Source organism: Manihot esculenta, chromosome 12 (genome assembly GCF_001659605.2).
Source record: "Manihot esculenta cultivar AM560-2 chromosome 12, M.esculenta_v8, whole genome shotgun sequence".
Taxonomy (NCBI): domain Eukaryota; kingdom Viridiplantae; phylum Streptophyta; class Magnoliopsida; order Malpighiales; family Euphorbiaceae; genus Manihot; species Manihot esculenta.
Genome location: NC_035172.2, coordinates 28,380,657 through 28,452,745, shown reverse-complemented (window position 1 = coordinate 28,452,745; position 72,089 = coordinate 28,380,657). Strand labels below are relative to the sequence as shown.

At 40.5% G+C, this 72,089-nt stretch overlaps 1 protein-coding gene across 3 annotated transcripts; it reads left to right on the top strand.

The window, feature by feature from the left end:
* The first annotated feature begins 30,906 nt into the window (after nt 1–30,906).
* LOC110628568 (PI-PLC X domain-containing protein At5g67130) lies at nt 30,907–42,108 on the top strand. Of its 3 annotated transcripts, none has more exons than XR_002490081.2 (9): nt 30,907–31,138; nt 31,253–31,375; nt 31,471–31,608; nt 31,896–31,994; nt 32,091–32,394; nt 32,482–32,705; nt 32,787–32,873; nt 33,334–33,809; nt 33,883–39,774. XR_002490081.2 is itself a non-coding variant. In XM_021775304.2 (8 exons), the coding sequence occupies exons 1-8, from the start codon at nt 31,031–31,033 to the stop codon at nt 33,520–33,522; spliced, it is 1,272 nt and encodes a 423-aa protein (XP_021630996.1). In that variant the 5' UTR covers nt 30,907–31,030; the 3' UTR covers nt 33,523–39,774. The 3 variants fall into 3 exon arrangements, 1 of the variants encoding a protein (XP_021630996.1); XR_002490080.2 differs by lacking the exon at nt 33,883–39,774 and adding an exon at nt 41,860–42,108 and having other exon boundaries at nt 30,908–31,138; XM_021775304.2 differs by having other exon boundaries at nt 33,334–39,774.
* Nucleotides 42,109–72,089: the final 29,981 nt, after the last annotated feature.

Genomic DNA, 72,089 nt, shown 5'->3' with positions numbered 1-72,089 from the left:
TCACATTTTACCCCATAGAGGTAGTGCCTCCACATCTTGAGTGCAAAGATTGCTGCTGCCATCTCAAGGTCATGTGTGGGGTAATTCAACTCATGCTTCTTCAGCTGCCTAGAAGCATAAGCAATCACCCTCTCATTCTGCATCAGTACACAACCCAGTCCCACACGGGACGCATCACAAAAGACTGTAAAGTCCTCATCACCAGATGGCAGAGCTAAAACTGGTGCTGAAGTCAACCTCTTCTTAAGCTCTTCAAAACTCTCTTCGCACTGGTCGGTCCATAGAAACTTCTGATTCTTCCTGGTTAGTCTGGTCAGAGGAGCTGCTATCTTTGAGAAGTCCTGAACGAACCTTCTGTAGTAACCTGCCAAACCCAAGAAACTTCTAATCTCTGTCACTGAAGTGGGTCTAGGCCAGTTAGCCACAGTTTCTGTCTTTTTGGGGTCTACCTCAATCCCATTCTCTGACACTACATGCCCCAAGAACGAAATGCTCCTCAGCCAGAACTCACACTTAGAGAACTTGGCATACAAGCTATGTTCCCTTAAGGTCTGTAAAACCAACCGCAGATGATGGGCATGCTCCTCTGCATTCCTGGAATACACTAAGATATCATCTATAAAGACAATAACGAAGTGATCCAGGTATTGGCTAAATACTCTGTTCATGAGATCCATGAATGCTGCAGGGGCGTTGGTTAACCCGAACGGCATTACAAGGAACTCAAAATGCCCATATCTGGTCCTGAAAGCTGTCTTTGGCACATCTTCTTCTCTTATCCTTAACTGATGGTACCCCGATCTCATATCTATTTTGGAGAAACAACCCGCTCCTGCTAGCTGGTCGAATAGATCATCGATCCTTGGCAAAGGGTACTTGTTCTTGGTAGTGACTTTGTTCAACTGCCTGTAGTCGATACAAAGCCTAAGGGATCCATCCTTCTTTCTCACAAACAAGACCGGAGCACCCCAAGGTGAGGTACTCTGTCGGATGAAACCCTTTTCTACCAGCTCTTGCAACTGCTCTTTCAATTCTTTCAACTCGGCTGGAGCCATCCTGTAGGGAGGGATAGAGATCGGTCTAGTTCCAGGCACCAACTCTATCTCGAACTCTATCTCCCTAACAGGTGGTAAACCTGGAAGCTCATCCGGAAAAACATCCTGAAACTCTCTGACAACTGGCACCGAGGCCGGCTCCCTGACCTGACTGTCTAGCTCTCTCACATGAGCTAAGTACCCCTGACATCCCTTCCTAAGCAACCTACGAGCCTGAAGAGCTGATATCAGACCTCTAGGTGTGCCCCTCTTGTCTCCTCTGAAGACGACCTCTGACCCGTTCTGATCTCTGAACCTGACTACCTTGTCCCTGCAGTCCAAGGTAGCACCATGGGTAGATAGCCAATCCATCCCTAGAATGACGTCAAAGTCTGTCAAATCTAGAACCACAAGGTCGGCGGAGAGGCATCTTCCCTCAACAAAAACTGGACTGTACTGACAGACTGACACTGCCACTGATGGGTCACACTTGGGTCCACTGACCCATAGGGGACACTCTAACCCAGAGACTATCAGACCCAACCTCTCAACGGCTCTCGAAGCAATAAATGAATGAGATGCACCTGGGTCCATTAATGCATACACATCAGAACACCCAATGACGAGATTACCTGACACCACGGTGTTGGATGTGTTAGCCTCCTGCTGAGTCATGGTGAAGATCCTGGCTGGAGCTGATGGACCTTCACCTCGGGAACCAGAAGAAGAGGCTACCCTTCTCCCTCTACCTCTGCCCTGAGTCGTGGCTGGAACTGCTGGCTGTGCCACACTACCAGAAGCTGTCTGCTGGGGCTGGCCCAGGAAAGGCGCTCTAGGACAATCCCGAGCCATGTGTCCCTCCTGTCCACATCTGAAACATGTGTTAGTCCCAGCTCGACACACTCCCCTGTGTGGTCTTCCACATCTCTGGCATTCTGTACCATCTGAGCCTGAGCTCGAGCCACCGCCAAATCCCAGACCGGATTTCAGCTTGTTCCAAAACTTATTCTTCTTCGGCTTCCTGGTGGTGTTATCCCACCTCTTCTTTCCTGAGCTCTGAGAAGAGAACCCTGGTCCTCCTCTGCCTGGGGTCTTAACCCCTGAAGACTGGGTCACTGACTGCTTCACTGACCCCTCAACTATAGCACTTGCTTCCATTCTTCGAGCCATATCCACCACAGTGTGGAAACTTTCTCTCTCAGCTGACTGAACCAACGAGGAGTACCTGGAATGCAGCTTCATAACATATTTCTTGGCTTTCTTCGTATCTGTATCTAGAGCTTGCCCTGAAAAAGGCAATAGCTCCAAGAATTTATCCGTGAACTCCTCTACACCCATGTGCTCTGACTGCCTCAGTTGTTCAAACTCAATCATCTTCAGTTCTCTAGAACTGTCTGGAAAAGCCCATCCAGCGAACTCATTCGCAAATTCTTCCCATGTCATACCATCTAGTCTCGGGTCCACAAAACACTTGAACCATTCCCGTGCCTTCTTGCACTTTAAAGTGAACCCTGCCATCTGAATGGCCCTGCTGTCACTTGCCCCTAGCTCATCAGTTATTGTCTTCACCACTCTCAGATACTCAAAGGGGTCATCCCCTGACTTGTATTTGGGAGCATCTCGCTTGAGGTAATCTGTCATCTTTACCTTGCTCCCATCAGCTGAGCTAGGTCTAGGAGGTTGAGTAACTGGGGCTGCTGGTTCTGTAGGTGGTGGAGGTGGAGGTGCAGCATTCCCCGAGGTGGGGTTTGCCGGGTTTTGATAGAAGGGTGAGGGTGGATAAGTTGGGTACTGTGTGTAAGGTGGATAGAAAGGTGGATAGGGCATGTAGGTAGGGTAGGGGTTAAAGCTGGAGTAATCTGATGTACCTCCCATCGGATACCCTGAACCCTGTGGAAAGGGTGGGTAATGGGGTGGAAAACCATACCCCGAGGCCTGAACGCCTCCCTGAGACTCCCCTGTCCCTTCTTCCTGCACACTCACATCCAGGTTCCCATCCCTCCTCTGATCCTCTTCCATAACTTCCCTCACATCTGAAGAACTTCCTCCTCTATCAGTCCCCCTTCTGCTAGCATCAAAAGACCTTCTAGGGTCCCTTGACACTCTATCTCTGTTGGCCTTACAAGACATTGCCCTAGGCAATGTGGGAGGACGGGCACTCGTGCCCTCATCCTCAGGTGGCACTCCAGTCAATCGTGCAGATCGACGAGTTCCCCTCATCCTATTTTCTGAAAAACAGTACACATCAAGCAAGCATTAGCATCATATGGTTCATGTGGGCACACATGAACCCTCATCACATAAACATATCATAGCATCAATGCACATGTATATAATCATGGCATTTCACATCATCATGTAAGACAGGACTCCACATCCTATCCTAGTGGACATGACCTTTCCTATTGTGCTTGACCTTCTATAACCTCTATGAGCCCGACACTCTAGGTCCGACCATATGAACCTAGGGCTCTGATACCATTCTGTAACGACCCGAAAATCGGACCGCTACCGGCGCTAGGATCCGGGTCGACTTAAGGCCACCGAGACCCGTAGCAAGCCAAACATACATCCTGGAAACCTATTTAATCCCATACATGATCAAGAAAAATACATAAAAACTTAAAACCTTTCTTTCAAACATCCAACTCAACCTGGACATATACTGTACATAGTCATAATCATAATCCTGATCCCTCTGTGGGATCTCAACAATGCCTCAATGGCAATACAACATGAGATGAGTTGGCTAACATCTGTATCATTAAATATCTAAGATCATGCATCAACAAGGGATTAAAATACTTATAGGGTCAAGCACATCTATAACCTCAACAAAACTCATTACATAACATTCTGAAAACTCTTACATTACATAATAATACAACTGTCATGCCCACAAACTAACTATTACATACACTCTTCATATCTCTGGCTAACCTCCTGGTCTACCCTGTACCTGCACATCTGGGGTTAGGGGAGAGGGGTGAGCTACAAAGCCCAGTGAGCAGAATAGAGAAAACATGTATTAAAATTTCATGCCCTTATGTAATGCAACACATCACAACAAATCACATCTCGGATGGTATTGTCACCAATAGTCCTCTACATAGTCCAACTGTGCCGGGACGTAGAATGGGTACAACCGGTCTTTCCCTTAACATAACATATCATACAGTCCAACTGTGCCAGGGACGTAGAATGGGTACAACCTGGACTTCCTCTTACATCGTGCCAGGGACGTAGAATGGGTACAACCTGGACTTCCATACCATATCTCATGCCGTAGCATCATCATATCATATGAGGACTAAGGATCATCCAATGACCAATCCACATCAACATCATAAATGCAATGCAACATATTCGTGAATACTAATGCAAACAACCTACTATATCTCATGGCATTTATGATGCATGAATCATGCTCAAAATTCCTATTTCATTTATTTTAAAACTTAAAGTTTATTCCACTCACCTCTGGCTAGCTCTGACAAACTCTGTAGCAGCTGGCTCACTGCTGGGGTCCTCGGTTCCTCGGGTCCGAACCTACACAGGTGGACTCCAATGAGGGACCAAACATACATAAACATAACTCTAACATACTCCCCAAAAACCCCCTAAAACATCATGAAAACATCACATAAAAACATGCAAGAAATAGCTGGACAGGGCACTTTCGGCGGCACCTTCGGCGGCCGAAACTCCTAGACAGAGGCGAAACTCATGCATGTTCGGCGGCACCTTCGGCGGCCGAAAGTCCCAGACAGAGACGAAAGTCTCTTTTCGGGGGCAACTTCGGCAGCCGAAAGCCCTGCCTCCCCAGCCATGTTCGGCGGCCGAAAGTGCCTTCGGCTGCCGAACCTGGTTTCTGCCAAAGGGCAGAAACTTTGGCTCCTCTATGCACATTTGCCTCCCAACTCTCAAATCATGCATAAACTTGTTCTAAAACATGCATAAACACCATATATCACACCTAGGGGTCTCAAACTATCATATACCCCAACTACAACACTTCCAACACACAAAATCAACATACATTGCTCAAATCATCATCAAAACCCATAAACTCATCAACAAGCCTAAACATGCATCTCTACCCATAAAACAACTTAAATGCTTGTTTAAAACACATAATAAGGGTGGATCCGAGCTTACCTCTTGAAGAAACGAGAGGAAAGGCGATCCTAGCTTGGAGATGGAGAGATTGAGCTCTTTGAACCTCCAAGTACCCAAAACTTGCTCTTTACTCACAAATCTTCAAAACAGAAGTTAAAACCCGTGAAAATCATGGAAGATCTAAGGAAAACACTCAAGATCGAGGGAGGGGTGGCGGAGACTCACCTTGGCCGGCAACGGGGGAGAAAAGCTCGCCCGTGCGGACCTAAGGGACCCTTTTATAGGTGGCTGGCCAGGCCACGTTCGGGGGCCGAATGTGCCTCCGCATGCATGCCATGTTCGGCGGCCGAACTTGAGCTTCGGCGGCCGAACCTGAACTTCCCTCACTTATGCTTTCGGGGGCCTAACGTGCCTCCAAAACGCATGCATGTTCGGCGGCCGAACTTGACTTTCGGCGGCCGAACCTGGGTCTTCCTCCAAGGACTTTTCATGCAAAAACTCATTAAATTTTCATACTTAAAACCATGAAATACCTTAAACATTTTAAGAAAACATGTTTCTACCCTACTAGAGACTTCCGACATCCGAGATTTCCACCGGACGGTAGGAATTCCGATACCGGAGTCTAGCCGGGTATTACACAGCCAGACCTAAGATAGATGTGCATGATGGCACATTGACCATGGAATTTGAAGGGGAAGTAATAAAATTTAATGTTTATAATGCTATGAAATATCCCCATGATATGTCCCCTGTTTATGGTTTAGATATTATTGATTGTTTGAGCCAAGAAGTTTTTTATATGAATCAAGATGATATGCTAAACAATGACTTTTGCAGGGAGGTTAGCCAAAAAGATGAAGGAAGACAAAAAGAGCCAAAACTGAGAGCAACAGTCTGCTGCATTCAGCAGGTGGACTGCGACCAAACACAGAAAGACAAAGGGCCAATCGCACCTCTTCAGCTCAAATCACAGGTCAGTTCAGCCAAACATCCAATGCAGACAGGCCATGCGCAAAAGGAGGAAGCGGAATCCAGTTCAGCCAGACATCCAACATAGACAGACACTTGTCCACCTAGATAGCATATTCCAGGTCAGAAAATTTCAGAACCAGATCTGAAGCCTCTTCCTGGACACTTGAAATATGTGTACTTGGGAGCTGAGAAGACACTTCTAGTGATAGTGTCAAATCAATTAAGCCAACATGAAGAAGAAAGCCTCATAAAAGTACTGAAGAAGCATAAGGGAGCCATAGGATGAACCATAGATGACATAAAAGGCATCTCCCCCACCACATGCATGCATAGAATACACATGGAGGAGGAATGCAAGCCAGTCCGAGATGCCCAAAGAAGACTGAATCATCTTATAATGGAAGTAGTGAAAAAGGAGATAGTCAAGCTTCTGGACGAATGAATCATCTACCCAATCTCTAATAGCAAATGGGTAAGTCTTGTGCATGTGGTCTCAAAGAAAACTGGAATCACCATTGTATCAAACGCTGAAGGAGAACTTGTTCCAACTAGAGTTCAGAATGGGTGAAGAGTATGCATGGACTATAGGAAGCTAAATGCAGCAACAAGGAAAGATCACTTCCCCTTACCTTTCATTGATCAGATGCTAGAAAGTCTTGCAGGTAAGTCCTATTATTGTTGTCTAGATGGTTTTTCAGGATTTTATCAAATTCCAGTATCTCCAGAAGACCAAGAGAATACCACTTTCACTTGTCCTTTTTGCACTTTTGCGTTTAGAAGAATGCCATTTGGACTATGCAATGCTCCTGCCACTTTCCAACGCTGTATGATGAGCATATTTTCAGATTATGTGGAGAAAATCATTGAAGTCTTTATGGATGACTTCACAGTGTATGGTAACTCCTTCGAAGAATGCCTTGCCAATCTGGAAAATATCGTACAAAGATGCCTTGAATCAAATCTTGTACTTAACTATGAGAAAAGTCACTTCATGGTTAACCAAGGTCTGATCTTAGGCCATGTTGTTTCAGCTAAAGGAATTGAAGTGGACAAAGCCAAGGTGGATACCATCAAAAATCTGCCTTATCCAACAAACGTTAGAGAGATCCGCTCTTTCCTTGGCCATGCAGGATTCTACAGAAGATTCATAAAAGATTTCTCCAAAATCACACAGCCATTATGCAGATTACTCCAGCAAAATATAACATTTGATTTTGATGTAGGTTGCAAGACAACATTTGATCTGATAAAGGAATTACTTGTGACTGCCCCAATCATTCAGGCACCTAACTGGAACTTGCCTTTGAAATTATATGTGATGCAAGCAACTACGCTGTGGGGGCAGTATTGGGACAACGTGTGGGGAACTCACCCCACGTGATTCACTATGCATCTTGCACACTGGATGCTGCCCAAAGCAACTATTCAACAACAGAAAAGGAGCTCTTGGCTATTGTATTTGCTTTAGAGAAATTCAGACCATACCTCTTGGGGACCAAAGTCATAATTTACTCAGACCATGCAACCTTGTGATACTTGATCAAGAAAAAGGAGGCAAAATTGAGACTCATTCGGTAGATTATGCTATTACAAGAGTTTGATCTGGAGATACAAGAAAAGAAAGGGAAGGAGAATCTAGTGGCTGATCACCTAAGCCGACTTTCCACTAGTTCCGCACCATGTCCAATCAAGTAAGACTTTCCAGACGAACATCTGTTCGTCTGTCAGCTTACTTAGTGGATCGCACCACACAAACCACACCAGGGGAGTACTCAGTTTTCTTTAAACTTTAATATTTCCAATACATTGAGGACAATGCATAAATTAGGTGTGGGGGTGCATATCTCTGAATTTATTTTTAAGTCTTCCATTTTTGCTTTAATTTTTAGTTTGAATAGCCACAGTTTGAATTTTTTTTTCATTTTTTTATTATTTTTGCCTTTAATGCACACATATATAGCTACAGTTTTTTTTTCTTTTTTCTGTTTTGCTATGCTCTACTCAAACACATAGGCTATGTTGAATGAACTTTCTTTCCATGACCCCATTGATGTGATGACTCTTTAAATCTAAGTTCAATCAATTGCAGTGAGTTGTATTCATTGTTGGGAATTTCCTTTTGAATTGAATTTTTGAGCTTGCCATGGTGAAAAATATATGACATTACTCATTAGAGAGAATAATAAATTGAAATATGTGTGAATAATGAAATATGACTTGTTTTAGCAATTGGTGTTGATTTGCCCAATTTATTGACAAAGAAATTCAGCAAAGGCAGAGACTTCAAAAGCACAAATTAAAAACTGTTTCAATAGTCAAGAGACTATGAACAGAGCTAGTAGCTACTTGGACAGGTGACCAACTGAGTAACTGAAAGCTAGAAGAAGTCTTAACTGAATAAGAATATATGCATGTATAATCTCTCTCTTGAGGAAAATAAATACTAGCCATGGTAGGTAAAGGGAGACAATGAAAGAAGGAGAGTAACATTGGTGCATACACTCTTCACTGCAATGCTTCAAAATAGGGATCTAGGGTAAGAGCTTAAGTGGAAATAAAGGATCAAGTAGCAAAGAGAGCTTGTTTGACTAAGTTTATTTGCTTGAGGACAGGTGTGGGGTTATTTGATCAGACTAAATTTAGACCATTTTATTATGATGTTATTAATTTTAATTTACACTTTTTCTGCCTAATTCTGTGGTTTTGATCTTATTTTATAGAAAATGGTGTAAAGAGGTAATTTAGAGAAAATGCTCTTAAAACTACCTAAAATAGGATAAAGGAGAACAAGCATGCTTGCACAAGCTAAGTTGCAGCTGAAGAGGAGATAAATAAGAAAAGTGATAAATAAGGAAAGTGATAAATAAGGAAAGTACATTCAGTGGAGTAATTTGAAATTCAAATTTTAAATCTTTAAGAAGCCTTGCTTATTGAGGAAGCCAAATCTCAAGGAGATGCACATTCAAAATTTAAAATTCAAAATTCAGCTTGTTCAAGAAGCCAAATCTCAAGAATATGCACTTGCCTCTCAAGGATTCAAAATTCAAAATTTAAAAGAGGACATTCAAAATTTGAAATTCAAAAGAAGGCTCCACCTCATCAAGGAGATATAGGATTGCAAGCAAGCTGTTGAACCTCTCTTCCTCCCTTCTCACAATCGGCGCACCACTCTTCTCCAAGCCAAGACAGCCGGCCATTCTCTCCTTCTTCCTTTCTTTTATTTTTTTGGTTTTATTTCAGCCATGAGTGGCTGAAACCCTTTTTTCTAGTTGAAGATTAGGTAAAACTTTAGTTGTTTTATGGATTGGGAGATCTGAACATACATTGTTTATCTTCTTTTTTTTCAATATTTATGTAATTTCATGCTTAATTCCATTGTTGCTTTGTGGTTTAGATCAATAGGACCAATTGATTCTTGACTGCAAGGTAAAAATTTATTAGTTTGGATAGTTTTAAGTCCGTATTGCTTGAATTATTCAAACACAAGAAACTCTTGGTGTAAAAACTAAGAAAATTGCATGATCTAGCAATATCACCATGCATTTGGGTAGCTAGAATTAGGTCTCTCTATTTCTTAATGCAATTGACAGTTGTTAGATGCCAAAGGCCCAAGGACGTTCCTTGGCAACTTGTTGATTAGTAATTAATTAGAGGACGTTCCCTAATTGATTTATGCTTAAGGAGGGATATGGTGGTGAGAAGCGTCTTCCATCCCCATAACTAATTTATTGAATCAAACAAAGGAACTTAAGTATCAATGATCAATCCCAAAAACTGAAGTACATCTAATTCTTCAACTAGAGCTTTTCTTATTATTGAATTTCTTTACTTTAATTATTTGCTTTACTTTATTGCTGTCAATATTAGTTTAATTCAATCAATCTCAAAACCTCTATTTTTTATTTTACTTTCAGTTTATTACTTGGTCTTGATAAGGAAAATAGGTAAGTATCAATTCCCTGTGGATTCGATCATTTTGCCACTATCTGCAGTCGTAAAATTGTTGATAACCAAAAAGGTTATTTTTTACCGATTTCGACAATCGCACAGTCACATTGTAAGAAAACCCAGAGATCACTAGAATCTAAAATTACGCAACGGAAAAATAAAAGATCTTTGTTTCCCCTTTCAGGATTCGAATGCTTCATTTAATTCAACAAGAAGAATAAAAATAATAACCTTTTAGACTTGACGAAAAGAAACTGTTCCGTAATGATGGTGCTGATTCTAAAATGAACCCCCTCAATGATATCTACACGAACGTTTCTGTTTGGAATGCTAGCTCTCTCAACGAATGGATTAGTTATGTGCTCCCAATCTGCAACCCAGAAAAACGATCACTAAAAAAACCTTCTCAAATGCAACTCTAAGAAGGTGTTTTATGATCACTCGTTTTTCTCAGTCTTTTCATTTTCCCACACTTCTTTCATAAAAGAGTTGTATTTATCCCCAACTATTACAATCTCGCAGATACAAATATATCTATGTGATAAGTCCTTTTCAAAAGAAAGCAAAAAATTCTTTACTTGTAATAGTTACAGATAGACTGCAGATCTTTTAAATATTATTATCTTATAATAACAAATAATTAATAATAATAACATCTTTATTATTATTAATTTTAATAATGGGCTCTTAACCCATTAATATGACATAGCACATCAATGACGTTCGTTTGTGTGTGACTCAATAGACTCCCATTAATTAGCAATAGGCCCAGTGCGACAAGGCCCATAAATCATAAGCGGCCTCTAGCAAGACGTTATGACTATACAATTAATATGAGGATTGATAGTCCGACAAAGCCTAATAAACAGAATATGTATTAATTCCTTTATCACACGATATCTAGTTTGAACATAAGTCATGGTCAATGTCAAACTTATAACGGTCAAACTTATAATTTCTCGATCTCTAAGTAGACTGATACAATCAAATGATATTGATCACATTATTAATTCATTTGAGCACGGCTATGGATTTCTCAGTCTCACTTATCGAAGGGCCTAAAAGATATCTCTCTCAATAAGAGGGACAAATTCTATCTTGATTATTCAATATCCTCTATATAATTTCTATTATGCTTAATTATAACATTTATAATTATCCGATTAAAGACAATATTTGGTTATGTCAAAACATAACAGTCCTTATGTTGAAAACTATGACAATCTCAAGTCAAATGATTAAAATATAACTATCTTGAGATTCACTTATGACAATAACCCATGTAGTGATCTCAATGTGGGTCCATCTAATACTTTGTTCTCTAACAAGTATCTATGATTATTGATTTATATCAATATACACATAATCATCTCATGATTATCAATCAATAATCATACTAGTCATATTTTATTATTATCATCATAATAATAAGTAATCGGAAATGTTAATCATTATTATGTAACATGCAAATAAATAATAATGATAATAAAACCTCTTTTATTAATAAACAAAATGACATAAAAAAATGATTCAAGATAATGGCCTAGGACAAATGTACTAACAGAACCAAGAGCCTAAAATGGGAATAAGCAACGGTAGCTGATCAAAGTTTCCGAAGAGAACTGAAGATCGGGTTGATTCTAGACCTGTAACTACAGTAGTACCGCGCTATACTAAGCTGGACTTCCCTACTTATGATGGCACAAAGGACCTATTAGGATGGCTGAATTTTTGTGATCAGTTTTTCCACAATCAAAGAAAAACAGAGGCCGACAAAGTGGGACTTGCCGCATTCCATATGATTGGAGAGGCTTAATTGTGGATTTTCAAACTAGAACAGGAAAAAGCCAAGAATAACTTAGGACACCTTTAAAAATTATTGCTACCTGCGCTTTGGACCTCCACTAAGAAACAATCATTTGGGCGAGTTGGCCAACTTGAAAAATCAGCAGCGTGGAAGAATACCAACACAAATATTAGGCTTTGTTAGCAAATGTACACTTAATCATAGGAGCACAACAAGTCTCATTCGCAGCTGGTTTAACTGAATTGATTAGAATGGATATGGAACTTCAAAATCCATCCAATTTTGCAAAGACCATGAGTCTAGTAAGGACCTTCAAAAAAAGACAGACTTTGATGCAAAATGGACTTGTAGGAAATTTTTCACCAACTTGGGTGGGAAATAAATATTATGCACCCTCATCATCCACCTTTCTTCAAAACCAAAGCACCAATACTCTAACAATGTCCACTGTTAATCACAACAATAGCATTTAGGGTCCTATGGTAAAGAGATTAACTAAAGGCGAAATGGCAGATAGAAGTATGAAGGGGTTATGTTACAGCTGTGATGGACTTTTTTCTAGTATTTAATTTATTTTAGGATTAGATTGCTTTATCTTATCTCTTTATTTTTCTTATCCCTTAGGGCTCCTACCTCAGTAAAATTATGTTAAATAATAATACTATTCCCTATATATATTGCTGGAAAATTAAAAATAAAATAAGCAAAATTTATTTCCAAAATTGTGAGATTTAAGATTCTCTCATCAACGAGTTTGAACTATTAAGAGCTCCATCTAATGAGCTACTTCCCCATCTATCATCCCATAATGTGATCAATCTAGGACCATAACAAGCCTCTATAAAGAAAAACACACACAAATAGTAGTTAAAGGCAGAAATAAAATCTGCATAGTGCCAAACCAAAGGAAGAAGCCTATTGCAATGGACCTGATAGCTAGAGAAATATTGGAGACTAGCCGAAAATACAGGGGCAACGCTCGAAAAGGTGATTGGAAGTCCTACGTGCCCTCACTTGCCAGCAAGTGAAGGGGAGGCCGTCCATGCACAAATAAAACTGCCACCGGACTTTGAGAACAACAGAAAATACAGGCACACTTCTCCCTCCAATGTTAATGAGACTTAATGACCACTGGAGCTGATGATCAAAAAGGCAATAGCCCAAAACCCAAATGACAGTAACCCAATGACCCTTAAGTCTCTAATACCATGTAACAAATTAAAATTATAGAAAAAGTATGTATATTCTTATTAAATAAGATAGTTTATATATAGATTATAAGGTTTTATTATGGTAACTAATTAATCTCCTATAAATCATCTCTCAATCAATTAGTATTAATTTGCCATATAATTTTGCTATCTATTAATTATTTACAGATTATTTTTACACTCTAACAAGACTTTTTGCTAAACTACTACCAAAATAACTGTAACACCCTTTACCCTGTCAAGGTGTAAAAAGAGTAAGGATTGTCACAAACTATACTTTCTTAGATATTTCAAACTAAACCATTTTCTTTATATTTAATTACCAAATTATTAGGTAGTTCATGTAAATTTCATAAAGTGAGTAAAGTAAATGTGAGATTTTCAACCAAAATCTTAGCAAAGTTTTCTCTGTTTTATCAGCATTTCAATTTGTAGTACATGTGAAAAATATATTTATAAATATCAATTATCATTTGATATTTTACTATTTTTTAATTTGGCACATATTTCATAACAACGTTATTCCTTATTTTTCTATGAAGTTCATCACATGCAAACATTTAGCTTTTTTCCTTTATGGATACATGATTACATTATTTTAACTTATATAACCTTTATAACCCATCCTATTTAATATGTACATGTCAAAATATAACTATACAAGGACTCAGAAACTCAAAACAACCAGCTATGATAATGGTCTTAATGTCCGATGTTGATATTTGACAACCTCTATAGTGATTACTTTATCTACAACCTGCGTGAGGTAAAAACCAGCACGCTGAGCTAATACTCAATGGGTGATTGCAAAAAAATAAAATAAAATAGAGCAAACATATTCATGTATATAGATAATTAAGAAAACAATTACAAACTTGTCAAATGTAGTTAACATGATATAAATTATACTTGTCAAACTTCTTGGTATAAGATAGGAGTGCAATATGTGTAATACCCGGCTAGACTCCGGTATCGGGATTCCTACCGTCCGGTGGAATCTTGGATGTCGGAGGCCTCTAGAAGGGTAAAACCATGTTTTTATAAAATGTTTTAATGTATTTTATGTTTTGAGCATGAAAGAAAATGAGTTTTTGCATGAAAATAGCATTGGAGGAAAACTCAGGTTCGGCCGCCGAACATGCATGCACTTCGGGAGTGCCTTAGGCCCCCGAAGGGCATAAGTGCGGGAAGTCCAGGTTCGGCCGCCGAACCTCAAGTTCGGCCGCCGAACATGGCATGCATGCAGAGGCACATTCGGCCCCCGAACGTGACCTGGCCAGCCACTATAAAAGGGTCCCTTAGCCGAAAACGGGCGAGCTTTTCCCCATTTTCGGCCAAGGTGAGCTCTCCGCCGTCCCTCACCAATCTTTGATGTTTTTCCTCTAGATCTTTCAAGATTTTCATTAGTTTTAATTTTGTTTTGAAGATTGTGAGCTTTTGAGCAAAGTTTTGGAGCTTGGAGGTTCAAGAACCCAATCTCTCCCACCTCCGAGTTTTAGGTCGTCTCTCTCTCGATCTTCAAGAGGTAAGAGCTGATCCTAAGCTCATTGCATGTTTTAAGTAAGTTTTAAGTAGATTTATGGGGTAGAATGCATGTTTAGGTTGTGGTTATGTTTATGGGTATAAATGTATGTTCATGAACAATGTGGATGCTTGATATGTTGTAGATGGGGTTTATGATGGTTTGAGGCCCCTAGGAACATGTATGCTTGTGTTTGTGTGTTGTAGAATAGGTTTGATGCATGTTTGGAAGGTTGGGAGGCGAAATGTGCAAAAGGAGCCAAGTTTCTGCCCTTTGGCAGAAACCAGGTTCGGCAGCCGAAAGACTTTCGGCCGCCGAACGTGGCTGGGGAGGCAGCCTTTTGGCTGCCGAAGCCTGCCCCCGAAAGGAGACTTTCGTCTCTGTCTGGCAGTTTCGGCTGCCGAAAGTGCCGCCGAACATGCATGAGTTTCGTCTCTGTCTGGGAGTTTTGGCCGCCGAAGGTGCCGCCGAACCTGCCTGACTTTCGGCTCTAGAGGGACTTTCGGCCGCTGAACTTGCCGCCGAACGTGCCCTGTCCAGGCCTCCTTTGCATGTTTTTCTATGATTGTTTCTTGATGTTTTAGGGGGTTTTTGGGGAGTAGTTTATAGTTATGTTCTAGTATGTTTGGTCCCTCATTTGAGTCCACCTGTGTAGGTTCGGACCCGAGGAACCGAGGACCCCAGCAGTGAGTTCAGCTGCTTCGGTGTTGTCAGAGTCAGCCAGAGGTGAGTGGAACTAAACTTAATCTTTTAAATTGAGAAATTAAATGTTTTATCATGTTTCATGCATCATGGTTATGCAATAGGATGATTGCATTAGTTTTCACGAATATGCCGCATTGCATCGATTGTTGTTGATGTGGGTGAATATTGGATGACCCAATTAGTCCATGACAGGAAGACCAGGACCCCATTCTACGGCCTGGCACAGAGTAAGGAAAGACCAGGACCCCATTCTACGGCCTGGCACGGTTATGGGACTCGAAGACCAGGAGCCCAGAGGGGGCCCTGGGGCAATGGTAAGTAATGTATGTTATGACAGGAAGACCAAGACCCCATGCTACGGCCTGGCACAGAGTTAGCTTGGACTAATTGGTGACAAGTTCACCCAACCCTTATGTGAATTGTCTGTGTTATGATGCATTTCATAGAGCATAGTGTTAATATGTTTTATAGTTCTACTCACTGGGCTTTTAGCTCACCCCTCTCCCTTTACCCCCAGGCTTGCAGGTACAGGATAGAGCAGGAGTCCGGATAGAGTAATGAAGTTTGGGTTATGTATTAGTTAGTGTGGACATGATAAATGATTTTGATGTAATGTAAAAGTACGGTTTAGATATGTAATGAAATGATGTATATGGATGTTAGAGGTGTGCTTGACCATAGATTGTTGTATCCCTTTTAATACATGATCTTAGAGATTTTTATGATGTTTATGTAAACCAACTCAGCATTTGTTATGTCACCCATTTGGGGGCACTGATGAGATCCCACAGAGGGATCAATGTTATGTTAATGTATATGTACAGGTTGAGTTTGGTTGATGTATATGGAAAGAAAAGTTTTAATTTTTATGCATGTTGTTGATCATGTATGGGATTATGCAGGTTTACAGGTTATATGTCAGGCTTGCTACGGGTCCCGGCGGCCTTAAACCGATCTGGATCCTAGCGCCGGTAGCGGTCCGATTTTCGGATCGTTACAGAATGGTATCAGAACCCTAGGTTCATATGGTCGGACCTAGAGTGTCGGGCTCATAGATGTTATAGAAGGTCAAGCACAATAGGAAAGATCATGTCCACTAGGATAGGATGTAGAGTCCTATCTTGTATGATGATGTGAAATGCCATGATAATATGCATGTGCATTAATGATATACTATGATATGTGATGTATGTGATGCGGGTTCATGTGTGCCCACATGAACCATATGATGCTAATGTTTGCTTGTGATGTGTACTGTTTTTCAGAAAGCAGGATGAGAGGAACTCGTCGATCTGCACGATTGACTGGAGTGCCACCTGAGGATGAGGGCATGAGCGCCCGTCCTCCTACATTGCCTAGGGCAATGTCTAGTAGGTCTAACAGAGAAAGAGCAGTAAGAGACCCTAGAAGGTCTCTGGATCTGGGTAGAAGCAGATCAGTGAGGGGAACAGTTCAGGGAGGAGTGTCAGAGGGCATGGGGATGATATGGATGTAGAGCAGAGGAGGGATGGCAGTCTGGGAGTTAGCATGTCAGAGGAAGGTATGGGAGAGTCCCAAGGAGGCACTCAGGCCTCGGGATTTGTTCAGCCACCCCATTACCCACACTTCTCACAACATCCCGGGTATTCGATGGGAGGTACATCGGATTACCTTAGCTTCACCCCTTATCCCACACAGATGCCATACCCACCATACTACACACCATATTCACAATACCCAATGTATCCACCCCCACCTTACTATCCAAATCCAGCAAACCCTACCTCAGAAAATGTTGCACCACCTCCACCACCTACAGAACCAGCAGCCCCAGTTACTCAACCTTCGAGACCTAGCTCAACCAGTGGGAGCAAGGTCAAGATGACTGACTAAATGAAACTGGGTGCTCCTCAGTATGAAAAAGGGGATGACCCATTTGTGTATCTTGAAAGGGTTAAGGTGATTACAGATGAGATTGGGGCTGATGACAGTAGAGCCATTCAGATGGCCGGGTTCACGCTTAAGTGCAAGAAGGCACGAGAGTGGTTCAAGAATTATGTGAACCCGAGAGTGGACAGCATGTCTTGGGAAGAGTTTGCAAACGAGTTTGCAGGATGGGCTTTTCCCGATAGTTCAAGGGAGTTGAAGATGATAGAGTTTGAGCAGTTGAGGCAGACAGATGATATGAGTGTAGAGGAGTACACCGACAGATTCTTGGAGCTGTTGCCTTTTGCTGGGCAGAGTCTGGATACAGATTCGAAGAGGTCAAGGAGGTATGTCATGAAACTTCATTCCAGGTATTCCTCCTTGATTCAGTCCATGGACAAGGAGAGCTTCCATGCCATAGTAGATATGGCCAGGAAAATGGAGGCCAGTGCCATCGTTCAGGGGACAGTTAAGCAGACAGTGGCACAGTCTTCTGGTCCTAAAACTCCGGGTGGGGGAAGGTTAGATCCCTCTACCCTGAGTGCAGCAGCTTCAGGCAGTAAGAGATGGGGTAAACCCAAGGGTAATAAGAATAAGTTCTGGAGCAAAGTCAAGTTCAGTCTGGGATTTGGGAGTGGCTCAAGCTCTGGTGCAGATAATGCAGTTTGTGCGAAGTGTGGTAGGCCACACAAGGGAGTATGTCGATTTGGGACGAACGCCTGTTTCAGATGTGGTCAGGAGGGGCATATGGCTCGAAAATGTCCAAGAGCAGTCCCGATGGCTCAGTCCCAGCAGACAGCCTCAGGCAGTGTAGCGCAGCCAGCAGCTCCAGCCATGACTCAGGCCAGTGGCAGAGGCAGAGGGAGAGGGGCAGCCTCTTCTTTAGCGGGTTTCAGAGGTGAAGGTCCATCGGCTCCAGCACGGATCTTCACAATGACACAGCAGGAGGCAGATGCATCTAACACCGTGGTGGCAGGTAACTTAATCATTGGTTGTTCAGATGTGTATGCCTTGATGGACCCTGGTGCATCTCATTCTTTTATCGCTCCGAGAGCCGTGGGGAGGTTGGGTCTGATGACTTCTGGGTTAGAGTGTCCTCTCTGGGTCAGTGGACCCAAGTGTGATCCATCAGTGGCAGAGTCAGTCTGCCAATGTAGTCCTGTGTTTGTTGAGGGAAGATGCTTGTCTGCCGACCTAGTGGTTCTAGATTTGACAGATTTTGACGTCATTCTAGGGATGGACTGGTTATCTACCCATGGTGCTACCTTGGACTGCAGGGACAAGGTAGTCAGGTTCAGAGGTCAAGATGGGTCAGAGGTTGTCTTCAGGGGAGACAGGAGGGGTACACCTAGAGGTCTGATATCAGCTCTTCAGGCTCGTAGGTTGCTTAGGAGGGGATGTCAGGGGTATTTGGCTCATGTGAGAGAGCTTAGCAGTCAGGTCAGAGAACCCACCTCGGTGCCAGTGGTTAGAGAGTTCTTAGATGTGTTCCCAGACGAACTGCCAGGTTTACCACATGCTAGGGAGATAGAGTTCGAGATAGAACTGATGCCTGGAATCTGACCGATCTCTATCCCTCCCTACAGGATGGCGCTAGCAGAATTGAAAGAGTTGAAGGAGCAGTTACAGGAGCTGGTAGACAAGGGCTTCATCCGACCGAGTACCTCACCCTGGGGTGCTCCAGTTTTGTTTGTAAGAAAGAAGGATGGATCCCTTAGACTTTATATCGACTACAGGCAGTTGAACAAAGTCACTACCAATAACAAGTACCCATTGCCAAGGATCGACGATCTATTCGACCAGCTAGCAGGAGCGGGTTGTTTCTCCAAAATAGATATGAGATCTGGGTACCATCAGCTGAGGATCCGAGATGAGGATGTGCCAAAGACAGCTTTCAGGACCAGATATGGGCATTTTGAGTTCCTTGTAATGCCGTTCGGGTTAACCAACGCCCCTGCAGCATTCATGGATCTCATGAACAGAGTGTTTAGCCAATACCTGGATCACTTCGTTATTGTCTTCATAGATGATATCCTAGTGTATTCCAGGAATGCAGAGGAGCATGCCCATCATCTGAGGTTGGTTCTACAGACCTTGAGGGAACATGGCTTGTATGCCAAGTTCTCCAAGTGTGAGTTCTGGCTGAGGAGCATTTTATTCTTGGGGCATGTGGTGTCAGAAAATGGGATAGAGGTAGACCCCAAGAAGGTAGAAGTTGTGGCTAACTAGCCTAGACCCACTTCAGTGACAGAGATTAGAAGTTTCTTGGGTTTGGCAGGTTACTACAGGAGGTTCATTCAGGACTTCTCAAAAATTGCAGCTCCTCTGACCAGGTTAACCAGGAAGAATCAGAAGTTCATGTGGACTGACCTGTGCGAAGAGAGTTTTGAAGAGCTTAAGAAGAGGTTGACTTCAGCACCAGTGTTAGCTCTGCCATCTAGTGATACAGACTTTACAATCTTTTGTGATGCGTCCCGTGTGGGACTGGGTTGTGTACTAATGCAGAATGAGAGGGTGATTGCTTATGCTTCTAGACAGCTAAAGAAGCATGAGTTGAATTACCCCACACATGACCTTGAGATGGCAGCAGTAGTCTTTGCACTCAAGATGTGGAGGCACTACCTCTATGGGGTAAAATGTGAGACCTTCACAGATCATAAAAGCCTGCAGTACATCCTGAGTCAAAGAGATTTGAACTTGAGACAGAGGAGATGGGTAGAGCTGCTGAGTGACTATGATTGCAAGATTCAGTATCATCCGGGTAAGGCGAATGTCGTGGCAGACGCCCTAAGCCTGAAGTCACTAGGCAGTCTATCCCACATCACAGCAGAGAGGAGACCAGTGGTGAAGGAGTTTTACAAGCTCATTGATGAAGGTCTACAGTTGGAGTTGTCTGGTACAGGTGCTTTAGTGGCCTAGATGAGAGTGACACCTGTGTTTCTGGAGCAAGTGGCTCAGGAACAGCATGAGGACCCAGAGTCAGTGAAGATTGCCAGGACTGTTCAGTCAGGCAAAGACAGCGAGTTCAAATTCGACAACAAGGGGATCCTCCGCTATGGGAGTCGTTTATGTGTACCAGATGACATAGGGCTAAAAGGAGACATTATGAGAGAGGCTCATAATGCAAGATACAGCATTCACCCCGGAGCCACCAAGATGTATCAAGATCTGAAAAAGGTTTATTGGTGGCCAGCTATGAAGAAAGAAGTGGCACAGTTTGTGTCAGCCTGCGAAGTGTGTCAGAGGGTGAAGCTGGAACACCAGAAGCCGGCTGGAATGCTTAACCCGCTACCTATTCCAGAGTGGAAATGGGAGAATATAGCTATGGACTTCGTAGTGGGGTTACCGGCGACGTCCAACAGATTGGACTCCATATGGGTGATTGTGGACAGACTCACCACATCTGCTCACTTCATCCCTGTCAGGAGTGGCTATTCTGTGGATAAGTTGGCGCAGGTGTATGTTGATGAGATAGTCAGACTGCATGGGGTTCCTGTTTCTATAGTGTCAGATAGAGGACCCCAGTTCACCTCCAGGTTTTGGCGGAGTCTGCAGGATGCCATGGGTACCAGGTTGGATTTCAGTACTGCCTTCCATCCACAGACAGACGGACAGTCAGAGAGGACCATCCAGACTATAGAAGATATGCTAAGAATGTGTGTGCTGGACTTTGGCGGTTCTTGGAGGCAGCATCTTCCTTTGGTGGAGTTTGCCTACAATAACAGCCATCATGCTAGCATCGGGATGGCTCCATATGAAGCTTTATATGGAAGGAAAGGTCACCTGTTTGCTGGGAAGAAGTTGGAGAAAAGGCCTTGGCAGGGCCTGAGTTAGTAGAGATCACCAGCAGGGTGGTACCCTTAATCAGAGAAAGAATCAAGACGGCTGCAAGCAGGCAGAAAAGTTATGCAGACATCCGCAGAAGGCGAGTAGAGTTTCAGGAGGGGGATCTGGTTTTGCTTAAGGTGTCTCCAATGAAAGGAGTGGTTCGGTTTGGGAAGAAAGGTAAGCTAGCTCCGCGGTACATCGGACCCTTTGAAGTCTTGCAAAAGGTTGGGAATGTATCGTACAAGCTGGATTTACCTGCTTCAATGGAGAGAATCCATCCGGTTTTCCATGTTTCTATGTTGAGAAAGTTCGTGTCAGATCCGGGCAAGGTTCTTAATGAGCCTGATGTGGAGACCCAAGAGGATCTCACCTATGTTGAGCAGCCAGTACGGATTCTGGACACTCAAATAAGGAAGCTGAGAAACAAGGAAATCCCGATGGTGAAAGTCCTGTGGAACCACCATAATATGGAAGAATGCACTTGGGAGATACGGGAGTCTATGCTCCGGCAATATCCTCATCTCTTTTAAGGTTAGTCTCTATGAGTTTTATGTGTATGTTATGTTGTATGCCTTGCATGTGCTAGTTGAGGAACATTCGGGGACGAATGTTCTTAAGGGGGGGAGAATGTAATACCCGGCTAGACTCCGGTATCGGGATTCCTACCGTCCGGTGGAATCTTGGAAGTCGGAGGCCTCTAGAAGGGTAAAACCATGTTTTTATAAAATGTTTTAATGTATTTTATGTTTTGAGCATGAAAGAAAATGAGTTTTTGCATGAAAATAGCATTGGAGGAAAACTCAGGTTCGGCCGCCGAACATGCATGCACTTCGGGAGTGCTTTAGGCCCCCGAAGGGCATAAGTGAGGGAAGTCCAGGTTCGGCCGCCGAACATGGCATGCATGCGGAGGCACATTCGGCCCACGAACGTGGCCTGGCCAGCCACTATAAAAGGGTCCCTTAGCCGAAAACGGGCGAGCTTTTCCCCATTTTTGGCCAAGGTGAGCTCTCCGCCGTCCCTTTCCAATCTTTGATGTTTTTCCTCTAGATCTTTCAAGATTTTCATTAGTTTTAACTTTGTTTTGAAGATTGTGAGCTTTTGAGCAAAGTTTTGGAGCTTGGAGGTTCAAGAACCCAATCTCTCCCACCTCCGAGTTTTAGGTCGTCTCTCTCTCGATCTTCAAGAGGTAAGAGCCGATCTTAAGCTCATTGCATGTTTTAAGTAAGTTTTAAGTAGATTTATGGGGTAGAATGCATGTTTAGGTTGTGGTTATGTTTATGGGTATAAATGTATGTTCATGAACAATGAGGATGCTTGATATGTTGTAGATGGGGTTTATGATGGTTTGAGGCCCCTAGGAACATGTATGCTTGTGTTTGTGTGTTGTAGAATAGGTTTGATGCATGTTTGGAAGGTTGGGAGGCGAAATGTGCAAAAGGAGCCAAGTTTCTGCCCTTTGGCAGAAACCAGGTTCGGCAGCCGAAGGACTTTCGGCCGCCGAACGTGGCTGGGGAGGCAGCCTTTCGGCTGCCAAAGCCTGCCCCCGAAAGGAGACTTTCGTCTCTGTCTGGCAGTTTCGGCCGCCGAAAGTGCCGCCGAACATGCATGAGTTTCGTCTCTGTCTGGGAGTTTCGGCCGCCGAAGGTGCCGCCGAACCTGCCTGACTTTCGGCTCTGGAGGGACTTTCGGCCGCCGAACCTGCCGCCGAAAGTGCCCTGTCCAGGCCTCCTTTGCATGTTTTTCTATGATTGTTTCTTGATGTTTTAGGGGGTTTTTGGGGAGTAGTTTATAGTTATGTTCTAGTATGTTTGGTCCCTCATTTGAGTCCACCTGTGTAGGTTCGGACCCGAGGAACCGAACACCCCAGCAGTGAGTTCAGCTGCTTCGGTGTTGTCAGAGTCAGCCAGAGGTGAGTGGAACTAAACTTAATCTTTTAAATTGAGAAATTAAATGTTTTATCATGTTTCATGCATCATGGTTATGCAATAGGATGATTGCATTAGTTTTCACGAATATGCCGCATTGCATCGATTGTTGTTGATGTGGGTGAATATTGGATGACCCAATTAGTCCATGACAGGAAGACCAGGACCCCATTCTACGGCCTGGCACAGAGTAAGGAAAGACCAGGACCCCATTCTACGGCCTGGCACGGTTATGGGACTCGAAGACCAGGAGCCCAGAGGGGGCCCTGGGGCAATGGTAAGTAATGTATGTTATGACAGGAAGACCAGGACCCCATGCTACGGCCTGGCACAGAGTTAGCTTGGACTAATTGGTGACAAGTTCACCCAACCCTTATGTGAATTGTCTGTGTTATGATGCATTTCATAGAGCATAGTGTTAATATGTTTTATAGTTCTGCTCACTGGGCTTTTAGCTCACCCCTCTCCCTTTACCCCCAGGCTTGCAGGTACAGGATAGAGCAGGAGTCCGGATAGAGTAATGAAGTTTGGGTTATGTATTAGTTAGTGTGGACATGATAAATGATTTTGATGTAATGTAAAAGTACGGTTTAGATATGTAATGAAATGATGTATATGGATGTTAGAGGTGTGCTTGACCATAGATTGTTGTATCCCTTTTAATACATGATCTTAGAGATTTTTATGATGTTTATGTAAACCAACTCAGCATTTGTTATGTCACCCATTTGGGGGCACTGATGAGATCCCACAGAGGGATCAATGTTATGTTAATGTATATGTACAGGTTGAGTTTGGTTGATGTATATGGAAAGAAAAGTTTTAATTTTTATGCATGTTGTTGATCATGTATGGGATTATGCAGGTTTACAGGTTATATGTCAGGCTTGCTACGGGTCCCGGCGGCCTTAAGCCGATCTAGATCTTAGCGCCGGTAGCGGTCCGATTTTCGGGTCGTTACAATATGTATCCTTATTCATGCCAAAAATTTCTTTCAGATTCAATAAAAACATTTTCTTTTGCCACTATTGCAAATTTTATATTTATAGCAAATTATTATAGCTTAGTGCATGCAATAGATGCAAAAATATTATCATCCATTGATAATTTTATAAAATTGAGCATCAAACTTAATTAGGTTCTCAGCCCTTATAAACACATAGTAGAGTCAACTAGGTAGATAAGAAGTTATAACGGTGGGCACATGGAGCCAAATGGTAGGCTCAAAGGCTAAAACTATGATTGTAGGACTCTGTGGCCATACTTATGAGGTACCTGATATGTAACCTCAAATATTGATCATGTATCGGTAGCAGTACTGTGAACTCTATATGTTTATATGGCATGCATACCCTTAAGCTAACCTGGACTCCTATTAAGTTTACCAAGGCCAAGTATCATTAATTCAATATATCAACTGTTCAATGTAAATGCATGTCATTTGAAGCTATTTGAAATCATTTCCAAAGTATATATATCATATGCCAAGGTTAATAAGATGAGAAACTTATGGCAAATAGTGCAAAACTTTATCGACTTAGCATTTCAATATTGCATCCAGTCAATCAACTTCTTGTATTTCATACCATTAATAAGTAAAGATTGGCAAGTTTTACTCAAGTCATCATGTACAAATAAGTTTTATTATCAAGCAAGCACATGCGAAAATCAAGTACGACAAGCAAGCATGTACGCAATTCTTATCGATTAAGCAAACATGTCAATTTTTATGCATTTCAATTCAAGAGAATTGCATTCTGCCATATATTGCATCAACTTTTCAAGCAGTTTAAAGTTACAATTTGACTTAAGTTTCTTTCATAACAAATATGTATTTATGTCTTATCTTTCCAACAAGATATAATTCATGTAAATCTGATCTCGCTAACTTAAGTTATAAATTTTTATTTACAAGCTGCTCAATAAGGTCTTAATCAGTCCAGTATTGGTACTTGTTTATAGTATCACAAAATATATTAGATGCATACATTTTCATACAAATTTAAGTTTAAGTGTCTTCTATAAAGTTTTAGATATACTTCTTAAGTTTCATTTGGTACTTGTCTTAACTAATTTCATTGAGTACACAATTAGTTATGGTATAACCAATATAGTCTGTTTTGGATGCTCTACTACCATATCCAATTTAGATTCACTTGTAATTTATATCTTTTTACCAATAGATTCAAAATTTGATTAATTCATGAAAATTTTAGTTCTTTATCTCAGATTTCATTTGGTATATTTTAGGTCTAATTTCAATAACTATAAAATGAGTTATAAAACTGCTAACACATATTGTCTTGTTAAAACTTATCATGCCAGGTTTGTACTTTTAGCTCCCATGTTAAATTTCTTTATTTTAAACCTTTCAAACACCATTCTAACATTGGATTTAAAAAAAAAAAACACCATTCCAACATTCATATTAAATATTTATACAATTAAATTAATATTTTCAGTAAGTAAAATCAATCCCTAATTTTACAAATTCATGAGAAAATCAAAGGAAAACAAAAAATTATACAAACACCAAACCTTTCTTAAATTTCTCTTTTTTTTTCACTTCTACTATCTAGCTATCTTCTTTCCCTTTAATGTTCCTTCACTTAGGTAAATTTATATCTTAGGAAAGGATTGAATAAATTGAAAATTAAAACTTTATAATTCAAATTCATGCATAAAGAAGTGAGATGATGCTATTTCCTACACATTTCTAAACTCACCTTTGATTTTCAAGTTTGGTACATATGGAATCCTAAACTTTTCCTTATTTAATTCTTTCAATATATGACTCTTTCTTTAACTCTTGATTTTAGTGTGAATTTTGGTTAAAGAAAAAAGTTGATTTGGTGGGAGTTTGGCTTGGATTTGGTAGAAGAAAGAAAAAATAAGATTTTTTTATTTATTTTCAAATGGTATAAGCTTCGGCCATAAGGTGGATGGAAGAAGATAACCAATTTTTCATTTGCTTTGTTATTTCTTTCATACTTAATTAGGTGACACATGGAGGCTTTAGGTGAAAAGGTGGAAAAAATGAAGGACTAAACTGAATTTTATTTTTAAACTTTCCATATTCATACTTTAACCTACTAAACTCTTTACCGTGTTCCTTCAAACTTTCAATATTCATATATTGACCTACTAAATTATGCTTTTAGCATTTAGAAATCTATTTCACTTAGGTAAGCACGTCGGATTTTGACAAGCACCTCAAGCGAGCATGTTAGGAAACCCTAAGCACCTCCCGAAAATTACTCATTTTCGACTCACTAATCATACTGTATATTTTATTTTTGGATATGCCCGTTTTTTATTTGAGTTTTTTATAATTCAATTATTAGCAGTTTAGAGTTATGCTAGCACCTTCCCTAAATAGCTCAGGGTAAGCTAGCACCTCCCATAATGCCACATACTCTAATAGTGAAATAGTATAACCCATACCCAGTGATGTCACTATTCCTAACTATGGGTTTGAGAATATTACAATAACTACCAACTACTAAATAGCTAGTAGCAAGTAAAATAATTAGTATGCCTAGATAGGCTAAGTGTTGAACTTTGCAATATTTTGAAATATTTATTTTTGCATTTGGGTCTAATATTATGGCTAGAATTATCTAACAATGCATTTCAAATATTTCTCTGCCAATTACTGTTTCAAACCATTGTTTGGCAGGTCCTAATGGTTGCAGGGGATCATCGTATGTGCATATTTGTCAAAGAATGAATTAGTGTAGAAGAAAAGCTTTTTCTACGAATATCATTGTGAGCCAGATAAAGCTCTAGTTTTGCCAAAGAACAAAGCTCCAACTTAGACTAAGTACCCTGAAGCATCTGGATAAAAAAGAGAAGACATAGCTCATAAAAGTGGTCTTGTTAAGAAGGTTGCTTAATTTGGGCATTTATTTATATCCTCGAAAAAAATTTTTATAGTTCATTTACGATTATCATTGATCATAAAGGAGGCACAAGAGACCATTTTTATCTCCATCTATAACTATGATTTTACATTCCATTTATGTTCATTCTTGATCAATTTGTATTCACTAAAGGCTAAAGCTAGAAAAGGAGTTTACACTACAACTTAACAGTGAACCATGCAAGTAAAAGATTCTACTCTTAAGTCATTTCATAAGTGCATTGCTCTTTTGAGGACAATGCTTGTTTACTTTCATTTAGTGCTTGAGATTTTAATATCTCTTGTAATTATTTGTAGAAAGCTTCAGTTTCTGTTGAATCTATTTTTTAGTTATAGTATAAGGGATTAAAAATTAATTTCAACCTATTGGATAAATTTAGGCTTTTTAGAATGAGCTTCTTTGATCTATGTAATTTTTTCCTTTTGTACCCTAAAATTTAGGATTATTGGATTAAAGAATATAAAGATTTACTAAATTTTATATTTATATTCTAAATTTAAAACTTTAAACAATAAAATTAATTTTTTCATTTTTATTTCAATTTTAGTTTTTAATCTCAATTAATTGTGATTAAATATTTTTTTTAATCTACTTATTATATTATATAGATTATTATATTTAAGATCCATTAAATAAAAAAATCTAAACCTTTACATTAATTTATATTTATATTCAAAATTTTAATATTATATTTTATATTTATATACTTAATATTAAATATACTGAGTAAATTTTTAAAATTTTTTTTAATATATAAAATACCATATATAAATGTCATATTAAAATATTTTATTGAATATTTATATTCAATATTATAAATCATGTTCATATTTATATTTTTAATATATGAAAAATTGTAATGCATATTAATAATATTAAATAAAATAAAATATTAATTTTATAGTTTTTTTACCTTTAAATTTTTATTGATCTATTATATATATATATATATATATATAAAAGTGAAAATGAGAAATAAACAATAAAATTAATAAAAAGGATATTATTGAAATACAAATATATATTTTAAAGACCATTTATTAGTTAAATAAAATTTTAGGGATCATATTATAATTTACCATTAATTTCTCCAAATTTAATTCACTTCTTTTGGTTTAATTGCTACAAGTTGAAAAAAACTTGATTTTATTATTTAAAATTTAAAGTTTTTAATATAAATATGAATTAGTATAAATATTTTATTTTATATCTAAATATTTTTAAAAAATAATAATTGATAAGGATACAAGTAGTTTAAATTTTTTTTAATTAAAATTGGAGTAGATATGAAAAAATTGATTCTATTGTTTAAAATTTTAAACTTACAATATAAATATAAAGATTTTTAATTTTTTAAATTTTTTTCTTCAATATATTATTAATTTCAAATTAAAAAAATATTGTGTGATTTTATCAATTTTTCAATTTAAAGTTTATAGTTTATTTCTAAATATATAGTTCAATTTTGTATCAAAATATCTTATAGTATTGTATTATTTATAAATAATATCCATTTTTAGATTTAAAATTAGTATGGAACTCATATCATATTTACTGCGATGTAAAATTAAATTATATATCTTAAAGTAAATCACATATTCTCGAAATAAAACTACATAATATTTGTTTTATATATTTTTAAAAAAATTAAATTGAATATTTTTTTAAATATAAAAAGTTTATAGTAAATAAATAAAATTTTACAGTTATTTACTCAATGATATTTGAAATTATAAATTTTTAAAAGAGTAATTTTTTTAATATCTTGATTTTTGTTTTCAAATTTCATATGTAGCATTATGTTTTTTAAGTGCTACAAGCATGGAAAGCTTCCTCTTTTCATTTATTAAAAAATTATTAATTATTTTTAAAAGCTATAAAATATTAGAAACTAAAACACAATGAAATTTGTAAATCTCAATAGCACAATATCATCACACTCGATCAATTACAATACAACAAGATGGCATATTCTATATATTTAATAATATATATTGGGTAAAAATATAAGAGAGATTGAGTGTATATCTTGCAGACGAGTAAGTCATTAAAAGAATATAAATTAGGGGATTTGAGTGGGAATTCTGGCTTAATTCTATACGTGAAGCCGAGTGTTTTAGTGGGTATATTCCTCCCTCCCTTATCTTCCCAAACTACAAGTAAATTAATGTAATCTTGGTATGCATTTCCTACCTGCCAAAGCAAGCTGCCTCATACCTTTTGCATTAACATTTCTTACCTGCCCAAACCTACCATTTTCCAACCGTCTTATTTACTCAACCTTACATGAATAAATACTTGGTATTTGGTTTAATTGCTTGATGTAACTCATAATTAATAGATATTTAAAAAATTAAATCAAAACATTTGATAAAAATTTAAAAAGCCCATTAATAGCTATTTTAATTTTATTTTTCATTTTAAATTATATTATCTTATAAAATTTATTATTAGACTTTTAATTTAATTTTTTACATCAATAAATTTTTAAAATTACAAAATATAATAGAAAAATTAAAAATAATTATTAAAATAGTTATAATATATTAATATTCAGTATTACAGGATACAAAATTATGCATATACATGGAAAATAATTATATTTTAAAAATGAAATCTTTTTAATGAAAAAACATCATTTTTTATAATTGTGGCATAATAAATATTATAAATAGATTGTACAATAAATTAATAATTTTTATTTATTTCATTAATATAATAAATTAATTTGTATTTTTATTAATCATTTTCTATATTGATTATAACAGCTAAATATAATTTGTTTAACATTTAAAATTTATTTATTTGCGAAAAATAATTTATATTTAAAAAATATTTTTTATAAAAATATTTTTCTATATTTTTTATGTAAATTGTTTTTTAATAAAATAATTTATTTTTTATTGCTTAATTTTAATTTAAAAAATAAAATTTATTATCAAAATTATATATGAAGATTTTAATAAGAATATAAGAGAAAGTCATTTTTTTTAAAATTATTTTTTTTATCATAAAAATATTTTTATAAATTAAAGTTTTTGAATGTTCTAAATACTATAAAATACGGAAAATATTTTCTTATTTTTTGAGAAATAAATAAAACCTTAAAATATATAAATTAGAATCAACTAATTTTAAAATTACAAACTATTCAATTTTTACAATTCACGAAAACATTAAATAATTAATAGTTTTAAAAAAATATGAAGCCTGATCTATAAAAAAACAATATTTAAAAAAAAAAAAAAAAAAAAAAAACATTTTTCCTTGCATGATTTGGAATTGTTTAGGCTCGTTAGGTTGAGAAGAACGGCCAACTTCCAACCAACAACCAGATTTCCCCTGTGCCGTGGTGCTTCCTTCCAATTTTTGATAAAAAGATGAGATGAACAAAAATCACAGTGCCCCAAAAACACTACATACCCCTCGGTATGAGTGGCATCCCTACCCCACCACGTGAATCCCACTCTCAAAAGTCAGGCATACCCCATACCTAAAACAATAAAATCAACATTTTCAAAGCCCTTGCATCTACTTAACGATGTCGTTTCCTAGTAAAAAGGAAAATTAATTTATATAATATAGAAAAACTATTTATTAATTTTAAAGAATATATTAAAATATTTTTAATATTTAAAAAATTTATTAATTAATTATTTATTAATTTTAACAGTTAAATATTATAAAAAATTTAAAATATTAAAAATATCAATTAGTAAATTATTTATAAAATTAAAAAATTATTTAGTAAGTATTTTTAAATTATATAAATTAAATAATAAATTAATTAATAATTTTTTAAATATTTTAATGTACTTTTTAAAATTAATTGACAATTAATTTTTTTATATTCTATAGAATAAATAGTAAATTTTTTAAAAGTAAAATCACCGTTTTACCGCAAGGAAAAGATTAAAATAAAAAAGGAAAAAGAAAAGAAAAAAGTGATCTCTTCCTCTGGTTACCTTAAAGAAAGAGAAAGCCCGCCTTTAATACCTTGTCACTCTCATTACACAGTAAAACTTCTCTTTGCTTTGTAATTGTACCCTTCTCTCCATATCCCCTCTTCTCTCTTTCTAGTTTCTGTACTCTCTCTCTCAGTTCTCGAGCTCTGCATAAGCGCTGGCCATGTTTGCGTGTCTCGCGGACTACCGTAGCTTATGCAGAGCCCCTCTCCCAATTGGGTACCTGTACCTCTATCTGCTACTCTCTTCTGCCTTCATTGCACATGCACAGGCATTTTCCCCTCTCTTTCTCCCTCAATTTATATATGATCCGTACGATTTCCCTTTCCCTTTTTCATTTGTTGCTTAGTTATTGAACTGAATTGCCAAGGATTTCCATTTCCAGGTGCTGGACCCTTGTACCGCAGCCACAAATTGTGGGCCTGGCCTTTTCTGCGGAAACTGTCCCGCTTTGGGCAAGAATCAACCCGTCTGCACCAGAGGCCAAGCTATCATTCCCACCACTATTGTGTGATTCTTTCCTGTTAATTTTGTGTTTTCTTTTAATGGTTACTGTTTCTTTTAGGATGAAACTTTGTAAATGTTTTGAATTTCTGGGTGCAGATTGATGGGTTGCCTTTTAATAAGTACACATGGTTAGTGACTCATAATTCGTTTAGTATCGTCGATGCACAGCCTTTGCCGGGTGTTCAAAGGCTGACATTTTATAATCAAGAAGATACTGTGACTAATCAGTTGAGGGTATGTGGTCCTTTTCTCATTTGTCTTTTCTGTACTCTTCTGATTTTCATTGCTGCCTTGTTTGGTTCCTGAGAATTTTGGTGAAACGAAAATGAGAAAGGAAAGTTGTGTCTGATACATTTATTTGTCTTAAGTTAGGGTAAAATTGAACGTTAGATTGGACATTTCTTGTCTTCCTTTTCTTCGTTTCTTAGCACAAACTATATATACTGTTTGTTCTCCTCCTTGTTTTTTGAAAGAGTTCATAGATGCATTCTCTTAATTTATGCCTTTTCTTTTTCTGCTAGAATGGCGTAAGGGGACTGATGCTGGATATGTATGATTTTGAGGACGATATCTGGCTATGCCATTCATTTCGAGGGCAATGTTTCAACTTCACAGCCTTTGTAATGTGTTTTTCCCTCTTACCAATTTGACAAATTGAGATGTGCTGTAGTTCTATGAATTAGTTTATAATGTGTTTATATGGGCATTGTTCTCAGGGACCTGCAATTAACACCTTGAGGGAAGTCGAAGCATTCTTGAGCGAAAATCCAACTGAGATTGTGACCATTATAATTGAGGACTATGTGCATACCCCAAAAGGGTTAACAAATCTGTTCACTAATGCTGGTTTAGATAAGTATTGGTTTCCTGTCTCCAATATGCCCAAAAAGGGTGATGATTGGCCCACTGTGACTCAGATGGTGCAAAACAATCACCGGCTTCTGGTTTTCACTTCTATTGCTTCAAAGGAAGCAGAGGAAGGTATTGCTTACCAATGGAGGTATATCTTGGAGAATGAGTGTAAGCATCATGTTCATAACTATATACTGTTTTTATGACACTGTTTGTAGGCTTTGTCTAGTAAAACTATGCTGTATTGGGTTTCAGCTGGAGATCCTGGGGTAAAGCCAGGCTCATGCCCGAATAGAAAAGAGTCAAAGCCACTGAATTCCAGAAGTGCGTCTCTTTTCCTAGAGAATTACTTCCCAACATATCCAGTTGAGAGTGAAGCTTGCAAAGAGCATTCGATTCCACTTGCTCAGATGGTTGGCACCTGTTACAAAGCAGCGGGGAATATGATGCCCAATTTTTTGGCAGTCAACTTTTACATGGTATTATCTTTAAGATGGAGAGAAGCCAAGCAATTAAATGTATCATAATTAAGCATTCTAACTGCAATAACATTGATGCAGAGAAGCGATGGTGGAGGTGTTTTTGATGTTCTGGATAGAATGAATGGCCTGTCGTTGTGTGGTTGTAGTACTGTGACTGCCTGCCAGGTCTGTCACTTCATTTCATTATTATGGTCTAGTTGTTTTTGAAGCCTGGAATATCAGTGATGTTTATTCTTTTACTAAATTTATGATGGGATTCATAAGATATCTTAGACATAATTTCACAAAGTTCCAAATTTGGGGTCTATTTGGTTTCATCTGAAATCCACACTACCTCATTTGGATTGCACATATGAATCAACAGATGGTCTAATGGGAAAGTTGGCCTCCAATCATGAACATGAATCTCCCATTTTACTGCTTTGCATGTGAAAGAGGTTTTTGTAAGATAGGACAATGCCAAGGTGCTCTTAATAAATGCTCAAAACATATGCATGTTCTCATGGAGTTTTGTTTCTTTTACTGATAGCTCAAGTCATCTTGGTTTCACAGGATCCATTTGCAGAAGGCTTCTAAAACTTCTGAAAACATTCTAATATACATAAATTTGCTGTTAATTTTGCAGGCAGGAGCGTCTTTTGGATCTTGCAAGAATGTTTCTGTACCTAGTACAAGTCCTGTAACAACTGCTACGGGAAGCTTTTCAGGATCTGTTCAGTTTGCAAGATCTGCATCAACAATCCATTCTCCAATTTTTGTTGTTCTATACTTGTGTTCTCTTCCATTGATTGCATTTATATTTCGAATGCAATGAGTGATTTATGGGGTAGACGGTTGGAGAGCTACTCCTTCAGTTAGACAGTTAGTGGGCCACTCTTTGGTAGAGTTTATAGCGTCAGTATGTACTCTCCAGTCAGAACTGGTGTAACAAATCCCTGTCTTATAGAGAAGGTGAAGAAATACTTGCCAGAGATATGAAGTGTGCTTGTGAACAAAGAACTTTCGAGATTCTTATATGGAGCCAAAAAGTAAGGAGTGGCAAGAGAATTTGAGGTAGATGATGGCCAAGGGAGACCTGGAATGTCTCAAGAAGTGGTTCAGGTATGCAGTGTGCTTCGTTATGAGATTTCCCTCATCTTTAAGATAAGACATTTTCACGCCTTTTTCTTTGCAGCAGCAAGCTTTGTCTTGTTTTTTTGTGTTTTGCATCTGATCGGGATATGGCATCTACACAATCCTTCACGATGTGATCTTAAACATATTTAAAAACATCCGAAAACATATTTATTGCATAATCGGTCCAACGAGTTTTCCTAAGCAAACTCACCTGGAGCCGATTAACTTTGTCATAATTTCTTCTCTATCTCATGATAACGTAGGCAACCTCTTCAGTTATAAAATTGTTGTTTATAATGTCAGAAATGACGTCTATAAACATTTTGGCTGTTTACGATAGTTAATGCATTTAAACGCTAATATGTTTCAAATTCTTGGGTCTGCTATAGTGAGGGAAACCTCTTCAGTTTATGTTGTTTTGGGCGAAATTTTATGAGGCGGCTGCTGGTTGCCGTCAAAGACAACTATTGACTTCATTTAGAACGACCTTTTTTTTTTAAAAAAAAAAAATCCTTTTAATTTCATGTCTGATTTTTATTTCTTTTAAAAATGATATTTTTTCAAGTTAAAAAGAGTTAATTCCTTCATTCCAAATAAAATAATTGACAAAAAATGAAATTAATTTGAAAGACCGATGCTCAAATTCTTTAAAATAGCTTGGAATTTCTGTACAAAAACAGAGAGATCAGATGATCTGTAGATGGTCAGGTAGATGATCAGACGAAGTGTGATGACTTGTCAATGGTGGTTTGCTGAAGGGTTGACCTGCATGATAGAAGCATTGCTGAGTAAGGCAGGCCAATGTCAGGGATGCTCGCAGGGCTGGAGGAGTTTGGATGCTCGTCAAGGTAGGCAAGTTGTGCAAGAGAGCTCGGATGCTTGGAAGCTTATAAGGCAGGAAGGAAAGCCCGAAAACTCAAAAACTCGCTAAGGCTTGAGGATTTGGAAATTCAAAAGGCTAGAGGATGAAAGTAGCTCGGAAGCTTGAAGACTCGTCAGACAAAAATAGTCCGGATGCAGAAATTTAGAATGTCCGGAAGTTCTGAATGCACAGATTTTTCAAAGTGCTCGAAAAGTCTGATGTGCAGTTTATTTTTAGATTGTGTGATGGTTCGATTCTTAATATGGAGGAGGAAATAAAGTCATTGAAGCAAAATAACTCTTGAATTCTCATAAAAAAAACCTGAAAAGAAGAAGGTTATAAGTGTAGATGGGTTTTGAAGAGAAAGTCGAGTATTTCAGGTGTGGAACAACACAGAAAGCCGAGCATTTCAGGTGTGGAACAACACATATTCAAAACAAGACCGGTTGCTAAGGGTTTTTCATAGGTAAAAAGCATAAATTATAATGAAACGTTTTCTCTTTTGATGAAATATGTTTCAATCCGGGTTCTGTTATGATTAGTGGTATATCAAAATCTAAAATTAAAACAAATGGATGTGAAGGCCACGGTGTAAGAACTTTGAAAGAGCAAATTTTCATGAAACAATTAGATGGTTTTGAAAAAAAAAGGAAAACAAATGGGTTTGTCAGCTTCAAAGGTCTCTTTACGGTCTAAAATAGTCGCTTAGATAATGAAATTAGAGATTTTATTCGACAATACATTTCAGAGAAGTAATTTTGATTTCTGTATTTATTTCAGAAAGCTTTTTGAAGATCAATTTATAATATATCTAATGATATATGTATGACATGGTGATAATAACAAAGGATCAATCAGAGGTCAAGAGATTGAAGGAAACGTTGGAAGCAGAATTTGATACGAAAAATTTAGGGTCTACAAAGAAAATTTTGGGAATAAATATTCAGAGAGATAGAATTGGAAATCAATTAACTCTATTTCAAGAGGATTACGAGCAGAATGTTTTAACAACATTTGGAATGGACTAAGTTGAAAAATTTTGAGAGGAATTTTTTATTTTACTCCAATTGAATTGATTTTTACAATATTTGAGTATTTATATACAAAGAATCAATAATTGAAATTATGAATATTTACAATAAGAATAAAATCTCTTAAATCAAGTCTAATTAGGATTTCAAATATTTGAATTTTCCTGATTAGGAAACATAAACTTTTATGTTGGTCAACACTCTTCTCAAGTTGGTGCATATATATCACACATGTCTAACTTGGGCAAACTAAGGTATGATAGGTCTTGTTACTAGCCCTTTGGTAAACATATCAGCTAGCTATTCATCGGAAGTCACATGATTTGATTTCAAGACACTATTTATTAACTTCTCTTTGATGAAGTGTCGATCAATCTCTATGTGTTTCGTTTGGTCATGTTGAACCGGATTGTGAGCTATACTGATACCAGTTTTATCGTCACAGTACAAGAGGAGTTTGCCCTCTCCAATAGTTTCAATTCCTCTAATAATCTCTACAACTATAGGAGTTCACAAACCCCTTATGTCATCACTCTATATTCCACCTCAGCACTTGATCCAGCAATAACACTTTGCATTTTGCTTCTCCAAGTAATAAAGTTTCTTTCCACAAGTGTACAGTAACTACTAATCGACCTTTTATCATCAAGGGATCCAGTTCAATCTGCATCTGTGAATGAATGTGTACAAAGATGACCCTATTTAGAGAATAGGAGACCTTTTTCGGGAGTAAACTTTAAATATAGTAAAATGCGAAAGACAACTTGCATGTGAGACTCACGAGAATCATATATGAACTGACTGATTAAGCTGACTGCATATGCTATGTCTGATCGAGTATACAAAAGATAAATCAATCTGTTTACCAATCTCTGATATCTACTCATATCAACTGATTAACTAATATCTACTTGTTGTTTGTGATTGCTATTAATGGGAGTTTCTACTAGTTTTCAACTTAACATACCAGTTTCTTCTAAAAGATGGAGTTTCTACTAGTTTTCAACTTAACATACCAGTTTCTTCTAAAAGATCTAAAATGTATTTTTTCTGATAAATAAAGATTTTCTTCTTTAACCTGACAATCTCGATTCCTAGAAAATATTTCAGTTTTCTTAAATCTTTAATTTCGAACTCCTGATCCAAAAGCTTTTTCAATCGAGTCATTTCTTCAATGTCATTACTATGTCATCAATATAGACTATAAGAAGAGTAATTTTACTCTTATGATGTCTAATAAATAGGGTATGATCAACATTGCTCTGTTGATAGTCAAAGGAAATTATTGCTCTACTGAATCGATCAAATCAAATTTTGAGTGGCTGCTTTAAATCATACAAAGCCTTCTTTAACCCTTACTTTTCCTTGCGTTTTTTCATCAGCAAATCCAAGAGGGAATTTCCATATATACTTTCTCTTCTAAGTCTTCGTGGAGAAATGCATTTTATTGTAGATTCCAGTCAAGGTTGACAGCATAAGATAGCAATACGCTGATTGAGTTCATTTTGTCAACAGGGGCAAATGTCGCTTGATAATCCACTCTATAGGTTTGAGTGTATCCCTTAGCCACTAGTCTAGCATTGAATCTTTCAATTGATCCATCTGCTTTGTGTTTCACAGTAAACACTCATTTGTAGCCAACAAGTTTCTTCCCGGGTGGGAGAGTGACAAGCTTCTAGGTTTCATTTTTGGTCGGTGGTTTCATCTCTTCAATCATTACTCCTTCCATTTAGAATTTGTAAGAGCTTCCTTCTAATCCTGTGGAATAGACACAGAGAAAATAGACAAGGTAAAAGCTCTATAGAATGGAGACAAAGAATCATAAGATAGAAAGTTAGAAATAGAATGTTTTGTGTAAGATCTTACTTCTTTTCTTTGAGCAATTGGTTTATTTAGATCATTATAGGGCTCAAGGTTTAGGAATGACTTGCTAAATAGAGAAGAGGAAGATTCATGACACTGTGTAGGCTGCATAATGACTTTTTCTGTTTATATTTTGTCTCTTCTTGAGTATTTTCTTAAATATGATTTATCCAAACGCCAAATTTGGTCGCCAATAGTCTCCATGTATAATAGTCTCCTGATCACCAATAGTCTCCCTTTGTATAGTAGTCTCCTTTAGAGTAAAACGTTCTAGAATTATAGGACTAGGAATCATCTCTTCTCTCTCATTATCCTCCTCATGAAGAGGTGATGGGATAGTATTGAAATAAGGTTCAGTCTCTTTAAATATAACATCCATACTGACAAAGTATTTTCTAGATGGAGGGTGGTAACACTTGTAACTCATTTATGTGGGTGAGTACCCAACAAACACACATTTAATAACTCTCGGATCGAGCTTCCCACTTGTCCTAATATGAATAAAATACGTGCATTCAAAAACTTTTGGTTAAAACAATATAAGCATTTTTCCCTTGTAGCACCTCTTAAGGGCTTTTAAAGGCAAGAGTTTTGAGACACATTCTATTAATGAGATAAACTGCAGCTAAGACTGCATCTCACCGATAGGTTTTTGGAAAGTTCATGGTGAAAAGGAGAGATCAGACTACTTTCAACAGATGTCTATTTTTTCCTTCAACAACAATATTTTGGACACTAGTGTAAGAACAACTAGTTTGATTCAGTATTCTATTAGACTCTATATAAGCAGAAAAACGACCATTCATGTACTCTGTACCATTATCAATTCTCAAAACTTTTATCTTAGCATCAAATTGAATACAAATTATCTTGTGAAAAGATTGAAAGCAAGAAACCACATCACTTTTTGCCTTTATCAAATATATTCAAGTAATGCGAATGCAACAATTAATAAAAGTAACAAACCAATGATTACCAGACAGTGAGACCGTTCGAGTAAGTCTTCAAACGTTAGAATGAATGGTCACAAAAGGGATCATACTTCTATTGTTACTAGAGGGATAAGAAGTTCTTGTATGCTTAGTATACTCACAAGCATCAAAAATTAAAGAACCACATCGAGTCTTGAAAAATAAATCAGGATAAAATTTCTCTAAAACAAAGAAGGATGGGTGTCTTAACCATCGATGCAACTGTATAATTCCTGGTTGACATCCTGATTTCTTCCAAAAAGAGTTCGAGGCAAATTCAATCTCAGATTTCCTTCCAACATATATAAGTCATCGTGTAGTCTACTATTGTCAATTCTCTTTCTAGTTTGAAGGTCCTGAATAACACAATAGTCAGGAAAAATTTAATTTTACAATTAAGTGTTTTGGTGAGAGCACTAACAAATAAAAGCTTAACACAGAAACAAGGAACATGAAGAACAGATGATAGCTTGACATTGACATTTAGAGTACAAACAATAGAACCGGATTCAAATATAGGAGTGGAAGAACCATCTACGATGTGATGCGATTCTTACATTGTCTTTTTATAGACATGGAAGATAATTAAGAAAGCCTTCAAAGGAGCTTGTCATATGTCTATCTGCACAAAAATCAATGATCCATGGAGCAGAATCAAGAGACGAAATGTAAGCATTATCAGAAATCCTTACATTACCCACACAAGTTACTGCCATTTTTTTTAAAAAAAAAATCATTTTTCTATCAAAAACAGTAGAAAATTATAGTTACTGAAGAAAGAAAAAATTATTGTTCACCGGTGAAAAAGGCACGGGTCCAGCAAATTAGAAGCGCGACTTGAAGGCGAGTTTGCCAGAAAGTATCATTGCCGGAAAAACCATCGAAAAATGTCTTCCACGCCGGAAAAATGTGAACCAAGTCACAAGTCTACACAAGTCAGAGGCGTGACTTGAAGGCGAGTTTGCTGAAAAGGATCGCCGCTAAAAAAGACCATAAAAAAATGTCACACACGTCGGCACATGGGAAAGACGCAGAATCTTACAAGGGCGTGTGAGCCTCACACGCGTGGCTTTCCAGCATCGGAGCTAGACGACTAGTCGATAACGGTCTGGCGATCCTGCTAGTGGCGGCGGTGAGATGAGAAAAGGTTCTTATATAGGATAGTACCAAAAAGGTAGATCTAGAGTTTTAGAAATCCTAAAAAAAAAAAAATTGAATTTAAACTCTAAAATCAAGAAAAAAGCTATGATACCGTGAAGAATTTTTGGAGGAATTTTTTATTATATTCCAATTAAGTTGATATTTATAATGTTTGAGTATTTATACACAAAGAATCAACCTAAATTAGGAATATTTACAAGAAGGATAAAATTCTTTAAATCAAGCCTAATTAGGATTTCAAAAATTTGAATCCTCCTAATTATGAACCTTTTATGTTAGTCAACACTAGCAAAGGTTGTGAATACTCCACTGAGGGCACATTTCAAACTAAGTTCGAGCAAGTATTTGGCTTATCCAGTCGGAGTTATCAGCAGGTTTAGGAGCAAATTAGAAAGAGATCATTGGAATGTTATGAAATGGGTACTCTGGTATATTAGAGGAACATAGAAGCTGAAACTCAATTATGTCAAGGAATCAAGACTGAAAGTCAAATATTTTTATGATTTTGATTATGCAGCTGATTTGGACAAAAGGAGGCCGGTGTTAAGGTATGTATTCACTGTTGGTGGAAATGTTGTAAGCTGGAAGTCCAGGCTGTAACATGTCGTAGCTCTTTCGACCATAGAGGCCGAGTATATGGCATTGATAGAAGCCATTAAAGAGGAAATTTGGTTAAAAGGTCTAATGGAGGAGCTCGAATTCAAACAAGAGACAATGGAGGTGTTTTGTGATTCTCAGAGTGTCATCAGTTTGTCAAAGAACATGCATTATGAAAGAACCAAATACATAGATATCAGATTGCACTTCGTGAGATATTTGATATCTAAAGGCATTATCAAGGTTTTGAAGATCCACACAGAAGAAAACTCTACTGATGCACTCACCAAGATTTTACTGGTTAACAAGTTCAGAAGGACGCTGAGCTTGTTGTGGCTGACCGAAGAATGACGAGGGTCAGGTTGAAGAAGGAATGAGGATTCACATGAGTTGAAGAAGTTCAAGCAAGGTGGAGAATTGAAGGACTAATGCTCGAATTCTTCAAAAGAGCTTGGAACTTTTGGACAAAAATACAGAGAGATATCAGACAACCTATAGATGGCCTGGCAAATGATCAAACAAGGTGACGAGGCGTGACGACCTATTGACGGGGTGGTTTGCTAAAGGGCTGATCTATTTGATGGAAGCAGGGTTGAGCAGGACAGACCAGATGAAAGAAGGGCTGGAGTGCTCAGGATGCTCGTCGGGCTGAGGGAGCCTGATTGCTCATCGAGGCAGGCCAGTTGTCCAGGAGAGCTCAGATGCTTGGAAGCTTGTAAGGCAGGAAGGAAAGCCCGAAGGCTCAAAGATTTGCTAAGGCTTGAGAACTCGAAAGTCCGGAAGGCTGGAGGCGAGAGTAGCTCGTAAGCTGACTTGCCATGGCAAAAGTAGCCCGAATGCGGAAGTTCAGAATGCCTGGAAGCTCTGAATGCATGGATTCCTCGAAGTGTTTGGAAAGTCTGATGCACGGTTTCTTTAAAATGCTCGAAACGTCTGAGAGGATTAAAAGGAATAATAACGTTTTGTTTTCCGCTTTTATTTAAAAGAGTTGAGGAGTTTTTTTCAGTCTTTTTCATTGGAGGCCAAAATCGTTAAATTTGCTATTTAAGAAGTAGACGTTCCTCTGTTTTTTGTGTGTGAAAGTGCGCAAAGTGTAAAAAGCGTTGTGATTGTTTTTCTCTGCCATCGTTGATCTGTAATCGAACTTGTGCTTGTATGTGGTTGTTCTCTCTCAGTAACTTATCGTGATTAAAGGATTTTCTCTTTCAAGACGTAGAACGATCCTAAAAATCAATCTAAACTCGTAAACTCGTAAATCTCTCTGTGTTTTTTTCTTATTATTTTTTTATTTTCTTATTTTTTATTACGTCGCTCACTGAAAAGTAGATTTAACTTTGCAGCAACAATGCAATTAAATTTAATTTCTGTGAAATTCTTGATTCTAATATGGGGATAGGCTTTCGTTGTGATCTTCGTATGTATTTAACATTGCATATATTTTGATGCTAAATTCATGCAACAAAAACTGATATTTGTACATCTTCATTAAAACAATTTGCCCTTTCTTGTTTCTATTTTTTGACAAATTATTTTATCTCGTGCTTTTTCAGGTTTTCTGTAGGCCATGTGCACCTGGAGAGTACTAGATAGATTTACAGGACTTATATTAAAATGCTTCTACGGTTACTACTAATAGTTGAATTTCAATATTTTCTTGTGTTTGCATTCCCACTCATACTGTTTATCTTTTTTCAACCTTGCTAGTTTTCTGGAACATGTAGGCTGTTGGAATTGAATTTACTTTAGTTGTCACTATACATGACCGGAAGGGAAATGAAACGTAGGGAGTCTTGGTCTCATTTGGCAAGTTTATATTTGAGATGAAAAAGGGGAAAAAAAAATTGATTTTTAAAATTTAGTTACTATTTAATTTTTAAAAATTACAATTATTTACAGTTTCATCCTCAATTTTATGATAAGTCATTAGATCAATATATATTTGCATATATATATTTTAGCATTTTGATGAAAAAGAAATTGATTTTTAAAATTTAGTTACTATTTAATTTTTAAAAATTACAATTATTTATAGTTTTATCCTCAATTTTATGATAAGTTATAAGGTCAATACTAAATCAAGAGATAAAACCGTAAAATAATTGCAATATTTACAGATGAAATAGAAATTTATCTTAAAATGGGCAAAATGGACAAAGGAGAAGGAAGTAAATTGAGGCATTATATAGTTTAATTTTTAAAATATAAGATCAATAACAAAATTTAGGAATTGAATAGTAACCTTTCATGCGGTTGGGTCTCTTCTTTCTATTTTGAGTTTTGTTAACAAATTAATCTCTCAAAATGAAAGAGATGACGTAATCTAACATCTTGAAAGTGAAATTGGAAAGCAAAATAACTAATGAATAAAATAAAATCTAGGGAATTAGCTACTGTTTATGATCCAGCAAGTCCATGATCTTGTCTGTTACAAATTGTTGTAATCCAGGGAAATCTTAATAAAAAAAAAATTGTATTATATTACATTATGACTTGCTAAATATAACCTTGCTTCACCACATCAATGCATGTATTCAGCTGCACATTGCTTACGCATGCAAACTGAATTTATTTTAAAAGATAATATGTCGAAATAATAATTATAATAATAGATATTGATATGACACAATAATCGTTAAAAGTGCAATCATTTAAAGTATATCGTCTGTTATCATTATACAGTGAAATCATCTAAAAAAAATCTTAATAAACTGTTGCCCTCAGTTATGCAGGTTTCACTCAAAAGAGAGGAGATTTAGTCAACCAGATGATTGGTACTTGGAACAATAGAAGGCTCGACATCTACTTGATCAAGTCTCTCGTGATATCTAGTTACGTTAAAAACGTTATACAACAGATTTTCATTACATTTACAATCATGGAATTTTTTTTATCTAGTAGTCAGTATTAGTTGGATTTTCAGGTAATTCGTTAACTAATTCTATCTTATTACAGTATAAAAGCAAAGCATACATAGAGTTCAAAATACGCATTCTAACACACTCTTCTAAGAACTCAAACTTTCTATTTACACTCGTCCTTCATGAAAACTTACTAATTTGAGCGTCGAAGTGGCTGCCTCAAAGTGCCAACCATCTCACCTTCTCCTTTTGCAGATTAACAGGTCATATTCAGCTCATTTTTGCCAACATTATTTAGTTCCATTGTCGGAATCCCATTGATTTTTCTTGTTCATATGGGATAAATCTGTCCTAGCCTATTCATTTACCTTTTCACTTAAAATCCTTCTCATTTCTTATATTTTACTCTTAAAATGGCTGAAAATTCACGAGCTGTTGCTAAGTCTGCTACCAACAGGGGGGCTATTGTCTCCTCTACCCCCGGCAGTGGACAAAACACTCCTGCGATGGTAAATGAGACTGACCTCAATAATTTGAATAATGAGCAAATGATGCAATACATCAAGAAGTTGTAGATAACTCTCGAGTAGTATAAAACTCGAGAGGAGACTTCATTCATTGCTCTCAGAATAAGGTAGGAAGCTTTCTTCGAGATTCCAAAGACTTGAACGAGGCAATTCACATGCACTCCAAAGGTAAGCCAAAGTTGAGGATGAGGAATTATCGGACGAGGCTCCAAAAGTTGTTGATTGGAAATTGGTACGTGTTGTACAATGGTACCAAAAGAACAAGAGGAAGATTGTGGTCTAGATAGTGCCTCGCCCCTATCAGAGAAAATCCTCGCTAGAACTTTTCGTGCAAAATTCAAGCTTTCTAGCTTGGACAAATATGACGGGATGATAGATCCTAGGAGCCATTTGGCTATCTTTAGGACTATAATGTAGCTCTAAAATGTCAACGACTTTGTACTATGCCGGTTATTTCCATCCATCTTTACAGGTTTGGACCAGAGTTGGTACCACATCTGAATTTAGGTTCTATCAATAGCTTTACTCCATTTGCTGTGCTTTTTAAATTTAAATTTATTACTTTTTTACCTATTAAAAAACTCTCTTCAAGATTGCAAAAAATTCAGTAAGGTGAAGGCAAGTCTTTAAGTAGTTTTATTTGACATTTCAATGCTGAAGTAATACAGATAGAAGAGCTAGATTACGAAATAGCATTTTAAGCCTTGAAGAAGGGAACTTGTAACATAAAGTTCATAGATTCATTGATCAAGAACCCAACAACCACCTATCAGCAGCTGATAGACAAGGCTAAAAAATACATATGACTAGACAATGAATTTCAGGTACTAAGAGAGGATAAGAAGACAAGTCAGAGTAAAACTCAGGAACCAGAAAGGCGAGGTTATGAAGGAGATCGAAAGAACTATCCTTTGTCATGAGGAAGAGTCGACCGAGGTAAGTATAGGAATTATACTCCACTAAATGACTCACATACATATTTTGATGTGGATTAGAAAAAATGATAAAGAGGTCAAATGGCCTTCTAAGCGCAACTTTGATAAAGCAAGCAGACGGGACATGACTATAGACTGTCGTTTCCATAAGAATCACGGGCACACGACTAAAGAATGTCGACTATTAAATGACAAAATTGAAAGGCTGATAAAGGACAACATACTTTAAAAGTTTGCTAGGAAGGACAGAGAGGACAGGAGACCCGAGCTTGAGGTAAGAATACCATAAAATTTCATTGACAATAAATCCGTTGGGGTTATACATGTGATTACAAGAGGACCTAGTGACTATAAAGGAAAGAACAAGCATGCCTTGAAGATGTCCTGTCCATGGAACAAGAACTATGGATGAAACAAGAGGTAAAATTCAGGCCAACTGACAGAGTGACAGAGAATTTGTATAATGGCCCTCTAGTCATAAGTATCTGATTGAACAGATATGATATAAGGTGAGTCTTAGTGGGCACAATTAGTTCTATTAACCTTCTTATCTTGGAAGTTTTCAATAAATTGGGTCTAAATAAAAATAACCTTACCAAAGTCTCCTACCTATTAGTAGGGCTAGGGAATAAAATTGTGACAGTGCTTGACACCATCAACCTTCCGCTTATGCTAGAGGATGAAAAGCACAAGTGAGAGGTGTATGTAGAGTTCACAGTGGTTGTTTTTTCACTTGCTTATAATTTTATACTTGGTTGCCCGGTCTTAAACTGCCATGGGATAGTAATTAACATTAATGCTTTATGTTTAAAGTTGCTAGCTTCAGGGGGATTGGCAATTGTCCGAGACAGCAAAAAATCAATGTAAGAATGCTATAGACACTCTACAAAAAGTCTCGAAAAAATAATTATACCAATTAACTTGCTAGAAAAACTAGATTCTCATATGAAGTCAGAAATAGCAAACCCTATGGAGGAGATCCTCTTAGAAGCTGATAAAAATGTGCATTTTGGAATTGTATTAAATAGTTTAGTAAAAGATAACTTGGTGAATATACTAAAGTGCAGAATGAAAACCTTTACATGGTATCCAAAGGATGTAATAAGTGTAGACCCGATCCTAGTCACTCATAAGTTGTCTATTGATGAATCAATTAAGCCGGTACAAAAAAAGAAGAGGAAGTTTATTCTAGAGAGATAATAGGTGATTAAGGAAGAAGTTATCAAACTTTTAAGTGCAAGTTTAATAAATGAAGTCCAATATCCTAAATGGCTTGCCAATGTAATGCTCGTTAAAAAGGCAAACGGAAAATAGCGAATGTGTGTGGACTTCCCCGATCTAAATAAAGTATGTCCAAAGGACCATTTTCAACTCCCATCTATCGATAGGTTAGTAGACTTTACCTCAGGTCATGCAATAGTATCTTTTCTAGGCACAATTTCAAGATATCACTAGATTCTTATGGATCTCGAGGATGCCGAGAAGATTGCCTTCATCACGAATAAAGGATTTTTTTGCTATAAGGTAATGCCATTCGGATTAAAACATGTAGGGGCGATCTATCAAAGATTCGTGTACAATATTTTCAAATATCTAATGCGAACAACAATGGAAGTGTGTATTGATGACATGATGGCAACATGTCGAACTTTAAAAGACCACTTGAATGATATTCAGAGGGTTTTTGATGTGTTGGATAAAGCAGGTATAAAACTCAATCCTAAAAAAGTACTTTTGGAGTAAGGGCTAGCCAATTTTAGGGTACATAGTCTTTGAAAGGAGTATAAAAGCTAACCCTGACAAAATCAAAGCCATACAAGACATGAAATGTAATGACCCGAAAATCGGACCGCTACCGGCGCTAGGATCCAGGTCGACGTAAGGTCGCCGGGACCCGTAGCAAGCCTGCTATACTCTCTGAGTACCTGTAAAATCCCAAGCATGATCATACATTTCTGTAAAAACATAAAATGGTACTCTGTACCAAGGCTCAACCTGTGCATGTACTATCTCTGTACTACAGAACCCCCTTACTAGAGCTCTCATCAAGGCTCTAGACAGGTTCAACTCATACTATGTTAAGCCTGGTTTTCACATACGCATAAAAACATTTACATAAAATCAACAGACCATGTATATACACAGGATTTACAACATGGGTCAAGCACATACTCTACACTATAAAAGACTCATACATTTCTTTACAATATCACATGTCCACACTATGCTATTACACAGCTCTGTACTCTTCCTGTCCCCTACTGAACTTCCCCTTAACTCTGATCCTGCAAGACTGGGTTAAAGGAGAGGGATGAGCTATACTAGCCCAGTGAGTAGAACAATAAAAACATGTTAAGAAATATGCTCACATGGAATGCATCACATCACAAGTAAATCACCCATCTCAGACGGACAGATTCAAAACTCCCTCTGTTCTGTGCCCGGCCCGCGAAGGAGCTCCTCAGGACTTGATTATGCACCCTATGGTGCTCTGTGCCCGGCCCTCTCAGGGCTCCTCAGGTCTTTATCGGAGGGCTAATGAATCCAAACTATGTCCGATCCGTACAAGCATAGAATAATGCAATGCATCACCTTGGTGTATTCTAGTGCACACAACCTAGTACATATCATGATGCATGGAACATGCTAAAAGCATTTAATGTCTCAAGTTAAACCATTAAGTTTAGTTCCACTCACCTCTGGCTGACTCTGAACTGACTCTGAATACTCTGAAGTAGTGCTCACTGCTGCTCTCTTCGGTTCCTCTGGTCTGTTCCTACACAGGTAGACTCAAACTGAGGGACCAAACTAACTCTAAAACACTCCCTAAAACCCCCTTAAAACATCCTAAAACAATCAAGTAAAACATGCAAAAGAAGGCTGGACAGGGCACTTTCGGCGGCAGGTTCGGCGGCCGAAAGTCCCTTCCAGAGCCGAAACTCAAGCACTTTCGGCGGCACTTCGGCTGCCGAAAGTCCTCTCCAGAGACGAAAGTCCCCAACCTTCGGCAGCCGAAACCCCCCTCCAGAGCCAAAAGTTCAATCTTTCAGGGGCAAGCTTGGGCAGCCGAAACCACCTCCTCAGCACGTTCGGCGGCCGAACCTTCTTTCGGCGGCCGAAATTGGATTCTCTAATAAGGCAGACACTTGTTCTGCTTCATGCACATCTCACCCAAACTTCACTCAAACATGCAACCCTCAACTCTACAACACACATAACCTCAAGCATAGGCACAAAGGGGTCCAAAACTAACTTACAACCCCAACAAACAACACAAATAAACACATAAAGCATGCTTTGACCACAAATCAACCAAAACCTCAACTTAACCTAAACATGCATCTCTACCCATAAACCTCCATAAAACTTGCATCAATCATGAAAGAAGTTCAGGATCTTCACTTACCTCTTACAAACAAGAAGATAAACGATCCCAACGTGGAGATATGGAGAAACTCTCCCTCAAAGTCTCCAATTTCAAAACTTTTGGTTGATTTGCTCAAAAGCTTCAAAACAACATAAAACTCATCAAAACTTTGACAGATTTGAAGAAAACATGAAAATCACCTAAGAAAGAGCATGGTCTCACCTATGTCTGTGAAAATGGAAGAAATCTTATCCATTTACCGACCTAGGGCCTTTTATAGGTGGCTGGCCAGACCACCTTCGGCGGCCTAACGTGAGATCAAAAGCCATGCATGTTCGGCGGCCGAACTTTCACCTTCGGCGGCCGAACCTTGCATTTCTTCCTTGACTCTTTTCTTTCAAAAACTCATTTCCTTTTACCCTTAAAACATTAAAACATACGACAATTCTTTCGAAAAACATATCTACTACCCTTCTAGAGGGTTCCGACATCCGAGGTGCCACCGGAAAGTAGAATTCTGATGCCGGACTCTAGCCGGGTATTACATGAAAGTACCTAAATGCATTAACAATGTTCAAAAACTGAATAGGCGGGTAACAACTCTAGGCCGGTTCATATTATGTTCGGCCAATAGATGTCTCCTATTCTTTAATGCATTAAAAGGGAAAAATAAGTTTGCACGGGGAGAAGAATGCATTGATGCTTTTCATAATTTGAAATACTTTTGTCATCCTCACCTTTGCTAAGCTCGCCCATCGAAGGCGAGTTTTGATTTTATATTTCTATTATACAGGAAACAGAGAGCTTAATGCTTGTACGAGAAGACAAGGGAGAGTAAAGCCCAGTCTATTACACTAGTTAGGTCTTGAAAAGGACAGAATTAAATTATCCCCCTCTAGAGAAGTTGGCCTTCGCAGTTTTGATGTCAACAATCAAACTACAACCTTATTTCGAGTCCCACACTATTGATTTAAAGACAAACTACTATCTTCGGAAGGTGCTTCACAGGCTAAAGCTTTTAGGGCAGTTGTCCACTTGGATCATTATACTTCAGCGTATGACATCAGGACATTCCTAGAAGTGTAATGAAGGCCCAAAATTTAGCCGAATTTGGAGGAGAAATGGCGCCACCCATTGAGGCTTCCGAGCCTCTAGTTGATGAGTGGCAATTGTGGGCAGATGGAGCCTATGAAGCCGGGGGTTCTAGGATATGAATTCTTCTACAAAGTTAGACAGGAATTAAACTTCGGTATGCGACAAATTCAATATCACAAAATACAGCTGAGTACGAGACTGTGATTATAGTATTTAGAATCATTGAAGAAATAGGTATATAAAAGTCAATTATTTTTAGTGACTCACAACTAGTTGTTAATCAATACTAAGGATAGTTCAAGATTTGAGACCCAAGTCTCATTAAATATGAAAAGAAGGTCTAGCCTCTAATGACGAGAATCAAAAGCAGGTAGAGCGACTATGAACTTCACCGAGTAGCTAGGGGAGACAATGAAGAGGTCGACCTATTAGCGAAAATGCCAAAGATATGAGAACAAAATTTGACTCAACCTGTCCAGTTTGAAATCCTGCACACTCCAGCAACCAACAAAAAGTAGACTCTGCCAATTGAGATAGTAAACTCATGGATGACTCTAATATACAGATTCCTGACAGAGGATGAGTTACCAGTGAACGATTTAGCAGCTAAATAGGTAATAAGAAAATCTTCTAGATATGCACTAATAAATGGTTAGTTGTACAGGAGATAGTCAACTTAAGCATAGTTATGGTGTGTATCGGAGGATAATGGCAGGAACATCCTTAAAGATATCCATGAAGAAAACTGTGGAAGTCATGAAGGAGCTCAAATGATCATCTAAAAAGCATTCATACAAGGATATTACTGGCCTAACAGTAATGCAGAATGCAAAGGAGCTCATCTAGAAGTGCCAAAGATGCCAAGCCCATAAAAGTATCACTCGAACTCCAGGTGAAATGTAAGCAGCATTTGGCAGCTCTTGGCCCTTTTTCCAGTGGGGTTTAGATATTATTGGCCCATTATTCCTAAGGGAACCAGATCAAAAAAATATGTAATTGTGGCGATTGATCATTTTAGCAAATGGGCCGAGACAGAGGTGGTCTAGTCCATCATCGCCCAATAGGCCATTTCCTTCGTCAGCAAGAATATCTCCATAAGGTTTGGTATCTCTAAAGTATAATCATTGATAATGGAACACAATTTTTAAGTTTAAAGTTTAAAGACTTTTGCTGGAAATGAAACATTAGCCTACAATTCAGCTCAGCATACCACCCACAAACCAACGGCATGACCGAGATTACAAACAGGATGATCCTTTAAGGTTTAAAGAAAAGGCTCGACAAGGCCAAAGATAACTAGCTCGAGAAATCACCTTATATTCTTTGAGCATGCAAAATAACTCCAAGGACAGCCATAGGGGAAATCCCATTTTCACTGGTATATGGTGTCGAAGCGGTAATTCCCGCGGAGGTCCAGGTAACTAGTTTTAGGACCCAACATCCTGAGTCATTAGGGGGGCCCTGAAGAGATGCAATTCAACCTTGATCAGGACTAGTATCTACGAGAACAAGCCTGAATCAGAATGGTTATTTACAGGAATAAGATGCCTTAGATGTTCAATGCACGAGTTAAACCCCGAGTCTTTAATCTACGAGACTTAGTTCTTAAACGGTATTGTAACGACCCGAAAATCGGACCGCTACCGGCGCTAGGATCCAGGTCGACTTAAGGTCGCCGGGACCCGTAGCAAGCCTGCTATACTCTCTGTGTACTTGTAAAATCCCATACATGATTATACATTTTCTGTAAAAATATAAAACTTTGCTCTGAACCAAGGCTCAACCTATGCATGCACTATCTCTGTACTACAGAACCTCTTACTCGGCTTGCTCTAGACGGGTTAAACTCATACATGTTAAGCCTGGTTTTCACATACTCATAAAAATATTTACATAAAACAAACCATGTATACCAAAGGGATTTACAATACATATGGGTCAAGCACACTACTATACTCACTACAAAGCTAATACATCTCTTTACAAGATTTCATGTCCACACTATGCTATTACAACACTCTTTACTCTTCCTGTACCCTGCTGAACTTTCTCTGACCTCTGTTCCTGCAAGACTGAGATTAAGGAGAGGGATGAGCTACTATAGCCCAGTGAGTAGAATCAATAAAATCATGTTAATAAACATGCTCACATGAAATGCATCACATCACAAGTAAATCACCCATCTCAGACGGACTGATTCAAAAATCTCTCAACTGTGCCCGGCCCGCGAAGGAGTTCCTCAGGACTTTATTATGCACCCTAGGGTGCCCTGTGCCCGGCCCTCTCAGGTGTAATACCCGGCTAGACTCCGGTATCGGAATTCCTACCGTCCGGTGGAATCTCGGATGTCGGAAGCCTCTAGTAGGGTGGAAACATGTTTTCATAAAATGTTTTAATGTATTTCATGGTTTTAAGTAAAAAGGAAATGAGTTTTTGCATGAAAATAATCTTGGAGGAAGACCCAGGTTCGGCCGCCGAACCTCAAGTTCGGCCGCCGAACATGCATGAGCTTCGGGAGTGCTTTTAGGCCCCCGAAGGCATAAGTGAGGGAAGTCCAGGTTCGGCCGCCGAACCTTATGTTCGGCCGCCGAACATGGCATGCATGCGGAGGCACGTTCGGCTCCCGAATGTGGCCTGGCCAGCCACCTATAAAGAGGTCCCTTAGCCGAAATGGGCGAGCTTTTCGCCCCATTGTCGGCCAAGGTGAGCTCTCTGCCATCCCTCGCCGATCTTGAGTTTCTTCCTTCAAATCTTTCACGATTTTCACAAGTTTTCACTTTGTTTTGAAGATTTTCGAGTATAAAGAAAGTTTTGGAGCTTTGAGGTTCAAGAAGCTCAATCTCTCCCATCTCCGAGCTAGGGTCATTTTCCTCTCGATCTTTAAGAGGTAAGGGCCAAACTTGAGCTCACTATATGTTTTAAACAAGTTTTAAGTTGATCTATGGAGTAGAAATGCATGTTTAGGTTATTGTTAGGTTTATGGGTTTATGTATGTTTATGAACAATGTGAGTTGTTTGATGTGTTGTAGTTGGGGTTTTTGATGGTTTGAGACCCCTATGAACTTGTATGCTTGTTTGTGTATGATTGGGAGTGTTGTAGAATAGGTTTATGCATGTTTGAAAGGTTTGGGAGGCGTTTGTGCATGTTGGAGCTGAGTTTCTGCCACTTTGGAGAAACTCAGGTTCGGCCGCCGAAGGAACTTTCGACCGCCGAACCCGCTTGTGGAGGCAGCATTCGGCTGCTGAAGCCTGCCTCCGAAAGAGGACTTTCGTCTCTAGAGGGCAGTTTCGGCCGCCGAAAGTGCCGCCGAACATGCATGAGTTTCGTCTCTGTCTGGGAGTTTCGGTCGCCGAAGGTGCCGCCGAACCTGCCTGACTTTCGGCTCTGGAGGGACTTTCGGCCGCCGAACTTGCCGCCGAAAGTGCCCTGTTCAGCCTTCCTTTGCATGCTTCCCATGGATGTTTTGAGGTGTTTTAAGGGGGTTTTTGGGGGACGTTTTAGAGTCATGTTCTAGTATGTTTGGTCCCTCATTTGAGTCCACCTTTGTAGGTTCGGACCCAAGGAACTGAGGACCCCAGCAGTGACAGCTGCTTCAGAGTCTTGTCAGAGTCAGCCGGAGGTGAGTAGAATAAACTCTTACATTTTAAATAAATGAAAAACTTTAGCATGAATCATGCATCATGAATGCCATGTGATATCCTAGGTTGCTTGCATTAGAATTCACGAATATGTTGCATTGCATATCTTGATGTTGATGTGGATGGATATTGGATGACCCATTGGTCCTCAGTATGATGAGACATGATATGATATGATATGGAAGTCCAGGTGTGGCCTGCACTACGCCCCTGGCACTATGTAAGTGAAAGTCCGGGTGTGGCCTGCACTACGCCCCCGGCACAGTTGGACATGTATGTTATGAGATATGTAAGAGAAAGACCAGGTGTGGCCTGCACTACGTGTAATACCCGGCTAGACTTCGGTACCGGAATTCCTACCGTCCGGTGGAATCTCGGATGTCGGAGACCTCTAAAAAGGGTAGAATCATGTTTTATAAAAATATTTTCATGTTTTTTTTATGGTTTTAAAGTATGAAACTAAATGAGTTTTTGCATGAAAAGTCTTTGGAGGAAAACCCAGGTTCGGCCGCCGAAAGTCAAGTTCGGCCGCCGAACGTGCATGCGTTTTGGAGGCACGTTAGGCCCCCGAAAGCATGAGTGAGGAAAGTGCAGGTTCGGCCGCCGAACCTCATGTTCGGCCGCCGAACATTTGCATGGATGCGGAGGCACATTCGGCCCCCGAACGTGGCCTGGCCAGCCACTATAAAAGGGTCCCTTAGCCGAAAATGGGCGAGCTTTTTCTCCCCATTTCGGCCAAGGTGAGCATTTCCGCCATCCTTCCCCAATCTTGAGTTTTTCCTTCCTTTTTCCATGATTTTTACAAGTTTATAACTTTGGTTTTGAAGATCTTTGAGCTTAGAACGAGTTTTGGAGCTTGGAGACCAAAAGTTGGAACTTATCCCATCTCCAAGTTTAGATCTCCTCAACCCTCTCGATCTTCAAGAGGTAAGAGCCGATCTTAAACTCCTCAAGTGTTTTAAGTAAGTTTTAAGTGATTTTATGGGGTAGAATGGCATGTATAGGGTTGTATGAGTTTTTAAGCAAATGTTAGGTTTTATGTGATTCTTGAGCAATGTGGCATGTTTGAGTATGCTTGAAGTGTTGTAGTTGGGGTATATGCATGTTTGAGGCCCCTAGGAACTTGTATGCATGCTGTGGTTGAAAAATATGCATGTTTGGAAGGTTTGGAGGCGAAATGTGCAAAAGGGAGCCAAGTTTCTGCCCTTCGGCAGAAACCAGGTTCGGCAGCCGAAGGTACTTTCGGCCGCCGAACATGGCTGGGGAGGCAGGCCTTTCGGCTGCCGAAGTTGCCCCCGAAAAGAGACTTTCGTCTCTGTCTGGCACTTTCGGCCGCCGAAGGTGCCGCCGAACCTAGCTGAGTTTCGTCTCTGTCCAGGACTTTCAGCCGCCGAAGGTGCCGCCGAAAGTGCCCTGTTCAGCCATTTCATGCATATTTTCTGTGATGTTTTCATGATGTTTTAGGGGGTTTTTGGGGGATATATTAGAGTCATGTTTATATATGTTTGGTCCCTCATTGGAGTCCACCTGTGTAGGTTCGGACCCGAGGAACCAAGGACCCCAGCAGTGAGCCAACTGCTACAGAGTTGTTAGAGTCAGCCAGAGGTGAGTGGAACTAAACTTAACTTTTTAAATTTAGAAATGAAATGCTTTTATCATGCTTCATGCATCATGATCATATTATAGGTTGTTTGCATTAGAATTCACGACTATGCCGCATTGTATTGTTGTGATAGATGATAGTGGATGGACATTAGGATGATTCATTAGCCTTCTATATACGAAGACCTGTGGTGCCCATAATAGGGCCGGGCAATACGAAGTCCTGTGGTGCCCATAATAGGGCCGGGCAATAACTCCGAGTACGAAGTCCTGTGGTGCCCATAATAGGGCCGGGCAATACGAAGTCCTGTGGTGCCCATAATAGGGCCGGGCATGGAGTTGAGGGATTTTTGAATCAGTCCATCCATGGTGTGATTTGTTTGTGCAGTGACGCATTTCATGATAGCATGTTTTAAATATTCTTTTTATAGTTCTACTCACTGGGCATCTAGCTCACCCCTCTCCCCTAACCCCCAGATTTGCAGGTACGGGATAGATAGAGAAGGCAAGAAGGAAAAAGTCATATGTATGTAATAGTTAGATTGTGGACATGACAATTGTATTAAAATGAAATGTAAAAATATTCAGTATGTTATGTAATGAGGTTATTGAGGATAGAGTTGTGCTTGACCACAGTATATTGTTAATCCCTTTTGTATGTACATGATCTTATGTTATGATGTTTATGTAAACTAACTCAACACAGATTGTTTTGCCTTTGAGGCATGATGAGATCCCACAGAGGGACTATGTTATGTATATGTACAGAGTATGCACAGGTTGAGTTAGTTGATGACAGTATGTATGGAGAAAAGTTTTATCTTTTTATGTTTATGGTTGATCATGTATGGGATTAAACATGTTTACAGGTTATGTTAGGCTTGCTACGGGTCCCGGCGGCCTTAAGTCGACCCGGATCCTAGCGCCGGTAGCGGTCCGGATTTCCGGGGCGTTACAAAATGGTATCAGAGCCCTAGGTTCATAGGATCGGACCTAGAGTGTCGGGCTCATAGATGTTATAGAAGGTCAAGCACAATAGGAAGGTCATGTCCACTAGGATAGGATGTTGAGTCCTGTCTTGCATGATGATGTGAAATGCCATGACTTTATGCATGTGTATTAATGATATGCTATGCTATGTGATGCATGTGATGAGGGTTCATGTGTGCCCACATGAACCATATGATGCTAATGTTTGCTTGTTATGAGCTGTTTTTCAGAGAATAGGATGAGAGGAACTCGTCGATCTGCACGATTGACTGGAGTGCCACCAGAGGATGAGGGCACGAGCGCCCGTCCTCCCACATTGCCTAGGGCAATGTCATGCAGAGTAAACAGAGAGAGAGTGTCAAGGGACCCTAGAAGGTCTTTTGATGCTAGCAGAAGGGGGACAGATAGAGGTGGAAGTTCTTCAGATGTGAGGGAGGTTATGGAAGAGGATCAAAGGAGGGATGGGAACCTGGATGTGAGCATGCAGGAAGAAGGGACAGGGGAGTCACAGGGAGGCGTTCAGGCCTCGGGGTATGGTTTTCCACCCCATCATCCACCCTTCCCACAGGGTTCAGGGTATCCGATGGGAGGTACATCGGATTACTCCAGCTTTAACCCCTACCCTACCTACATGCCTTATCCACCTTTCTATCCACCCTATACACAGTACCCAGCTTATCCACCCTCACCCTTCTATCCAAACCCGGCAAACCCCACCTCGGGGAATGCTGCACCTCCACCTCCACCACCTACAGAACCAGCAGCCCCAGTTACTCAACCTCCTAGACCTAGCTCAGTCGATGGGAGCAAGGTAAAGATGACAGACTACCTCAAGCTGGATGCTCCCAAATACAAGTCAGGGGATGACCCCTTTGAGTATCTGAGAGTAGTGAAGACAATCACTGATGAGCTAGGGGCAAGTGACAGCAGGGCCATTCAGATGGCAGGGTTCACTTTAAAGTGTAAGAAGGCACGGGAATGGTTCAAGTGTTATGTGGACCCGAGACTAGATGGTATGACATGGGAAGAATTTGCGAATGAGTTCGCTGGATGGGCTTTTCCAGACAGTTCTAGAGAACTGAAAATGATTGAGTTTGAGCAACTGAGGCAGTCAGAGCACATGAGTGTAGAGGAGTTCACGGATAAATTCTTGGAGCTGTTGCCTTTTTCAGGGCAAGCTCTAGATTCAGATACGAAGAAAGCCAAGAAGTATGTTATGAAGCTGCATTCCAGGTACTCCTCGTTGGTTCAGTCAGCTGAGAGAGAAAGTTTCCACACTGTGGTGGATATGGCTCGAAGAATGGAAGCAAGTGCTATAGTTGAGGGGTCAGTGAGGCAGTCAGTGACCCAGTCTTCAGGGGTTAAGACCCCAAGCAGAGGAGGACCAGGTTCCTCTTCTCAGAGTTCAGGTAAGAAGAGGTGGGATAGCACCACCAAGAAGCCGAAGAAGAATAAGTTTTGGAACAAGTTGAAATCCGGTCTGGGATTTGGCGGTGGCTCGAGCTCAGGCTCAGATGGTACAGAATGCCAGAGATGTGGAAGACCACACAGGGGAGTGTGTCGAGCTGGGACTAATGCATGTTTCAAATGTGGACAGGAGGGACACATAGCTCGGGATTGTCCTAGAGCGCCTTTTATGGGCCAGCCCCAGCAGACAGCTTCTGGTAGTGTGGCACAGCCAGCAGTTCCAGCCACAACTCAGGGCAGTGGCAGAGGTAGAGGGAGAGGGGCAGCCTCTTCTTCTGGTTCCCGAGGTGAAGGTCCATCAGCTCCAGCCAGGATCTTCACCATGACACAGCAGGAGGCTAACACATCCAACACCGTGGTGTCAGGTAATCTCGTCATTGGGTGTTCTGATGTGTATGCATTAATGGACCCGGGTGCATCTCATTCATTTATTGCTCCGAGAGCCGTTGAGAGGTTAGGTCTGATAGTCTCTGGGTTAGAGTGTCCCCTATGGGTCAGTGGACCCAAGTGTGACCCGTCAGTGGCAGTGTCAATCTGCCAGTACAGTCCAGTTTTTATTGAGGGAAGATGCCTCTCCGCCGACCTTGTGGTTCTAGATTTGACAGACTTTGACGTCATTCTAGGGATGGATTGGCTATCTACCCATGGTGCTACCTTGGACTGCAGGGACAAGGTAGTCAGGTTCAGAGATCAGAACGGGTCAGAGGTCATCTTCAGAGGAGACAAGAGGGGCACACCTAGAGGTCTGATATCAGCTCTTCAGGCTCGTAGGTTGCTTAGGAAGGGATGTCAGGGGTACTTAGCTCATGTGAGAGAGCTAGACAGTCAGGTCAGGGAGCCGGCCTCGGTGCCAGTTGTCAGAGAGTTTCAGGATGTCTTTCCTGATGAGCTTCCAGGTTTACCACCTGCTAGGGAGATAGAGTTCGAGATAGAGTTGGTGCCTGGAACTAGACCGATCTCTATCCCTCCCTACAGGATGGCTCCAGCCGAGTTAAAGGAGTTGAAAGAGCAATTGCAAGAGCTGGTAGAAAAGGGTTTCATCCGACAGAGTACCTCACCTTGGGGTGCTCCGGTCTTGTTTGTGAGGAAGAAGGATGGATCCCTTAGACTTTGTATCGACTACAGGCAGTTGAACAAGTCACTACCAAGAATAGGTACCCATTGCCTAGGATCGATGATCTATTCGACCAGCTAGCCGGAGCGGGTTGTTTCTCCAAAATAGATCTAAGATCGGGGTACCATCAGCTAAGGATAAAGGATGAGGATGTGCCAAAGACGGCTTTCAGGACCAGATATGGGCATTTTGAGTTCCTTGTGATGCCGTTCGGGTTAACTAACGCCCCTGCAGCATTCATGGATCTCATGAACAGAGTGTTTAGCCAGTACCTGGATCACTTTGTTATTGTCTTCATAGATGATATCTTAGTGTATTCCAGGAATGCAGAGGTGTAACGACCCGGAAACCGATACCCCTCTGTAACGGCCCGAACCGCCACCGGCGCTAGGATCCAGATCGGCTTAAGGCCGCCGGGACCCGTAGCAAGCCAAACATACCTCCTATCACCTGGTCAAATCCCATACATGAATAAAACTTAAACATAAAAACTGAAACATCTGATGTAATTACCGAGCTCGACCTGTATGCAACATAACTGTAAACATGAAGAAACCCCTTACTAGAGCCTCCATCACTCTAGCTGGGTCAACATAACATACATCAAGCTGGAATACATCCAAAGAACTAGAACCTAACCTGTGCATGCAACAAACCACAAACATAAGACCTCTACTAGGGTCCTCATCCATAACATAACGTGGTAAACAACACATGCCACAAGATTAGTTCCAACATAACTCAACATCTAAGACATTACATACATCATGTATTAAACAGGGACTAACCAAGTCTTAGGGCCAAGCACAGTACTAATCCAATAAACATAACTCTACTTAACTTTACATTACAATATCTCAGTTTACATTACATCAACTTATATTACATGTCCACTTCTAAAACTACTAAACTGAAACATAAACATAAACTACCACATTACGAACACACGTCACTATATCTTTACCCTGCTGACTTCTGAGCTCTTGACTTAAACCTGCAACACTGGGGTTAGGGGAGAGGGGTGAGCTAAAAAGCCCAGTGAGTAGAAACATAGAAAACAGTTCATTAATTACATGCTTTCATGAAATGCATCATAACACAGAGAAATCACATAATCTTGTCCGCCTCGGGGCTTATGCAATAATTATTCCCCACGGACCCTGGTTTCTGAGAGTCTGTCTTTTTGCATGCATCTTTCCTCTCAGAGGATGGACATGACATCAAAAATCCCTCTGTCGGTGCCCGGCTCCCCCATAGGAGCTCACAAAGGCCTGTAACATACATGACATGGTGTCTGGTCCACAGAGAGCTCACATGGACTTTCCTACATGTACTTGTCCGGCTCTCAAAGGACTAAGACAAGACTCGTGACAGATATGGGCTATTGAAGTCGCCTCGGTCCACCCTTCCTCCATCAACATCAAATAATGCAATGCGTCATATTCGTGAAACTAGTGCAATCAACCTACTACATATAATCATGATGCATGAACATGCTTTAGGCATTAGATTTTGTGCATAAAAGATTAAGTTTAGTTCTACTCACCTCTGGCCGACGCTGACTGACTCGGCAACAGCTAGCACTACTGGCCTCCTCGGTCCCTCGGGTCCGATCCTACACAGGTGGACTCGAATGAGGTGCCAAACATGCTCTAAACAACTCATAAACATACCCCCAAAAACCCCTCTAAACATCATTTAAACATACATAGGAAACATCCAAGAAACGGCTGGACAGGGCACTTTCGGCGGCACCTTCGGCGGCCGAAAGTCCCTTCCAGAGACGAAACTCGGGTAAGTTCGGCGGCAGGTTCGGCGGCCGAAACCCTTGGACAGAAATGAAAGTCCCTCCTTCGGGGGCACGTTCGGCAGCCTAAAGACTGCCTCCCATGCAGGTTCGGCGGCCGAAACTCCTTTCGGCGGCCGAACCTGGTCCCCTCTGGACGACAGGTCCGATTCTGCCAAGCCAAAAACCAAACTCAAAACACCCCAAATCCTTACATACTCTCTCCCAATCATGCATACTCACTCCCACAAGCATAAAGGAGCATAAACTAACATAAACTCCTCAACACAAACATCACATAACATACATTGGGTATAAAACCCACATAAACCTTAAACATGCATTTCTACCCAACTCAACCATAAAAACATCATAAAACTTTCTTAAAACTTCATGAAAACTCAAGGAAAACCAAGATCTACACTTACCTCTTGAAGATCGAGGGTTGTGCGATCTCTAACTCGGAGGTGTGGAGAATCCAAGCTCCAAAAGCTCCAAGTTCCCAAATCCTTGATCTAGGCTTCAAAACTCTTCAAAACCACCATGGAACTCATGAAAACATGAAGGAGATGAAGAAAGAACATGAAAATGGCCAAGGGAGGACATGAACTCACCTGAGCTCGAGAATGGGGAGAAAACTCTCCCATTTCCGATCTGAGGGCTCTTTATAGGTGGCCTGGTCGAAGACCTTCGACAGCCTAACGTGCCCCCTAAACTCATGCATGTTCGGCGGCCGAACTTGACTTTCGGCGGCCGAACCTTGGCTCGTTCAAACAAGACTTTCGGAGGCCAAAGGCGCTCCCGAAGCCTTTCCATGTTCGGCGGCCGAACCTCACTTTCGGCGGCCGAACCTGGCAAACGCCTCCTTGGTCCTTTCTCTCTTCAAAACTCAATTCTTTTTCGTTTAAACCATGAAATCATGTGAAAACATTTTAGAAAACACATTTTACCCTTCTAGAGAGATCCAACACCCTAGATTCCGCCGGAAGGCAGGAATCCCGATGCCGGAATCTAGCCGGGTATTACATTCTTCCCCCCTTTAAGAACATTCGTCCCCGAATGTTCCACAAACAAACGGGCATAAAACATAACATCAATCATACATAAACAAGCAAGCAATCAAGCAAGCAAGACCTAAAAATCTCTCTCCTGAAAGAGAGACACGGCACTGCCAGAGTCAAAACTCCCGGTTCTCCTAAGAACACTCTTCCAATAGGAGACACCTCTAGTAATACCCAACCTTCTCCTGAAACTCATCCATCTTCTGCTGCGCTACTCTGACCTTCTCTGATCTTTACTCTTCTCTCTTTATCTTCTCTACTAACAACTGGCTTCTTCTTACTGCTAACCCAACACTAACTCTAACTCTCACAGGTAGTACCCGGATTTCAGATCTATTTTGGAAAACAATCAGCTTCTACTAACTGTTCCAATAGATCATCCATCCTGCATAGGAATACCTGCCCTTGGTAGTGACCTTGGTCAACTGCTTACAGTCGTTACAAAGTCTCAAGGATTCATCCTTCTTTTCCCCCAACCACACTGGAACAATCCAGGGTGAGGTACTAGGTCGGATAAAATCCCTTGTCTACCAAGTCTCGCCTCTACTCTGACTACTACCTCTCTCTAACAACTGGCATCGAGGCTGGTTCCCTGACCTGACTGCTAAACTTTCAACAAGAACTAGAACCCTCTACAACCCCTCCTACGTACCCTACGAACCAGACAGGCTGACATCAAACCTCTAGGCATCCCTACTGTGTTCCCTCAACAAACTACCTCTGACCCATCCTGTCCTCTGAACTTGACTACCTTGTCTCTACAGACCAAGATAGCACCACGAGCAGAAACCAATCCATCCCTCGATTGACGTCCAGACAGTCAAGTCTAGGACCTCAAAGTCGAGTGGAAGGCATCTACCCTCAACTGACACAGAACTGAACCGGCAGACTGACTCTGCCCCAGATGAATCACACTCGGGTCCACTGACCCAAAGAGAACACTCTAGCCCAGAAGCTATCAACTCAACCTCTCAACGGCTCCTAGAGCAACTAAAGAAAGAGAAAAACACTAGGGTTCACAAAAACACACACATCAGAACATTCAAAAGTGAGCGTACCTGACACCACCATGTTCGATGTGTCTGCCTCTTGCTGAGCTTGGGTGAAGATCCGAGCTGAAGCTGACGGAACTTCTCCACGGAAGCCTGAGAGATGAGGGACTGACCCTCTTCCTCTGCCTCGACCACTAACCTGAAACATGGCTGGAGCTGCTGGCTGAGCTGTTCTACCTGGAGCTGCTGGCTGGGACGGAGCCAACCTGGGCGCAGTGGGACACTCACGTGCTATGTGCCCCTCCTGTCCGCACCTAAAACAAGTTGTAGTCCCATAACGACAGACTCCCTTGTGCGGCCTTCCGCACCTCAAGCATCTTGAACTGCCTGAGCCAGAGCTCGAACCACCAAAACCCAAACTAGCCTTCAAATTCCGCCAAAACTTCTTCTTCGACTTTCTGAGGCCTCTGCCCCACTTCTTACTCTTCGTGGAGGCTGTACTCAAAGTGGAGGGATCAATCCCTCCTGAACCTGAAATCCTAGAATCCTGAGTCTGAGCATCCTCCCGAGAATCTCCCATGCCTTCCTCTGGCACTCTGATTCCCAAACTGAAATCTCTCCTCTGCATATCCATCTCCACTTCCCTCATACTAGCTGACATCCTTCTTGGAGCCATTCCTTCTCTGCTTGCATCAAAAGACCTTCCAGGGTCCCTTGATGTTTCCCATCTGCTGACTCCCCACGACTGCGCTCTTGGCAGAGCAGGGGGAAAGGTATCCATACCTTCCCTCTCAGATGGAACTCCAGTCGATTCCACAGATCGACGAGCACCTCGCATTCTGGCTCCTCTGAAGAACAACACACAAGCATACAATCAATCATTAGCATCATACGGTTCATATGAAAACACATGAACCTACACATACATAGCATATCATACATAACGTAACATTCATGCACATGCATAACTCATGGCATTTCACATCATCAATCAAGACAGGACTCAACATCCTATCCTAGTGGACATGATTTCTGCCTATTGTGCTTGCCCTTTCTATGACCTCTAAGCCAACCTCTTTCCGATGTGCAACACACCGTACTCTCGAGGCCCAAAGCTCTGATACCATATCTGTAACGACCCGGAAACCGATACCCCTCTGTAACGGCCCGAACCGCCACCGGCGCTAGGATCCAGATCGGCTTAAGGCCGCCGGGACCCGTAGCAAGCCAAACATACCTCCTATCACCTGGTCAAATCCCATACATGAATAAAACTTAAACATAAAAACTGAAACATCTGATGTAATTACCGAGCTCGACCTGTATGCAACATAACTGTAAACATGAAGAAACCCCTTACTAGAGCCTCCATCACTCTAGCTGGGTCAACATAACATACATCAAGCTGGAATACATCCAAAGAACTAGAACCTAACCTGTGCATGCAACAAACCACAAACATAAGACCTCTACTAGGGTCCTCATCCATAACATAACGTGGTAAACAACACATGCCACAAGATTAGTTCCAACATAACTCAACATCTAAGACATTACATACATCATGTATTAAACAGGGACTAACCAAGTCTTAGGGCCAAGCACAGTACTAATCCAATAAACATAACTCTACTTAACTTTACATTACAATATCTCAGTTTACATTACATCAACTTATATTACATGTCCACTTCTAAAACTACTAAACTGAAACATAAACATAAACTACCACATTACGAACACACGTCACTATATCTTTACCCTGCTGACTTCTGAGCTCTTGACTTAAACCTGCAACACTGGGGTTAGGGGAGAGGGGTGAGCTAAAAAGCCCAGTGAGTAGAAACATAGAAAACAGTTCATTAATTACATGCTTTCATGAAATGCATCATAACACAGAGAAATCACATAATCTTGTCCGCCTCGGGGCTTATGCAATAATTATTCCCCACGGACCCTGGTTTCTGAGAGTCTGTCTTTTTGCATGCATCTTTCCTCTCAGAGGATGGACATGACATCAAAAATCCCTCTGTCGGTGCCCGGCTCCCCCATAGGAGCTCACAAAGGCCTGTAACATACATGACATGGTGTCTGGTCCACAGAGAGCTCACATGGACTTTCCTACATGTACTTGTCCGGCTCTCAAAGGACTAAGACAAGACTCGTGACAGATATGGGCTATTGAAGTCGCCTCGGTCCACCCTTCCTCCATCAACATCAAATAATGCAATGCGTCATATTCGTGAAACTAGTGCAATCAACCTACTACATATAATCATGATGCATGAACATGCTTTAGGCATTAGATTTTGTGCATAAAAGATTAAGTTTAGTTCTACTCACCTCTGGCCGACGCTGACTGACTCGGCAACAGCTAGCACTACTGGCCTCCTCGGTCCCTCGGGTCCGATCCTACACAGGTGGACTCGAATGAGGTGCCAAACATACTCTAAACAACTCATAAACATACCCCCAAAAACCCCTCTAAACATCATTTAAACATACATAGGAAACATCCAAGAAACGGCTGGACAGGGCACTTTCGGCGGCACCTTCGGCGGCCGAAAGTTCCTTCCAGAGACGAAACTCGGGTAAGTTCGGCGGCAGGTTCGGCGGCCGAAACCCTTGGACAGAAATGAAAGTCCCTCCTTCGGGGGCACGTTCGGCAGCCTAAAGACTGCCTCCCATGCAGGTTCGGCGGCCGAAACTCCTTTCGGCGGCCGAACCTGGTCCCCTCTGGACGACAGGTCCGATTCTGCCAAGCCAAAAACCAAACTCAAAACACCCCAAATCCTTACATACTCTCTCCCAATCATGCATACTCACTCCCACAAGCATAAAGGAGCATAAACTAACATAAACTCCTCAACACAAACATCACATAACATACATTGGGTATAAAACCCACATAAACCTTAAACATGCATTTCTACCCAACTCAACCATAAAAACATCATAAAACTTTCTTAAAACTTCATGAAAACTCAAGGAAAACCAAGATCTACACTTACCTCTTGAAGATCGAGGGTTGTGCGATCTCTAACTCGGAGGTGTGGAGAATCCAAGCTCCAAAAGCTCCAAGTTCCCAAATCCTTGATCTAGGCTTCAAAACTCTTCAAAACCACCATGGAACTCATGAAAACATGAAGGAGATGAAGAAAGAACATGAAAACGGCCAAGGGAGGACATGAACTCACCTGAGCTCGAGAATGGGGAGAAAACTCTCCCATTTCCGATCTGAGGGCTCTTTATAGGTGGCCTAGTCGAAGACCTTCGGCAGCCTAACGTGCCCCCTAAACTCATGCATGTTCGGCGGCCGAACTTGACTTTCGGCGGCCGAACCTTGGCTCGTTCAAACAAGACTTTCAGAGGCCAAAGGCGCTCCCGAAGCCTTTCCATGTTCGGCGGCCGAACCTCACTTTCGGCGGCCGAACCTGGCAAACGCCTCCTTGGTCCTTTCTCTCTTCAAAACTCAATTCTTTTTCGTTTAAACCATGAAATCATGTGAAAACATTTTAGAAAACACATTTTACCCTTCTAGAGAGATCCAACACCCTAGATTCCGCCGGAAGGTAGGAATCCCGATGCCGAAATCTAGCCGGGTATTACAAGAGGAGCATGCCCATCATCTGCGGTTGGTCTTGCAGACTTTGAGGGAACACGGCTTGTATGCCAAGTTCTCTAAATGTGAGTTCTGGCTGAGGAGCATTTCGTTCTTGGGGCATGTAGTGTCAGAGAATGGTATTGAGGTAGATCCCAAGAAGACAGAAACTGTGGCTAACTGGCCTAGACCCACTTCAGTGACAGAGATCAGGAGTTTCTTGGGTTTGGCAGGTTACTACAGGAGGTTCGTTCAGGACTTCTCAAAGATAGCAGCTCCTCTGACCAGACTAACCAGGAAGAATCAGAAGTTTCTGTGGACCGACCAGTGCGAGGAGAGTTTCGAAGAGCTTAAGAAGAGGTTGACTTTAGCACCAGTGTTAGCTCTGCCATCTAGTGATGAGGACTTTACAGTCTTTTGTGATGCGTCCCGTGTGGGACTGGGTTGTGTACTGATGCAGAATGAGAGGGTGATCGCTTATGCTTCTAGGCAGCTGAAGAAGCATGAGTTGAATTACCCCACACATGACCTTGAGATAGCAGCAGTAATCTTTGCACTCAAGATGTGGAGGCACTACCTCTATGGGGTAAAATGTGAGATCTTTACAGATCATAAGAGCCTGCAGTACATCTTGAGTCAGAGGGATCTGAATCTGAGGCAGAGGAGGTGGGTAGAACTGCTGAGTGACTATGATTGCAAGATTCAGTACCATCCGAGTAAGGCGAATGTTGTGGCAGACGCCTTAAGCCGGAAATCACTCGGTAGTCTATCCCACATCGCGGCAGAGAGGAGACCCGTGGTGAAGGAGTTTTACAAGCTTATTGAGGAAGGTTTACAGATGGAGTTGTCTGGTACAGGTGCCTTGGTGGCCCAGATGAGAGTGGCACCCGTGTTTCTGGAGCAGGTGGCTCAGAAACAGCATGAGGACCCGGAGTTAGTAAAAATTGCCAGGACTGTTCAGTCAGGCAATAATAGTGAGTTCAGATTCGACAGTAAGGGGATCCTCCGCTATGGGAGCAGACTATGTGTACCAGATGACATTGGGCTAAAAGGAGACATTATGAGAGAGGCTCATAATGCAAGATACAGCATTCACCCCGGAGCCACCAAGATGTATCAAGATCTAAAGAAGGTTTATTGGTGGCCAGCGATGAAGAAAGAAGTGGCACAGTTCGTGTCAGCCTGCGAAATATGTCAGAGGGTGAAGCTGGAACATCAGAAGCCGGCTGGAATGCTTAACCCGCTACCTATTCCAGAGTGGAAATGGGAAAATATAGCTATGGATTTCGTAGTGGGGTTACCGGCGACGTCCAATAGATTGGACTCCATATGGGTGATTGTGGACAGACTCACCAAATCTGCTCACTTCATCCCTGTCAGGAGTGGTTATTCTGTGGACAAGTTGGCGCAGGTGTATGTAGACGAGATAGTCAGACTGCATGGGGTTCCTGTTTCCATAGTGTCAGATAGAGGGCCCCAGTTCACCTCCAGATTTTGGCGGAGTCTGCAGAATGCCATGGGTACTAGGTTGGATTTCAGTACTGCCTTCCACCCCCAGACTGATGGACAGTCAGAAAGGACCATCCAGACTATCGAGGATATGCTCAGAATGTGTGTGCTAGACTTTGGCGGTTCTTGGAGGCAGCATCTACCTTTGGTGGAGTTTGCCTACAACAACAGCCATCATGCTAGCATCGGGATGGCTCCATATGAAGCTTTGTATGGAAGGAAGTGCAGATCACCTGTTTGCTGGGAGGAAGTTGGAGAAAAGGCCTTGGCAGGGCCTGAGTTAGTAGAGATCACCAGCAGGGTGGTACCCATAATCAGAGAAAGAATCAAGACTGCTGCAAGCAGACAGAAGAGCTATGCAGACGTCCGCAGAAGACAGTTAGAGTTTCAGGAGGGGGATCTGGTATTGCTCAAGGTGTCTCCAATGAAGGGAGTGGTTCACTTTGGGAAGAAAGGTAAACTAGCCCCACGATACATCGGACCCTTTGAAATCTTGCAAAAGATTGGGAATGTGTCGTACAAGCTGGATTTACCTGCTTCGATGGAAAGAATCCATCCGGTTTTCCATGTTTCAATGTTGAGAAAGTTTGTGTCAGATCCGAGCAAGGTTCTTAGTGAGCCTGATGTGGAGGTCCAAGAGGATCTCACCTATGTTGAACAGCCAGTACGGATCATAGACACCCAGATCAGAAAGTTAAGAAACAAGGAAATCCCGATGGTGAAAGTCCTGTGGAACCACCACAATCTAGAGGAATGCACTTGGGAGACACGGGAGTCTATGCTCCAGCAGTACCCTCATCTCTTTTAAGGTTAGATCCCTATGTGTTGATGTGTTTATGTGTTATGTTTTATGCCATGCTATGTGTACTAGTTGAGGAACATTCGGGGACGAATGTTCTTAAGGGGGGGAGAATGTAATACCCGGCTAGACTCCGGTACCGGAATTCCTACCGTCCGGTGAAATCTCGGATGTCGGAGACCTCTAAAAAGGGTAGAATCATGTTTTATAAAAATGTTTTCATGTTTTTTTTATGGTTTTAAAGTATGAAACTAAATGAGTTTTTGCATGAAAAGTCTTTGGAGGAAAACCCAGGTTCGGCCGCCGAAAGTCAAGTTCGGCCGCCGAACGTGCATGCGTTTTGGAGGCACGTTAGGCCCCCGAAAGCATGAGTGAGGAAAGTACAGGTTCGGCCGCCGAACCTCATGTTCGGCCGCCGAACATTTGCATGGATGCGGAGGCACATTCGGCCCCCGAACGTGGCCTGGCCAGCCACTATAAAAGGGTCCCTTAGCCGAAAATGGGCGAGCTTTTTCTCCCCATTTCGGCCAAGGTGAGCATTTCCGCCATCCTTCCCCAATCTTGAGTTTTTCCTTCCTTTTTCCATGATTTTTACAAGTTTATAACTTTGGTTTTGAAGATCTTTGAGCTTAGAACGAGTTTTGGAGCTTGGAGACCAAAAGTTGGAACTTATCCCATCTCCAAGTTTAGATCTCCTCAACCCTCTCGATCTTCAAGAGGTAAGAGCCGATCTTAAACTCCTCAAGTGTTTTAAGTAAGTTTTAAGTGATTTTATGGGGTAGAATGGCATGTATAGGGTTGTATGAGTTTTTAAGCAAATGTTAGGTTTTATGTGATTCTTGAGCAATGTGGCATGTTTGAGTATGCTTGAAGTGTTGTAGTTGGGGTATATGCATGTTTGAGGCCCCTAGGAACTTGTATGCATGCTGTGGTTGAAAAATATGCATGTTTGGAAGGTTTGGAGGCGAAATGTGCAAAAGGGAGCCAAGTTTCTGCCCTTCGGCAGAAACCAGGTTCGGCAGCCGAAGGTACTTTCGGCCGCCGAACATGGCTGGGGAGGCAGGCCTTTCGGCTGCCGAAGTTGCCCCCGAAAAGAGACTTTCGTCTCTGTCTGGCACTTTCGGCCGCCGAAGGTGCCGCCGAACCTAGCTGAGTTTCGTCTCTGTCCAGGACTTTCGGCCGCCGAAGGTGCCGCCGAAAGTGCCCTGTTCAGCCATTTCATGCATATTTTCTGTGATGTTTTCATGATGTTTTAGGGGGTTTTTGGGGGATATATTAGAGTCATGTTTATATATGTTTGGTCCCTCATTGGAGTCCACCTGTGTAGGTTCGGACCCAAGGAACCAAGGACCCCAGCAGTGAGCCAACTGCTACAGAGTTGTCAGAGTCAGCCAGAGGTGAGTGGAACTAAACTTAACTTTTTAAATTTAGAAATGAAATGCTTTTATCATGCTTCATGCATCATGATCATATTATAGGTTGTTTGCATTAGAATTCATGACTATGCCGCATTCTATTGTTGTGATAGATGATAGTGGATGGACATTAGGATGATTCATTAGCCTTCTATATACGAAGACCTATGGTGCCCATAATAGGGCCGGGCAATACGAAGTCCTGTGGTGCCCATAATAGGGCCGGGCAATAACTCCGAGTACGAAGTCCTGTGGTGCCCATAATAGGGCCGGGCAATACGAAGTCCTGTGGTGCCCATAATAGGGCCGGGCATGGAGTTGAGGGATTTTTGAATCAGTCCATCCATGGTGTGATTTGTTTGTGCAGTGACGTATTTCATGATAGCATGTTTTAAATATTCTTTTTATAGTTCTACTCACTGGGCATCTAGCTCACCCCTCTCCCCTAACCCCCAGATTTGCAGGTACGGGATAGATAGAGAAGGCAAGAAGGAAAAAGTCATATGTATGTAATAGTTAGATTGTGGACATGACAATTGTATTAAAATGAAATGTAAAAATATTCAGTATGTTATGTAATGAGGTTATTGAGGATAGAGTTGTGCTTGACCACAGTATATTGTTAATCCCTTTTGTATGTACATGATCTTATGTTATGATGTTTATGTAAACTAACTCAACACAGATTGTTTTGCCTTTGAGGCATGATGAGATCCCACAGAGGGACTATGTTATGTATATGTACAGAGTATGCACAGGTTGAGTTAGTTGATGACAGTATGTATGGAGAAAATTTTTATCTTTTTATGTTTATGGTTGATCATGTATGGGATTAAACATGTTTACAGGTTATGTTAGGCTTGCTACGGGTCCCGGCGGCCTTAAGTCGACCCGGATCCTAGCGCCGGTAGCGGTCCGGATTTCCGGGGCGTTACACTACGCCCCTGGCACAGTTGGACTATGTAGAGGACCCTTGGTGACAAGTCCATCCTTGATGTGATATGGTTGTGATGTGATGCATTACATGATAGCATGTGTTTTAATTGTTATTATTATTTTGCTCACTGGGCTCTTATAGCTCACCCCTTTCCCCTTATCCCCCAGGTTTGCAGGTACAGGGTAGACCAGGAGGTCGGCAGGAGTAAAGTCTGATTTTATGTAATAGTTAGAAGTTGTGGACATGATAAAATTGTAATGTAATGTTTTATGTAGTCATGATATGTAAAATGATATTGAGGACTAGGGGTTGTGCTTGACCCTATGTGTATGGTATTCCTTTTTAATGCATGATCATTATTATTGATGAGATGAGTAATCAAGCTTAATGTATGTTATTGATACCCCATTGGAGCATGTGATGAGGGCTCCAGTGTGAGGTTTATGGTTATGTTAGTGTGTATGCACAGGTTAAGCTTGAATTATGAAAGAAAAAGTTTACATGTTTATGTATTTGTATGATCATGTATGGGAATACACAGGTTTACAGGTTGTATGTCAGGCTTGCTACGGGTCCCGGCGGCCTTAAGCCGATCTGGATCCTAGCGCCGGTAGCGGTCCGATTTTCGGGTCGTTACATCAGGGCTCCTCAGGACTTTACTACGAGGGCTAATGAATCCACTATGTCCGATCCGTACAAGCACTGAATAATGCAATGCGTCACATTAGTGTAGTCTAGTGCACTCAACCTAGTACATATCATGATGCATGGAACATGCTAAAAGCATTTAATTGTTCAATTGAAAACATTAAGTTTAGTTCCACTCACCTCTGTCTGACTCTAAACTGACTTTGCAAAATCTGAAGCAGTGCTCACTGCTGCTCTCTTCGGTTCCTCTGGTCCGTTCCTACACAGGTGGACTCAAATGAGGGACCAAACTAGCTCCAGAACAACTCTATAAAACTCCCCGGCCGAAAGTCCCTCCAGAGCCGAAACTCAAGCACTTTCGGCGGCACCTTCGGCTGCCGAAAGTCCTCTCCAGAGATGAAAGTCTCAACCTTCGGCGGCCGAAACTCCCCTCCAGAGCCGAAAGTCCAAACTTTCGGGGGCGAGCTTAGGCAGCCGAAACCACCTCCTTAGCATGTTCGGCGGCCGAACCTTCCTTCGGCGGCCGAAACTGGGTTTTTTAGTAAGGCAGAACCTTGCTCTGCTTCAAGCAAACTCACCCAACTTCACTCAAACATGCAAACCACAAATCCACAACCTGCATATACTCAAGTATAGGCACAAAGGGGTCCAAAACTAACTTAAAACCCCAACAAATATCACAACACAACACCTAAACATGCTTTGACAAAAAACGCACATAACCCTACTCATGCATCTCTACCCATAAACCTCCATAAAATCTTCATAAAACATGAAAAGAAGTTTAGGATCTTCACTTACCTCTGACAAACAAGAAGATAAACGATCCCAACATGGAGATATGGAGAAACTCTCCCTCAAAGTCTCCAACTTCAAAACTTTTGGTTTTTAGCTCAAAACCTTCAAACAATCATAAAAACTCATCAAAACATTTGAAAGATTTGGAGAAAACATGAAGATCACCCAAGGAAGATCATGGTCTCACCTCTGCCTGTGGATGGAAAGAAAATCTTATCCATTTACCGACCTAGGGCCTTTTATAGGTGGCTGGCCAGACCACCTTCGGCGGTCTAACGTGATTCCAAACTCATGCATGTTCGGCGGCCGAACTTCACCTTCGGCGGCCGAACCTGACATTTCTTCCTTGGTGCTTTTCTTTCAAAAACTCATTTCCTTTTATACTTAAAACATACTCAAAGACTTTAGAAAAAACATAAATCTTACCCTTCTAGAGGATTCCGACATCCTGGATTTCACCGGAGAGTAGAATTTCGATGCCGGACTCTAGCCGGGTATTACAATCTCCTCCCTTTAAGAACATTCGTCCCCGAATGTTCCTCAAACAACTAAACACATAAAAAGGAGGAAAAACTAACCTTAAAACAGATATGGATATTACTGGAGCATAGACTCTCGTGTCTCCCAGGTGCACTCTTCT

Excerpts from the sequence above, each read along its gene's own strand:
- LOC110628568 (XM_021775304.2), top strand. The coding sequence starts at position 31,031 with ATGTTTGCGTGTCTCGCGGACTACCGTAGCTTATGCAGAGCCCCTCTC. Across the intron at positions 31,139-31,252 it reads CCTTCATTGCACATGCACAG|GTGCTGGACCCTTGTACCGC; the intron begins GCATTTTCCCCT and ends TTCCATTTCCAG. Across the intron at positions 32,706-32,786 it reads TGGCAGTCAACTTTTACATG|AGAAGCGATGGTGGAGGTGT; the intron begins GTATTATCTTTA and ends ACATTGATGCAG.